Source organism: Macadamia integrifolia, chromosome 3 (genome assembly GCF_013358625.1).
Source record: "Macadamia integrifolia cultivar HAES 741 chromosome 3, SCU_Mint_v3, whole genome shotgun sequence".
NCBI lineage: Eukaryota > Viridiplantae > Streptophyta > Magnoliopsida > Proteales > Proteaceae > Macadamia > Macadamia integrifolia.
The window spans coordinates 8916521-8988029 of record NC_056559.1 but is presented as its reverse complement, the minus strand read 5'-3'; the positions used below and the strand labels follow the sequence as shown (position 1 = coordinate 8988029).

General features: G+C 38.4%; 5 protein-coding genes across 13 annotated transcripts in view; 3 read left to right on the top strand and 2 right to left on the bottom strand.

Annotated features, from left to right (window-relative positions):
- LOC122074668 (phosphatidate cytidylyltransferase 4, chloroplastic-like) overlaps nucleotides 1-26068 on the bottom strand; it is a 38360-nt gene extending 12292 nt beyond the window's left edge. Inside the window, exons 1-6 of one of the 5 annotated variants that reach the window (XR_006139011.1) lie at nucleotides 25563-26068; nucleotides 25122-25450; nucleotides 21312-21502; nucleotides 10679-10803; nucleotides 6119-6252; nucleotides 2498-2605 (exon numbers count right to left, since the gene is read on the bottom strand). Coding sequence is in view for 3 of the 5 variants with exons in the window: in XM_042639592.1 (XP_042495526.1) it covers nucleotides 2498-2613; nucleotides 6119-6252; nucleotides 10679-10803; nucleotides 21312-21502; nucleotides 25122-25450; nucleotides 25563-25877 (1210 nt within the window). In the remaining 2 variants the exon portion in view is untranslated. Of the gene's footprint in view, nucleotides 1-2497; nucleotides 2614-6118; nucleotides 6253-10678; nucleotides 10804-21311; nucleotides 21503-25121; nucleotides 25451-25562 lie in introns of all 5 variants that reach the window. The other 4 variants (XR_006139010.1, XM_042639592.1, XM_042639591.1 and 1 more) reach the window with 4 other exon arrangements.
- Nucleotides 26069-28265: 2197 nt separating this feature from the next.
- On the top strand, nucleotides 28266-28891 carry LOC122074941. Its single transcript, XM_042639931.1, has one exon. The coding sequence runs from the start codon at nucleotides 28512-28514 to the stop codon at nucleotides 28686-28688; it is 177 nt and encodes a 58-aa protein (XP_042495865.1). The 5' UTR covers nucleotides 28266-28511; the 3' UTR covers nucleotides 28689-28891.
- Nucleotides 28892-33151: 4260 nt separating this feature from the next.
- Nucleotides 33152-38953, top strand: LOC122073308 (probable small nuclear ribonucleoprotein F). Its single transcript, XM_042637872.1, has 5 exons — nucleotides 33152-33309; nucleotides 36361-36448; nucleotides 37394-37431; nucleotides 38082-38146; nucleotides 38615-38953. Exons 1-5 carry the CDS (start codon nucleotides 33304-33306, stop codon nucleotides 38682-38684), a joined length of 267 nt encoding a protein of 88 aa, XP_042493806.1. The 5' UTR covers nucleotides 33152-33303; the 3' UTR covers nucleotides 38685-38953.
- A 4008-nt stretch (nucleotides 38954-42961) lies between these two features.
- LOC122072977 lies at nucleotides 42962-63558 on the top strand. Of its 5 annotated transcripts, none has more exons than XM_042637424.1 (15): nucleotides 42962-43286; nucleotides 43374-43551; nucleotides 43702-43756; nucleotides 43868-43910; nucleotides 45614-45670; nucleotides 48423-48535; nucleotides 48635-48706; nucleotides 48816-48952; nucleotides 49432-49525; nucleotides 49635-49696; nucleotides 50733-50837; nucleotides 51805-51880; nucleotides 61475-61587; nucleotides 62939-62998; nucleotides 63112-63558. In XM_042637424.1, exons 1-15 carry the CDS (start codon nucleotides 43199-43201, stop codon nucleotides 63215-63217), a joined length of 1359 nt encoding a protein of 452 aa, XP_042493358.1. In that variant the 5' UTR covers nucleotides 42962-43198; the 3' UTR covers nucleotides 63218-63558. The 5 variants fall into 5 exon arrangements, with proteins under 5 accessions (XP_042493358.1, XP_042493361.1, XP_042493360.1 ...); XM_042637425.1 differs by having other exon boundaries at nucleotides 42963-43286; nucleotides 43702-43753; XM_042637427.1 differs by lacking the exon at nucleotides 45614-45670 and having other exon boundaries at nucleotides 43702-43753.
- Nucleotides 63559-66456: 2898 nt separating this feature from the next.
- On the bottom strand, nucleotides 66457-70611 carry LOC122072983 (putative glycerol-3-phosphate transporter 1). Its single transcript, XM_042637445.1, has 4 exons — nucleotides 70480-70611; nucleotides 69750-69871; nucleotides 68530-69604; nucleotides 66457-68134 (listed from the first exon to the last, which is right to left on the bottom strand). The coding sequence occupies exons 3-4, from the start codon at nucleotides 69539-69541 to the stop codon at nucleotides 67569-67571; spliced, it is 1578 nt and encodes a 525-aa protein (XP_042493379.1). The 5' UTR covers nucleotides 69542-69604; nucleotides 69750-69871; nucleotides 70480-70611; the 3' UTR covers nucleotides 66457-67568.
- Nucleotides 70612-71509: the final 898 nt, after the last annotated feature.

Here is a 71509-nt window from a genome sequence, read left to right as displayed (position 1 = left end):
ACATCATGTCTATTGCTGACAAACAGCATGACTGGAAATCAATTTTTTGCTAAGAGTTCCAGTCTTTTGTATAGCCACAGTTCTTGGAAGTATTGTACTCTGCCCCTTTCTGGCTTTGGATTCTTAATAAAAATCTTTTGACTTATCTAAAAAAAATATTTAAAAGAAATTATACATAAGGGCGGAGGTAACTTGTTATTGGTCAATGTTTGGCAGGACCAAACATCCCCGGCCTGTGAAAAAGACGACTTTAGGAGGAGTTAGCTTCTGAATTCTGTAAGTCTCGGAAGTCAGTTCCTGCAGTAAATCTTTTGTGCATGTGGTTAGACATTAGAGCTTTAATCATTCGGGGGTAATGTGTGAATGTACATCATTGGCATGGCATAGTATTCATGGGGCTGTCGTTTAATTTCTCAGTCCCCCTTCAATAAAATTCCTTTTAAAAAAAAAACTTAATAGAAGAACAGCCAAAATATAAAAAATATGAGAAGCTTTTATCCATCCCCAATGCCTATTTAAACATCCCAATTGTATGGGCAGCAGCAAGTTTGGAGTAACTGGAGTAACTAACAGCAGGGAAGTTTCAGAAAATGAAAATAAGACCTTCTATGCTTTATGGAACAGAATTCATGCAGTTGTGTTAGCATGGTTGGACTGGAATGACCCACTTTAGAAATTCAAGCCGAGACGCAACCAGCCCAACCGATATTATGGTCAAAGGGGGGCTGGTAGACTATATAAGAGCAATCTTTTTTGGTCAAAAAGCGGGGAAAGGCTGGGTATATATGACCCTCCCTAGACCCCGCAGTGGCAGGAGCCTTGTGCACTAGGTACACCCTTTTTTTAATCTTTTATTTAATTTTATTATGGTGGGTCGATTACATAGGAGTTATTTGGTAGCTCCCTTACTCGAGTTATTTAGGTTTCCAAATTGAGTTGGGTTATTAATATGTTAGGAGTTTTTCTTTATATTTACAAGTACTGCCAATGGAAAACAGAGAATTGAATAAAATGAAAAGAAAATTGGGAATCATTATCGTTAGATTGCTGGCCGTGTGGCCTTCCCCTCCTTCCCTGCGACTTGAAACCCCGCTTCTCGGGTACTCACTCTTAAGTCTTCCTAATTCCCTTTCCTTTTCTGTTTACTTCTCTCGTTCTTCTTTCTTTTATTCTCTTCCTTAAATTGACAATTTGTTCATGCTTCCTACTACCAGCGGTATTTCTGAGTTGATCACGGTTGTTAGAACTCCCTGGATTAAAGACCATTGGGCCTGAAATTCTGGGAAAAAGCATCTTACCCTTGGGCAACTCAAACCCTAGGAGGTTGTGAGAACCTGGTTCTCATTCTTCCACCAGGTTCCAGTTCAGTATTAAAATCTTTTCTTTAACCCATAATCGTGGATGCTCGTTGGTTGCATTTAAGAAGGCCATTAGTTAAGAAACCATACCTGAAATTTCATCTCAAAAGGAGTTGGATCACTGTAGTTCTCTCAATCGCAACCAGGGAGCTCACCACTGGTTTGATTTGATCTGGAGGTAGAAGAATAACATATCTTGTTATCTTCACATAAGGAGGACTACTCCGCATTAATCGTAACCAAACCCTTTGCATGGGCTCGCCATGCACCTGTATGGTTTGGAGAAGCTTACATGTCTTATAGTTTAGGTGCTTTAGCTGTCTTTGGTTTCATCGCTTGTTGCTTTGTCTGGTTCAATAATACCGCTTATCCTAGTGAGTTTTACGGGGCCAGGAAGCTTCTCAAGCTCAAGCATTTACTTTTCTAGTTAGAGACCAACGTCTTGGGGCTAACAAAATTACTCAAAAGCCCCCCAATTTCCCAGCTTATTTTATTTTATTTCGTTTCCTATTTCTAATTACAGAAAAGGCCCCCAGTACTAAGTTTCAATTCCAGTTTGACCCCTCACTTGTGACTTTACATGTAAGGTGTTGGACTATTACAGAAATTACAGAATTTCCAATTGTTACTTGGGCAGGCCCATAATGACCCGAAAATTGGGTTTTCGAACCTGAGGTCATATCAAGAATACTCACTATCAAGAAACAATGTTAACATGAAAGGAGGACCCAATATGAGATGCCAAGTGTAAATAAATAAAATGTCCTGCAAATCAGAAAATCCAAGGGAAGCCGGAGCACATCCACAAGGTAGTAAAGCAAAAAGAAAACTAAACTACAAACTTTGGTCATGTGCAACAACAATTTTCCGCAACCAGCAAGATGTGCATTTTGGCAGGTTTACGGCCACTAGGGCATAAGGGGGAAAGAAATATATGTATAGTGAGAAATGGGCAAACTTTTGAATGTTTATGCTTAGAATGGAATGGGAAAAAAAAATCAATTGCACCATATTCAAATAAAAGATGATCCTTTATAATCTACTTATATGGCACATTCATATAATATCATTATAAATTTATCACTCAAACTGACACCAATTATGAAAAAATGAAACCAACACAAAAACCATACGCTTACCATGTCCAGGAATGAGGGACCCAGAGTCCTTGACACCGGCATCACGTTTAATCATTGACTCAATGAGGTCACCAAAGAGAGATCCCACAAAATTCAAGAATCCAAAAGCTGCAGCACTAGTAGTAATCCAGATGGTATCCCAAAGCAATCCCCGCCCCAAGGAAATAAGAAGGATGAAAGGTAAGTCTAAGAGCAAGCCATAATGGGTTTAAAATTTAAATACAAAAGACAGGCAGCCAATTAAAAATCTGATAAATTACAAACATAATATAAGTAGATACTAGCAGAGGAATACTTCCAAGTCAGTATGACAAAAAATTAATAGTTGCGCCTCACCATGTAGTTGTTATAAACCAAAAGTTGAAGCAAGGTGAATCTATTAGCTATACTTGAATTTTTTGCTCGATCAAAAGCTATGTAACAAGCACATGAACACATGAATCAGTGCCCAAGGAAGTGCCTAACATGGCATACATAAAAACTCAACACATAGACACGACCATATATGCAGATAATAATTATGTTTTTGTTTTAGGCAAGCTCCTGGTGCAATATAGCAATGCCTTCTCATCATATGCATATATATATATAGGGAGTGTCTGAATGACACCTCTATAGGTGTATTGAGAACTTGACACCTTCTTTTAATTGCCCATTGTTTTATTCCCATAAGTTCTTTAAGAGAAGGGTATAAAAGGGTTTTAAGAATAAGTTGAAAGTGACATATCATTATGTCCTTAGCAAAAGTGTCATTGTCATGCACATTTTTCAAGTACACATGTGAAATGACATTATTACCCTCATTAAAAAAAATTGTATGTTATAATAAAAGGGTAAAATAAGAAGGTTACAAATTATTTGACAACTTCACGCGTGTCAATAAGAAAATCCCATATATATATATATATATATAAGGAAAAATCTTGTTGCAACCTCACTTTTTTTGCCCTTTTAGTATAACACGTTTCTTTTTTCAATGAGGGTAAATCCTGTCATTTCACATGGATAATGACAGCTCTTGAAAATGAAATAATGACAAGTCACTTCCAAATTATTTTGAAAACCCTTTTTTTCACCCTTACTTAAAAAACTGTTGGAAATAAGACAAGGGGCAATAAAAAAAAAGTTACAAATTTTTACTTCATCACCTGGGTAACAACAAGATACATATATAGAAAGCAGAATCAACAACGGGATCAGCCTCCACCGATTCCTATTCCGATCCTCTGGAGTCGGCCAGAATTGCCTAAACCCTAGAAAAATCCAAAGAATCAGTTGTTTCAAATCAGCCAGAATCGGGGTCAGAATTGGCCAATTCAAATTGGCATTGGCTGATTTGAATGATCTGCTCCCGCTTCCTTGAACCATGACAGATTGAAAGGGACATGCATGTCTATGTCCTCCATGTGGACCATGAAAGGTAATGACAACTAGGCATGCCCTTGCTAAATAGGTTAAAGGAAATGGCATAAGCTAAAAGAATTCAATGGATTGGATGGGTGTTGCCTGACAAGGGAAAGTTAGGTCCAGGAGATGAGACCAGTCTGCAGCAAGCATGATTCAGGCACTACAGCACAAGGATTTAAAACTCAGTATTGAAGATAGGATCGCGCTGCACCAGCTAAATGCTGCCTGATCTTTGGCAGATACTATAAGATACCGGCAAGGTGGTAAATATCGGATGGAACTGTGTTCGACAATCCTGATCCAGATTGACCCATATGCCGAATCAAATCCTGATAATTGAAACCTTGCTACACTACTCTACCATGCAAAACAGACTGATTTTCAATGAGATCAACACGAACAAGAAAAAGGAATATATTGTCGGAGACATTGACTGCTATAGGTTACAGAAGTCATAATGGTCATTTGCAATAACAGCTAATTATCATTTTGGATCATTTGTAACAGACTAGTCTTTAAAACAGACTGATTTTTTAAGATCGTAAAATCATTTATAATTCTCTATTTTCACCTTTAGAAGTGAAGAAAAAATCCTCTTTTCCTTGTTTCAAAAAAATTTAACTTTTTCATTATTCAACTTTTAAAGCTTTTAAAAGAAAGAATAAGAAGAAAAAGAACAAGCTAAAGGAATAAAAAGATTGAAAAGCAAGTGGTGGACCCAGGAGTTCTCTTCTTTTTTTTTTTGGGGGGGTGGGGGTTGGGTAGAACAAATAACATGAATGAAGGGGATAAAGAGTGGGTAGGCAGGCTAAATACATTCCACCTACACATATTGAATCTTATTATATTGCATAAATACCATTATAAAACTTCCTTTTATTTTTTTTATTTTTTGGGGGTGGTTGGAAGGGGAGGCCCCCTTCGGCCTGCCCCAGTTTAGAAGGCCACCGTTCTTCACTTTACAATACAACCCTTACGACACCTTTCTTAGCAATGACAGTCTGCCATGTCAATTCCTGACATAGTGACATCCACACAACAATTCCACAGTTCTACCTGCTTCCTTTCTTGGAAAGTCAAAGGAGAGAATTCATACAAAATTGGAAACAAGGTTGATAGATACATAATTTTATTCCAAAAGAATCCCTAATCTCTAAGATAAAGGGAACGGTTTGCTGGGTTCATGTCGCATTCTAACCAGACAGAAAAAAAGAATAGAATATTCCAGACATCTCATCTAGGGTAAGTCACGCATCCCAGTGAACAATTCACGAATAATATTACTCTGGTGGAGGGTTTCCAAGAAAACTTTCTTTCAAGGGCCTTGAGGTGTGAAAGTTGGAAGAGTCAAAGACACCATTCAACTTTCTATAATAATGCCATAAAAGCTCACCTCTGAATCTTGTCAATGTCCATGCTCAATGAGCAACTATCATCCTATTTTTTGTTCTTTCGCTCTTCTTCTACCTTTTTTTTTTCTATTTTTTTCAAGTGGCTTATACAAGCCTAGGCCTTTTCTTTCCTTTTTTTCACAATTAAAATAACTAGCAGGTTTTTTTTTCTAAGGTACCACAAACCAAACAGTTTTCAGTCAATATTAAAGTGACATAATATAAAAGCTCTCAATATTCTCGGCAATGGCAAAAGCTTCTTTCTTGTCTTGGCGACTAGGCAACAATTTTAATTTCCCACTTCTTGTTGTTTATGCATGAGACAGTGGGGTCCATCCAGAATACTTCTTATAAACATATCTTTCACCAGACAGGAATTCTGGTAAGTGGTAAGTCATTAGAGGAGATGACGGATTTAAATTTTGAACTCAGATATCTGCATGAAACCATTGGTTACAATAATTATTATTTTACCAAGGCGATGTCTGAATAATGTATTGCTCCCTAAATCAAGAGATGAAACAGTTGTTATTTTCAAAATTACATGACGACAATTCAAATCAACTTCCAGCTTTTGTGTTAACAAATCAGTTAAGCTAGTAGCAGTGGAAATATTCCTCATGATTTGTGGACTTCGAAACTACATGCACCCAGGGGGGATGCCAAGAAGCCAAATGCGAATCCAGTATAAACTTCCCCAAGTAAAGAAACCATATAGTACTTATATATTATATATATATATATATATATATAAAAAAAAACCATATATTCTGCAGCAGACAAGAATCAAAATGTGACCATGCAAGGAAACAGTCAGTATTACCTCAGTAAAGAAGTTGGCCAGCTCAGAATCTTTGATAATATGAGTGCAGTGGCTATACAACCACCTAAGCCTGCAATAGCTCCTTCCCATGTCTTCTTAGGGCTAATATTAGTAAGTGGTGTCCGACCAAATGTCTGCATAGAGAAAAGTCTCTCTCAGAATTTAGAGTCTGGCACCCACACATCACATTTTAGAATTTATTTTTATTCCTAAATCAATATTATAGAGTTTAATTAATGCAAGAGCATGATTACAGCGGCACTTGCGGTTTTGGTTTGGGTCAGTTTGGTTCAGTGTTTTGTCCAAATATAACCCATGGTTCAAATTCTGGTTCACCCAAGCTTATCCAAATCATGGCCAGTTGGGAAGTGATGCAGATCAGGGCACCCAAAACGGGGATCGGATCGCTTATGGGCCCATTCGGATATCCAATAATTCAATCACAAATAATCAATGGCAGATTTGTAACTATGTTGGGGCTTACAAAGTGGGTGTTAAAACTGTAAATAGCTGGAAGTTAAAATCAAAAGGAAAAATAACAAAAGTGCCATGCAACGTATAAGGTGGGAGGGGTATTATTGGAATAGGAAGATTAAAGGGATAAAATAGAACTAGAATAAAAGAGGGGTATAAATGGGATACTAAAATAAAGTTAAAACAAACCCCACTTTATGAGGTTGTCTTCAGCAGCTAAAGAAAGTCTTGTTCGAACACAAAGAAGAACTTGAACAGCAGCCCTTGGAATCTGCCTCAAAGAGCTGTAAATCTCCAGATTCGTGGTCGCCTAGGCCTCCTGAATTGACCGATAATAGTATAGCTCAAGAAATCAAGCAGGGTTTCAACTACAAGCTTCTGAAATTTAGGAGCAGTGGTAGTTGCAGGTGTTATTCCACATCACAGGAAGGGTTTTTGGACTAGGGGTTCTAGGGTTTACCTCGCCAGGTAGGAATGTCCTTCGCCCAAGGTCTTGGATAAAGAGGGTTAGGAATGAGGAAATCTCTCTCAGATCTGCTGGTTTGGTAATGGCAGAAATTAACATAAGAAGAAGAAGAAATAAAGAGAAAGAAAGATAGAGAGAGAAAGAGAATCAATTCAGGGAGAGAAGAAGAAAGAAGAAGAAAATCAAAGGACTGAGGGATGTGCAAGCCTCACGGCATGCATGGTTTCAACCATCAACTCAGTCATTCAATTCTTCAATTGCAAAACTGAACTCTCCCTTTGAGTTACATCAATATAAAGGCAATCAAAGTGTAACGATGGAAACTAATTATATTGGAAACTAACCTAAATTAGAAAATGAAATCTAAATAAACATTGAAACTCTCTATTAACTTGACCACACCCTACACTAACAATAAAGGAAACAAATCAAAGTACTAAATCAATCCCAAATCTTCCCACGCCCAACTGCATCAAAAAGCTTCTTCAACACTTTCTTCTCTAGAATTTCCAGATTTTCTGGAATCTTGTCTCCAGCAATTGTGGGCTAATTTTGAGGAGTTTAATAATAATAATAATAATAATAATAATAATAATAATAGGGAAAGAGAACGCTACCCGCTTGTGTTCCTCATGCCCAGACACATGAGGAAGTGGAGGCAGGGGCATTTTTCACAGCCCGCCTCCACTTCCCCATGTGTATGGGCGTGGGGAACCCAAGTGGTTATCATTCTTTCTCCCATTATTATTACAAGGGAACAGGTGCCCAGCCTATGTCACACTATCTCCTCCCCCTTTGGAAAAGACCTCCTTGCCCTCCTGTTTCCAACCCTGTGATTGGTGCATGCCACTAGCTTAGCGAAAGCTGGCAGCATGCCACTAGCTTAGGGCTATTATTTTTAAGTGGCATCGACCAAATATCTGAATAAAGTTTCTCTTAGAACTCAAAAGTCAGGCAGACTGGCATTCAAACATTATAGTTTAGAATTTCTTTTTAATTCCTCAATGGCTCAATCAGTATTATAAAGTTTAAAGTAGAACAAGTCATAATACCCAAGTTCTCCACATGCATGCTTTAAAAGAATTAACAAGGATCATCATGCAATTAGTGTGAGCAACACAATTCACGGATATGATTGGTATCAAGGCCTCAATTCAGAGTCAAAGGCTGAAAAGTCCTTACATCCTCCAACCAAGGAAATCAGATCATCTATAATAACTTTACTGCTGTAGGCAGATCAGTTTGGTTGGGATTGAATAAACCTAATTTTAAATCCTTATGGGTAATATGGACTTTAGGCTATTTGATTTTTGGTTATTTGTAGGAAAGGCTTCTTTGCTGGGCCAATATTTGGGGTAATATTCGGCTGCGGGAAATTATTATACCATGAGGAGGAGTCTTTGTGTTAAGTCGAGAGCGGGAGAAGTCTAACTTGGTCATTGTTATCAGTCAAGTGACTCAAGTCTTCAAGTCTTGTTTATTGCCTTTGGTTGTAATTAGGACTCCTAATAACAGCCATAAGTGGTGGACATAGGCCACAATAGACATAATTCTGAATCCTATCGTGGAACTAGGATTTCCCCCTTTCTTCATTTTTATCTCTCAGTTCTGGTTATTGAGGTTTTGTCACAAATAATATCTCCACAACGAACCACAAGACAAAACTGTCGCTTTGCCCTTCATCAAAGAATAAAATAGAAAGCTTTCCGTTGGGCAAGCAAACTCTAGTCTTGAACACAAAGGAATCTATGGCCAGGTTTATACCAAATTGGAGAGATACCGGTTCGGAAACAGTGCTCTGGGATTGCCATGGGCCCACCCAGACAGTCAACGACTCAAAATTTTGAAAGTAATGGCAATTATGTAATTCTTAGGACAAGTCAAGCCCTTAAGAGTAATATCATAAAGTAGGGGACAAAATCAGGAATCAATCCTAAATGGGAGAGGGAAATTCAGGAATTCAAGACAGATGGAATATTTAGAAACAAACTCAAAGAGATAGGGGCTTTTCTTGGAGATTAAACAATTTTTGCCTTTATGAGGAATTAGAAGAACATATCTTCTTCAATCTCAAGAAGGAACAGCCAACCCAGCAGTAAACCAGTTCATGCTTTGGCCTTTGGGTGAGGGAACTCATGCGTACAGGCTTCAATCAAGTTGAAACTTCAGGGTAAGTTGGTAACCCATTGACCTATGATCATCAACCAACAATCAAACAGAACAGAAGGCTGAAATCAAGAAAAGGCTTCCTGAAATTGCATCTGTTGGTATAAGGGAATCGTCTGCAACTCAAGTCGATTCTCACAAGGTACATAAGGTTCTGCCACCAAACCTCACAGGTGGGTATCAAGGCCCCAACTTTCAAGGTGAAAAGTTTAAGGTATGGGAGATCAACCCAATACTGTTGGGTTACATCTGCCACCCTAAAACAGAGTTCAATATTAGTTTGCCAAATGCAACAGAACTGAAATAGGGGAAGACAGATCTGAGTTGAGCAGGGAAATTGAGATTAGGAGAGAGAATCTCGCAGGGGAAGGGGAGAAAGGGAGGGGAGGAGTCGCACCAGCAACGCAGGCTTCTTCTAACCAAACTCTCTATTTCATTCTCAATCAACTGTCCTACGTATTGGATTACATGCCTATTTATTTAAAAATATATATATATATATATATATATAAACCCTTCTATTTTTTTGCTAAAGACGGGGTATCCAGGTTTTTGGCCTGACTAGTCCGACGGGCCCATACTGACCCCACAACCGCATGGATCGGGTCATACCAGGGGGTTGATGAGAACCATTCAACTTTCACCAAAAGCCATGAAGAGCACTAAACACCCCGGCCCCAAGGAGGTGAGAGTAGCCAAACTCAGAATCACTTCTAATTATTTTCTAAAACATAAAATAACAGAATAGAAACTCAACAAAACCCAAACAGGAAATTTCCCTACACGTCTAATAGCCCAAAATAAAAGATCACATAATATCTTTCCCAATAAAATAAATTTTAAAAATACTACTGAACCAGAACAAGGTTGGGACCTGGTTCATATTTGTCTGGGTTTCTGGGTTTCTGGGTTCAAGTTGGTTCAACCACGAATCTGCATCCTAGGACCCCTTTAATCAACGGTGGATCCTAGTACTCTGAAGAGTCCAAAACAATAAACTACTGACCAGACAGTTAACAACCCTATGACCAAGGAATCGTGAAGGAACAATGGTGGGTCCTGAAACTCTGAACATAAGCACATGACTGTTTAGAAGTGCCCCTTTAAAAAGCCATGCCAATAGAACATTCGTTTTTTCATAGCTAGTAGACTGAAGAGAAATATCACAAAAGAACTTGATGGAAACAACAGTTGGGAGGCACGGCTCAAAGCAAAAGCATTATTAAACTTCATCCACTACACGGCAATTTTTCACCAGAGAGGGGTAAGAATATTCATATGGTGATAAAGGGAAGACGCTGTAGATTGTTAAAATTTTATTTATTAATATGCATCATCCAAGTGGAACAAGTATGGAATGATGCAAATAGATCTGCCACTGATTAAGTCTATGCCCTTGTAATTGATACAAGACTCATGTAAAGCCATACTGATCAATGTCAAAGATGATATACCTTTCCACCTAAAAACGCATAAGTATCAGCCACAATTATGCAGCTGAATGAAATCAAGGTTGCCACAAGACCAACAGTCCAATGTTCTCGGCCACCAAGAAAAATAGGCCATGAAGTTCCTAATTCTGCCAGACATAAACTGGTTAAGAACCATATTTTGGTAAATGTGCAAGCAAATCCCCACTAAAACATAAAATACATGAACTGAGACAAGATAATCTACACATAAACCTAAATATGGATAAAGAAGATTGTCAACATGGATATTAATATGAATATGAACAATAGAGAAATATCTACTTAGATTTGGTAAAGAAAAGCCTTGTTCTCACCCCTATTTTATTAATTCAGACATATTTGATGTGTTATTGGACTGAAACTGCAGATCCTTAACTAAAAATTCATTTTCTTTCCTGACTCTTGAACATTTTATTAGAGATTCGTTACTTTTTGAACCTGTGATTTGGTTCTAGTTATTCTCCCGACTCTGTTATTTAAGAAAGCAGCAGCTAAAGCAAATCTAAGCTTAGTTGCTTTTTGCTTCTTACTCGTAGCCCATGGCAAACCCTTAACTTCCTCCACAATACTGGCTCCATCCAATTTTTTTCCCACAAAACCTTATTATTTTCACACCTGACAATTAATTCTTTCCCAAATACCTTTTGTTGACTCCCCTAAAAATCCTTGTCCTTACAGAGTTACACCTGTGGCGATAATTTCAGTTATCATAAAAATCCTGAAACACCTGCGGTTTGGTTTTTAAGGTTTTATTGTCCAACACAAATAAGTTATCTGAACCCAGACTTTGTGGTTATTGAATTATTGACTAAAATTAATCTATGACTTTGACAAATTTATTTCCAAGAGGTCTTTACTCCAGTCGCCGCCACAAGTTTTTTTTTTTCCTGGTATATTGACTTAACCCAGCACAAGTCCTGCTTTCCCAGGTCAATTGGAGATGGTCCTAACCTTTGGGATTTCTGTATGAAGTGGGTGCTCTCAGACTTGAACCCATGTCTTCACGCTGGCAGCTCAAGATTTTCACTCGAGTACCAGCTCTTGCACCTATTCTTAGTAAATTAATCCTCCCTTTTCCGAATGGGGTGAGGAGGGGCAGATGAATTATTTTTAGGATGAGAAGCCAAAAAAAAAAAACACTTAAAAAAAAAAAGCATAGACTAAAAGACTGAAAAAATCATTGTAAATAATAAATTTTTTGCCAAAAATGCTATCCTACAGAGACTGCTCCCAGGAATCAAAACCCCAGTCACTCTTTAGAAAATGTATTAAACTCACCCTATCAAGTGCTGACTGCTGAATGATGCAGTCAGTCACACTTGACTGGTTGGACCAGCATGCCGGTTTGGAAGCCAAGAAGAATTGGTCCAACCCAAGGTTTTGGTCCAACAAGGGCTGGGATTAGTTTATTTCTTTTTACGTCTTCTACTTTCTTTATTTTTTTTGAGTTGGATACATAGGACTTAGAGATGGTTTAGAACTTCTTTCCCTTTTGAACTTGTTTTCTTTTAGGATTTGCTTCCTTGTTTAGACTAGCTTCTATTTCAATTGGGTTTCCAAGTTTATGTCTTTGTCTTTTCTATAAATTGGCTATAACTGATGAAGAACTCAGATTTGAAAGTTGAATGAAGAATTGGTTGAGCTCTATGTGAGTGTGCCTGTGTGCTTCTCTCCCTTTCCCCCCTGCTACTTTGATTTTCTTCTCAGGTTTCTCTCTCTCTCCTAACCGACCCTCCATCACTGAAACTCCTGATGTTAGCAAATTAAACTACAAAGCAACTCATGAAAGCATTACCCCAACTACTTGGGGTTAGTTGACTACCGGTAGAATTAAAAAAAAATTTAATTTCTAATTAACAATCACTAATAAATCATTAATACAGATTGTAGAGAGAAGAGAGAAAAAGAGAGAGAGAGAGTCCTGCGATTTGAGCAAGGGAGTCCCAATCGATTAGACCGGGGCTGCCCACCTCCATCCATTAAATAGATCAGCCATTATAAGTCCTACTAGAAATAGGACAGATCAAACAGAATAGGAAACTAATACTAGCAGCAAACTACTAATAGAACTCAGTCCTAATAGGACTAGGAAAACCCCAAGGGAGGAGTATACGACTTGTGCAGGACTCCTCCCCTCTCACGAGATACTTTTCACACTCCTACTCCCCAAAGACTTAGTGAAAACATCTGTAAGTTGCTCTTATGTGAACATGAATTGTAAATCCTTGCTGTAGATTTTCTTGAACAAAGTGATAGTCAACCTCAACATGTTTTGTCCTCTCATGGAACACTAGATTTTATGCAATATGGATCGTGGCTTGGTTATCATACCATAACTGCATGGACGAAGTACACTCAAACCCAAGTCCTGTCAACAACTACTTCACCCACATCAACTCAAAAGTGACATAAGCCATGGCTCGATACTCAGACTCTGCATTAGACCTAGCCACAACAGCCTACTTCTTGCTCTTCCAAGACACAAGATTACCAACAACAAAAGTATAGTACCCAGTAGTTGATCACCTATCAACAAGAGATCCAGCCCAATCAGCATCAGAGAAACCCTCAATACGACCATGTCCATGATCAGAGTATTGTAGACCACGACCTGGAGCTTTCTTGAGGTATCTCAGAATACGAATAACAACATCCCAGTGAGATGTCCGTGGAGACGAAAGAAACTGACTTACTACATTGACAGCGAAGGCAATGTCAAGCCTAGTCACCGTCAAATAATTAAACTTTCCAACTAATCTTCGATACTTCTCAAGATCATCTAACAAATCACCACTCTCAACTGTGAGCTTCACATTTGGATCCATAGGAGTATCCACAGGCTTGGACCCTAACATTCCAATCCCTGTCAGCAAATCCATAACATATTTCCTCTGAGAGAGAGAAATACCTTTTCTTGACTGAGCAACTTCAATACCTAAGAAATACTTCAACCATCCTAGATCCTTGGTCTGAAATTTTTGTTGTAGATGTGTTTTCAGACTTTGGATCCCTTCAATATCATCTCCAGTGATGACAGTATCATCAACATAAACAACCAAAAATATCTTTCATGTGCCAGGCTTCCGATAGAACACTGAATGATCATTGTCACACTTGGTCAGCCCGAACTCACGAATCACATCAGTGAACCTACCAAACCATCGAGGAGACTGCTTTGAACCATATAAGGACTTCTTCAGTTTGCACACCATTCCAAACTCCCATTTGAGCAACAAAACCTAGTGGTTGCTCCATATAGACCTCTTCATGTAAATCACCATGAAGAAAAACATTCTTCACATCGAGCTACTACAACGGCCAATGATAAGAAGCAACATGAGATATCAGAACACAAACAGAAGTCATCTTGGCCATGGGAGAAAAAGTGTCCAAATAATCAACCCCATACACCTATGTATAGCCCTTGGCCACTAACCGAGCCTTCAACTGAGCAAGAGAACCGTCTGGGTTTACCTTAACAACATAAACCCTTCGACAACCAATAGCGGACTTACCTTGAGGTAACGGTACAAGATCCCAAGTATGATTTGCATCCAATGGCAATAACTCCTCTTCCATAGCCGTCCTCCAACCAGGACTAGACAATGTCTCTGCAACAGACTTAGGAAAAGGATGACAAGACAAAGTAGAGAGACAACTATGAAAGAGGAAGATAGACTAAAATAAGAAACAAAGTAGACTAGAATAAGAAACAAAGTTTGAAATGGGATGTTTGATGTACAACTCTGAACACTCTTACATTGTGCAATGGGAACATCAACATCAGAAAGAGAAATACTTGGATCAAGGACTGTAGGCGAAGATGACGAGGTCGGGACCGCAAAGACAGGGGGTACTAATTCTTTACGAAGACGATGAGTATAGACAATTGGATCAACGAGGGAGGTGGAGGCACTACTAGGAAAGGAGGGGGAACCACTAGTGGAGGTGGTGGTGGGTGGAGGTGGTGGTGGCACCATTGCATCTGTGGGAACCTGTGGAGAATAATGTTGAACAACATAAAGGGGAAAATCATCATCCATTTTTGACACAACAACGGATTCATCCAATTAAGACAGACTCAAAGAAGGAAACATCAGTAGTAACAAAATATTTTTGATTTTGAAGTGTTGGGCAATAAAAACGATAACCTTTTTGAGTACGTGAATAACCCAAAAAGATACACTTAATAGCACGTAGATCCAACTTCGATAAACCTGAACGATGATCATGAATAAAACAAACACACCAAAAATACGAGGAAGGATAAACAAAGGTTCAGAAGGAAACAACAGAGAATAGGGAATAACACTCTGTAACAATGATGAAGGCATTCGATTACTAAGATAACAAGCAATCAAAACAGCATCGACCAAAATAGTTTGGACACCTTCATCTCAAATAAAAGAGACCTAGCAACCTCCATTTAGTGCCTATTTTCCGTCTTAGCAACACCATTTTTTTGGGGTGTGTCTGAGCAGGAAGATTGATGTAACATACCACAATCGGCCATAAACTGAGAGAAAGAACTAGAAAAAGTACCCTTAGCATTATCACTTCATAAAACCTTAACAAAAAAGAAAAAGAAGAAGAGCAACCCAGTGCACGAGACTCCCGCTACTGCTAGGTCTGGGAGGGGCAAGTTGTACGCAGCCTTACCCCCTGCTTCGCATAAGAGGTTGTTTCCAGGTTTTGAACCTGTGACCAACATGTTGCAATGGTGCAACTTAACCGTTGTGCCACAGGCTCACCCACTACTTCATAAAACCTAGATACTGAAATTAAACTGATTCTGAACTTCAACAACAAATGCACAAAAAATAGAGAACTTAGAGCAACTTAATCTTCAGATAAAATTCCACCAATTCATGAAGAATGAACCCTAATCGCAAAAGCCTATCTAGGGCAATTCTAGGGTTACCTGCGGTTTGAGCTATAGGGCTCCAATGGAGCTGAACCCTGGATCAAATGTTGCTGGAATGGTGAGGAAGAAAACTTCAAGGATTTTCCAAACTGAGCTCTGAATAAGAAGATATGACCAAAATCGATTTTGGCAGAGTGCCAAAACCTTGACAACTTTGATCGATTTTTCCACTCCTTAAATACTTCAACTTCAAACCAAAAAACTAAACCACCAACCACTAGCAAGTACTTTGAGTTAACTCACACCATATGATTGATTACAATTAATCAATCCTTCATTCAAGAAACCAACAAACCAGGGGATCAAACCACCCCCTCTAAAAATTGTAGAACTTAGGAAGAACCAGTAACAACTTGCGATGGAGAGAGGAGTTGTTATTGATAGAAGAGGAAGGAGCTTTGATCAATTTCTTCTTTGGAGATCAAGGCTCTGATCCCATGTAAAGAGAAGAGAGAGAGAGTCCTGCGATTTGAAAAAAGGAACGCCAATCAATTGGATTAGGGCTACCCACCTCCATTCATTAAATAGATCAGCCATTACAAGTCCTACTAGAAATAGGACAGACCAAACAGAATAGAAAACTAATACTAGCTGCAAAGAATGGGACTAGTGATGCAATTGGGCGAAAGAATATTTAGTTACTTTTTTTGTAATTTATTTCCTTTTTTAAATTAGCTTGGGAGTCAAGTTTAATTGAGTTAGTTTCTAATTTAAAGTAGTTTCCCTTTTAAATTAGTTTCCATTATTTGATGTTATTTTCCTTTAAGTATTGATGCAAAACAATGGAGATATCAGTTTTAAGTTTTGAAATTGAATATTTGTTTGGCTAAAACCTTGGCTGTCGTGACCACATACCTCTCTTTTGTCTGATTTTCTTTTCTCTTCTCTTCTCTTCTTCCTCCTTCCTTCAACTACTTTATTTACTTTCTTTCCTCTCCTATTACCCTTTTCTCTTCTATTTGTTGTCAATACTCTGTTCTGGGCTATAGTCACAAGTTCAAAGAAAGCTTGTTGTGTATACTCTGTTCTGGCGATGATATCAGGGTAATGAGAAGTGTTGTAGAACCATTAAAACCCATCGATTAGATCTATGATTTGAGTTGAAGGCACCCTGTACCTAGGCTTTGCTCTCCCGGTCTTAAAAGAACTCGACTCCGTCAAGTTAGGTCGTACTCTCAAGATACCCTTATAATGTAGAAACGCAACCCTAAAACGATGCAGAAGATAATGGAAAAACAAAACAAACAATGCACACGGATTTTACGAGGTTCGGGAAGGTTTCCTACGTCCCCGGTGAGATGAGATCCTGCTTCACTATCAATGGAGAATAGGGTTACAGCGCTCGTCCTCACACCTCTCAGTATTGCTTCCATTACAGAGAAAGAAACCCTCGCTACAAATATACAGCGAAAAAACCCTAATCCGGATTAAACTACAATTGCCACCCTAATCCGGATTAAACTACAACTGCCACCCTAATCCTGCCTGTCTAGGTGCTGCACCAGTACTCCCTGGATTAAACTGCGACGGAATACAAGACATCATACACCAACATATAAATCCTCTGACGATGTGGTGGCATGTATCTCTAAGCAAATGACAGGAATGTAACTCTGTGAAGAAGGACAGTAGACTAATTTGTCACTGGAGCAGAAGACTGTCAACAATGTGGCATATCTGATAACACGTGTGTCGTCTTTAAATACGTATGGCCTCCTTGCTTCACCTTGATGGTGTTCCGTGCACCATCGTAGAGAATACCAATATGTCGTTGCCAAGGTCGCTCTAGGAGAATGTCGCAATGTGCCAATGGGGAGACCAAGCAAGATACATGGTATTGTAACGGCCCAAACTATAGATGTACTCGAACAATTGCAGTGGCCTCTTCTCGAGCTGTGGGTCCAAAACCTTGCACGTGAATCTTCTTGAAAGTTGCTTCTGTGGAAGGTTGTGTGTTCGAACAAATTCAGCAGAGATAAAGTTTGCTTCTACCCCAGTATCAACAATTGTATGAATATCAATAGGATTGGAACCGTGCAAAAGAATACCCTTTTGTCTGAAGACAGGAGCCTTGTCAACTAGTCTGTTTGAGAAGGATGTAAGACTAGCGAAATGAGCTTCGACATCATCATCATAATCAATACCATCTGCATCGAAGGGATAAGGATGTAAATCAGGATCGACATCATCATTCTTCTCTATCAGTTGCTTCTTTACTACATTCACAAAACGAGTCCTATTGGGGCACTTGTTGGAGTAGTGATTGTAAACGCCCTAGCCCAATTAACCTTGCACAATATTATCTTCTTTGGCGCATAGGCCTCAAGGCTTTAAAACGCGTTGTACCATGTTAAGGAGGCTAGAGGTTATTAACTAGTATAGGAATCTCTCCCTAGGTAATGTGGGACTAAAGTTTGCAGACCCTCACCAATCTCCCAAAATCCCCTGGTACTAGCCGTATTCTTGGTGGAGACACCTCACCGATCTCCCAAGCGGGTCTGGTACTTGCCGTATTCTTGGATCGTTACAGTGACTATACTCGCCACAATTATGGCATTTGAAGTTCTTCAACCAATCACTATATTTGTTGAATTCTGACCTTTTTTCTTCAACTCTGCTTGTATCATGCTTCTTTTCCTCCATACGTGGTGGTCTATAAACTGAAGGATTCTTGAGCATACTCTTCCAATAAATAGACTTCTCTTCAGCAGTCATGGCATGAATTGCTACCACATCAACAGACCTGAAATCAGTATTAGCCAATTCGAGTCGGATCTCAATACTTAGTCCACTGATATATCGCATTAGTCGTTGATGGTCTGTCTCCTGAAATCGACACTTTGAAGATAGTTTGTAGAATTCGAAGGTGTAGGTATCCACATCCTTATTGCCTTGTTAAAAATTAAGCAATTTATGAAACATCACCTTTTCATAATTAAGTCGAATAAATTTCTCAGTCAGAATCTGCTTTATGACCTCCCAATTGGTAACGGGTCCAAGTCGTCTAACAAACCTGGAGTGCAGTACATCATTCCATCATGAACATGCATACCCAATAAATTTAGTAAGGATGAGTTCACACTTCTAGTCCAGAAGAAATTTATAAGCAAAAATTCTCCACTTTGGTAAGTCAGTCAAGGAATTCTTCAGGTCCCTTTTCACCACTAAACTCTGGAACCTCAACTTTGATGCCATAATCTCTATAAAAAAATTGCCGAGTAACATCTTGGGGTACAAGTAGTGTACAACAGGATCATGTTGCTGTCTGTGAGGTGTATCTTCCATCCGTAGGGCATGAAATTGAGGAGGTGGTGCAGACGGTACTTCTTCAACTCGCGTTTCAACCTCTACATAAAGGCAAGAATCTTAGTGAGAACACATTGAGTCTCGTCCATGAAATTGTTATATTTTGTCTCATTCTTCTTAACCCTGGCATCACTATTCTATTGATTTTCAAGTAGCCCACGATACAATTTGTGCAACTCAACATTGGTGATGTGACCTATCATTGTTAGGAAATTGCACAAAATTCGCTTTGATACCACTTGAAGCAGAATAGGGTTCCAAAAGCTGGAATCAGATCGCTTAGGGATCCACCCAATCACCAAATAACTCAACCCAAAAATAGAATAGCGGAATTGTAAATATTTGGAATCTTGTAATGGGGTGGCAGGCTTGTAAATAAAAGGGATCTTAAAAGGGTAAGTGGAAGTTAAAGTAAATGATGGGATATGAAGGGAATTGGTAATTATTGGGTTGGGGTAAATTAGGAACCAAAATAGAGAGAAAGGATAAGGGGGTCAAATTCAAATGGTGAAAATATCAACTCAAGAAAGAAGTAGTCTTCTTCCTTGGGATCAAAACAGGGCAGGTGATTGGGAGAAGCTTCAGTTTGAGAGAGCATCTCAACTAGACCTCGGCTTAGCTTGAAACTTCAAATGAAAGGTTATTGCAGCAAGACTTCTATGAATCCAGCACCACAAGACCTCAACAGCCCAGATCTGAAGTGTATTGAGCCTGCAACTGAGTTTGGCGGTCGCAAAACTCAGATCTGAGTCTGGTTGTGATTTCTCACCAGCAAAGCCATGTTTTGAAGGATCTGTTCTATGGTTAGTGTCGCCTGAAAGGTAGCAACCTTCGCCCACAATCTCTGGTTCAACCAGTTGGAAGTAAACCTTCAGCCAAGCTTTCTTAAACCTGATGTTTCAGCCCAGATCAGGGTATCGAAAGAAAACCAGAAAATAATAATAAAGATGAAGAAGAAGACATGAAGAGGAAGTAGGAGTATGGAAGAGAAGAGATGAGAAAATTTCAGAATGGGAGAAAGAGGGGTTTGGCCATAGCTTCAACCAAAGAAAACTATTCATTAAATTTCAATTCAGTTCTTCAAAAATCCGTCATTCTCTACGGGTGTTACATGGCTATAAAAAAGAAAATCAAAACCTAACAATGGAAACTAACCTAAATTAGCAACTGAAATAAATCTCCCAACTTGAAATAAAATCTATAACAATACTACCAAACTAAGTTCTAACTCTAAAAGGAAAGAAAGAAAGGAATCAAATCAAAAGATATTCTTAAACCCAACGCCCAAGTGCATTAGGTGACTTACCCTTTGAGCTTCTGGTCTTCACGTCTCTTCTGTGGTGAGAAACCAGATCAACACACAAAACTGAAACCCTAACTTCCGCCAGGTCCAGCTTTAGAGAATTATCTCAGGCTTAATATCTCATAATCTGGATGAGTATTGGTTGGTGTTCATAGTCCATGGGATTAGCAACTTCAATCTGAGTTTTCCATCTTGGCTGGGGTTCTTACGAGGAGGGCATCCCAACTGAAATCGAACCAGTTTGCCTTAAGGTCTTGTTATATTGTGAGGTTGAGGGTGACCAGGCTTGGGAAACTTCACATGAGGTCAGCTCTTCTGTTACATTCACAAAGCCCCCTTCTTTCTGAAGTTTTGTTTCTAAATTATCTTTAATCTGAATTTAATTTCCAGAACCACCCTTTTCTCTTAATTTTAATTCCTGTTACGTCCCTAGTCACTTATTTCACTCCAAAGAGGTTCTAATTTTCCATGGAAATTACCAGATTGCCACTGCTTTGTTTAAGATTAATTTAATTGCTCTTTTGTGATACGATTCTGTTTTTGGAACCCAGATTCGGATCAACTAGGAAAACCCAAAGGGAGTATGCGACTTACACAGGACTCCTCTCCTCTCATTAAATACTTCTACACAGATAATATGGCTCTATTTAAACGAATCATGTTCCACCATTCAACTCTATTTACCGTGATATTTGTATAAGACAGATAATACTGCTTAATTGTATCCATTACACATCACTAATGTTTCATTAAAATTAAATAAAGGTCATTTTTCAGCTAAGTGGTAAATAAGCTGTCGTCTCCTTTATTTTGAAGAAATTTTCTACTGACTTTCTTCACTTCATTATTCTTTTTCTCCAATTAAATTTCAGTGATTTATCAAAGAAAAACAAGAAAAAGGGCTGGAATAATGATCAGAAATGGATGTAAGAGGAAACAGTTCACTTTCTACCGGCGTTAGACTTTATAGTTTAAATATTAAACTCTGTGAACCTGTAGCAGTCAATACTTCACCAAGACTGCACGAAATAACAGAGTGCATTTGAATTTACATAATACGACAGATGAAGCACAGAACTTACCGCTATTTAATGGTGGAATTGCTAAACCACACCGAAGCTTAACCCAGAAACATGGAAGATAACCACAATAAAATAACCCAAACATGGCACTACTCAACTGTGCAAATCGAGGATTTCCACGTTGTAAAAGCAATGCCATCGCAACAACAAAAGCAGCTGAAGTCACAGAAACATCTATTTGACCAAAATACCTGACCATTGATTGGGAAAGCTAATCAGTACAAAAACAAACAATGAAAATCTGTTTCACTTCTAAAGAAAATAATGAAAGAAATGGATGTCCATGAAACTCAAAAATCATGCAAGTGAATCCACCTCGTTAAATGTGACTATCAAATTGAGTAGTTCAAGATTGAGAATCATTTTATGTCCAACAAAAACAAGCAGTGAAAAGAGTTTCAGGAAAACTACAGCCAGAATAATTGGTAACAGTTCATAGACGTAGATAGAAAACAAAGAAATCCTTTCCCATTCATTTAGTAAACTTTAGTTAGAATAACAACAGAATTAGTAGTCAATCAAAAATTCTGACCCCTTCGCCTGACCCCCTCGCCTCCCCATGTACGGCCTCCCCTGCCACCACCTCAGGTCCCTTCTCCTCAGACCGCCCTCTCTCCTCCCCTCTCCCCCACACTCTCTTCTGGCTCCCCGCCTCCCCTAGGCATGGCCTTGTCCTCTCTCTTTGGTCAGACCTCTGCCCTAATAGAAAGAATCACTCCCCTACTGCCCTTACGAAGATTAACATTCATAAAGCCTTTGATTCCTTGAAGTGGAACTTCATTGTCAATAAGATGAACATCAAGTCCTTTCCTCCTGCCTTCACCAATTGGGTCTACAATTGCATTGCTCCCCCACCCCCCAACAATTTCTCTGTCCTTGTTAATGGGAACCCTGTTGGCTTATTTGCTTCCACCCCAGGCATCCGCCAAGCCTGCCCACTTTTCCCCTACCTCTTCACCCTTGCCCTTGAAGTCCTTTCCAGAAGCATCCTATCTTCCACCAACCAGCAGCTCATTCCCCCCTCCCTACAGACAAAGCTCTTAAGCTCTCCCACCTCGCTTTTGTTGAAGACCTCGTGCTGTTCTCTAAGGCTGACCCCCTTTCTCTTGAATCTTCATTATCTTGCTTGTGTCAGTTAGAGTGTATGTCTGGGAACTGATTGAAAATTGAAAGAATGTGTTTTGGGTTGGAAACCATTGCTACCGTGCATGGTTCTCTTCTTTGCCCTCTTTAATATTCTCTCTCCTTCTCTGATCTTTCTCTTCCCTCTTCTCTTCCTCTTCCCCTTCCTTATTATACTCTGTTCTTTCTTTTCCCTGTTGCTGTTACTTCGCTGGGTTGCAGAAGGCTTGATCAATCTCTCTCGCAGGCACCCCTTTTGGCCTGAGATCTGGAGCGAAGTCCTTCCCAAATCGACCTGAACCTTAGAACCTTAAGCCCTAATACTACTCCTTCTGCAAGTTCGAACTCTGCAACAGTGCTGATTGTCTCTCCTACCGCCAGATTCAGATGCAGGTATCACGACAAGTCTGATTAGGAACTGTTGAGGCTTGTCGAAGCTGGATCTACAACAGTGCTGTTGACCTTATGAAATTTTTGGGTTGAGATTTGAAAGATTTGGTCAATCTTGTAGAAGATTAGTTGGTGATTTGGACTCTCCAAAGAAGAAGAATCCAGTATTTCCCAAGCAAGGAAAAATCTTCAAGTTCTTATTTCATTGGAGATTAGCTACCAAAGTTAGAGATTTGGATTTTCCAAATAAGGCAAGAGAGCTCCAATAATTTTGGGTCTTTCCCTCCTCTATAGAAGGACCAGCCCCCTTGGGATTATTCATTCGTTTTTTTTTCCTCTCTTTCTGTCTCCCAACGAATTGGCTCTTTGGCCAATTCTTTTTCTTCCTCTTTCGTTCAATTTCCTATCTTATGTAATTTTCAATTCTTGTTTTTATTTCATTGTTAGTAGAATTCAAAAATAGCTCTCTATAATTTTATTTCCCTTCCCTTAGTTCATATGTGTAATTTTCTTTAAGGAATTTTTGTAAGTTGTTTTTTGGCTGGAGTGAAGGAAGTTGTCTTCTTTTTAAGCTGGATTTTTTCTCCTTCATTGGATCTATGCAATTTCATTCTCAGCTAAGTACTTCTATTCTCTTTAACTTTCTTAGTTTAATTATGATGTTTCTTGCATTCCTCCTTCCTTTAATTTTTCCATGGCCAACTAATTTCCACACTTAGGGATAGGATGAAGCCATGAGATAAGGAAGAACTACTGGTGTTCATAGCTTTATGTGATTCTTGTGTGAGCATTAGTTAATGAATATGTGTCAAGTCCACATTGTTCATGACATTTTATTGTATGCGTAATTGTCTACTTCTCCATATAAGACTGCTCATGTTTAATTTTCCATGTTCATTTGGGTGGTGTTTATCATTCATAGGAAATGAATGATTTAGTATCATTTATCTTCTATGTCTTGGACCCACTAATCATACCATCTAAGGGCTGTGCTTTTAATTGATATGTCATATCATTAGTTTGACCGATTTCTCTTAGTGGATTCCTTACCCCTAAGTGTTTGTCTCAATCCGTTTTCTATAATTAGTTTATTTTAGTTAATTTTCTGTTTTTAATCTTTTTATTAGTTTAGCATACTCATCCATTAAATTGGTGTGCTCTGCCTAAGTGGAAATTGAATTAATCTCCTCCCTGTGTTTGACTTGTAGCTATGATTAACTCGTGCGCTTACGGTATTAATTTTGTTCTAAACATGCACTCCTCGCCCTGAAGCTATTGTCACATCCCCTTGTCTTAGAGCTTTTGTCATCTCCTACAATCGACCTGCTGCCACCAAGGATCCCGCCTTTCAGCCAGCAAACACAACCACACCTCCTCTCATTCGGCAACCTTTATCGAACCTCCCTCCCATCCAGTTACCATTGTCGGCCCTCCCGCCTCTCCAGGTAACCCTACCTTTGACCTTGAAAAATCCATTTCTAACCTCCACCCCCGCCTTCTCCCTCCGCCACCTCTGAAGCTCTGATAACTGCTCCCCTAGTCAGGGTAGACACCGACACTGCTTTGGAACCACCAACTGTTTGTGTGATCCTCCCTCTAGCTCCCCTTGTCGTCATGAACCTACCACTGGTCTTTACCTCAGCAGAGACCAATGGTCACAATTGGATTCTGGTTCTGCAATTTGACAAAAACAGGCATAAATTGTTAAATAATAAAGTACAGATTTGTGCCTGCGGAGTCCAAAATATATTTAAGGTCGAGTCCACTCAACCCAATGCAACTAAGCCTCATATCCCAGCTACATGAATCCTCTTTCCCCATTCAACTCTATTGAAAGTCATATCGGTTGTAAACCCGAGCCATCCATGCCTTTTCTCACCACTTCAACCCCCAGGTAAATTGCAGTCTACCTTATCTTCTTTGGCCCTCTAAACTTATAACACCTCACCCATCCTTGCTGGGCATTATTGAAGACCAAGTCTTCAAACCATGTGTGACTATTTTCCAGCATACAATTGCTAATGTTAGAAAGGAGATGTGGCTCAACAAGCAAGCAAAAGCCAGCAGAGAGAGAGAGAGAGAGAGAGAGAGAGAGAGTTACTTTGACAAGTTCTTCTTTAAGTCATTATAGTCACAAGAAAGAAAATATAACTACTTGGAGCAACCCTGATAACATAGGTTACAGTGTCAACATAGACAAGATATAAACGGTCATAAGAGATACTTCGTTGTGACATTGTGGTAATAAGCAGCAATGAAAGTATAAATGGAGGAAACAAGCCTCAGAAGAGAACTTACAGTGTCAATACAGGCATGAGAGCACAGATAACAGAGCAAACCCGTGATACATAACGGGGAGGAGGCGTCATTCCCTTGGCAAATCCACGACTTCTGACCAGTTCAAAATACTCACGTGCACCCACAAAAACAGCAGCAGCCAGAGCAACCGTGAAAACCCATCCCCCTGCTAACACAACCCCAGCGACGCAAACTCCAATCCCAATCCCAAAAACAATCCTTTCCTTCAACTGACTCACTCCCTGATGACGCTCAGAAGCTAAATTATTATCACGTGCCATCCCAACGTCGACTTCTTTTTCTTCCGAATTAGGGCTTTCGTCGACTTCCTACATCATAACCCATATCAGTGTTTCCATTCATTACGAACTGAATCCAACAATGAATAACATTGAAACAAACGGAAAATGAAAAGTTAATAAAACAACAGAAGACACTCACAAGAGATAATCCTTTGGCTTCTCCTTCGTCGATCTGATTAGGTTTAGCTCGGGCGACAGCCGCAAGTGTCCGAAAATTTCCGTACACACTCAACCTCCGGTCCCGAGGAACCCCAACGAGGCCTCTGGATCCATCAGAAGACAATATTAGTTTCAGTTTCGAGTCGGATTGACTGAATGCTTGGGTCTTCGATGAGAGATCATGCTGGCAAGGGCAAATCGATGGGAGGGAGAGGGGACTGAGTTTGAGTCGATCGATTTCGACATAAGAGGCCGTCATACTATCTCTGCCAGTTTTATGTTTCGAGATGAACATGTACAAGTGGCATCTTCTGGTCTATGAAGTCTTAAGAAGACCGATTCTGATTCTTGTCGATGTCGTCGACTTCGAGTGAAAACGATGCGGACAACGGAGTCACCAACCACCTGAGCGACAGGACCATGGACAGTGGGCAGGGTATTTATTCTCTTCTGCTGCGAATAAGTGTGGTCCCTTACGGTTGGCTCCTGCCCCCTATGTGAGTTGTTGTCTTAGCCCTTTGCTGGGTCCCTCTCCCCCCATTTATAGTTTTTCAGTGAGCCAGCCACCTTCCTTTGCACCAAAAATAAACAAATAAATAAATAAAAATAAAAACAAAAAATAGCATGTCCACATGGTATCGATATGGATGACCCGCTTATTTGTCCCACATAGCAATAAACTACGAGGTTGACCCAAAGGTCCCTACTCCATATCAAGTTTCATCTCAATTGGAAGTGACCAAAGTTACAAAATAAAATTCTCATAAATTCAATATCAACACAATAGTATATGACTTTGCTTAGGTTTTCAATAAGGTGCATAACAATATATGGGAGCGTATACTTTTATTTATTTTATAATGAAAAATAAAATATTATATTAAAAACCAAAGCTAGGGCTAGGTAAAAAGTTAACATCATCCTTACATACCACTATCCTTACCTTGGTAATTTTTTGCTTTTTCATCCAAATTTCTAGTGAATAATACTAACGCTTAGTAAAATGTATCATAAATAAATGAGAGCAACTATTACAAATCATATATGTCAATATGTAAATAAAATAAAGGACATGGCCGGTTCATCCTATCCTTCCTTAACACCACATGAGTTAGTACATCGTGTTTAAACCAACCATCTATTGAGTGAAATCCCGTTTTCATGCATTCTTTAATCTCGGGAAGGAGAGCCTTTGCCTTGGCCTCAATTTTCCACCTAAGTAAACCCCCCCCCAAAAAAAAAACCATGTACCACAACAATAGTAGCCTACTACTATCAAAACAACTTACAAACAATGATAATAAGAGGAGAGCTTGAGAATGGCAAGTTAGATAAGACACAGGTAAGAGAAGGAAAAACAGGACACCGATAAGAACGTGAGGGAAGAGGACATAAATGTAAATTATTTATCCGTCGATTAACATCATGCAAAATCTAACTTGGATTAGGTTTTGAGTCATATGGAGTAAGTGGTGGTAGGACTGATAGCCACCATTTCAAAGAAAAACCCAACAAAGCTCAAATAGTGAGAGCCTTTGAATGCTTATAAAGGGAAAAGCATAGAGATAAAAGGGATCCCCCGGTTAAGGATTCATTCCTTAAACCCACGACCCCTGCAATATACTCTCCTAGATAATTTGACAATAGAGAAAAAAGGTGTGAGTCTGTCTCACAAAATGTGCATATGCTTTTTACATTGAGACCATTCACCAATTTTCACAAAAAAAAAAAAGAGACCGTCTGCCAATTCTTGCCATGGGAGGGTATACAACTTAATTTAAGTATGGATTTTGGCAAGTGATCAATCCAGACCATACTTTAGATATCTAGTAGGAAAAATTGTCATATTACATGGCATAACTACATGCCCCATCCACAGATACTCAACGCATGGAGTGGGGGTAATAGGGTCTTTTTTGCATCCACTTGTGTTTGGGCATAGGCAACACTAGACCGACATGGTACTTTCTCCCAATCCCCAGTATGAAAAAAGGAGAGGCACGCCACTGTCGCACACTAGCAGACCATGTGCCCATGTTTCTTAATCTCGTCAAGGACATCCAACACCTCTCATCGTATTTTTGGAGTGTTCCTTTGTCAATATTCCAAGATGTGTTAACCTTGTTCTTGACACCTTGGCCCAGAAGGCTGTGTCGTTAGAATGTGCGACAACTTGGGCTCTCTCCACTCCGTGGTTAGTTCACTTATGTAATAGTAACTCCACGAGTCCTTCACATTCTACTGAATAAAATTATTTCAACCAAAAAAAAAAAATTCACTTGCCTCTTATGTATTTCATTGTTGCCTCTGGTATGCCTATCATTTTCTACCATCAATATAGGAAAAATGTTGGGTATGCCGCTGGTATACCCAGATATGAATTTATCTTTCTCCTCCTCCTATTGGAAAAGGGATCAAGATCCTCTTATGACTGTTGATCGCCCAAGTCCAACTAAGGCGATTGACAAGTGTCTGAAGTGCCGATTCAACGGCTGTGCTTCGACCGATCAAAAAAGAGGCGCGACACTCAGAGCCGTTGGATCAATGCTTGGACACATGTCAATCGCCCAGGTCTGCTACCTAGGCGATCGACGCCCCGGAAGAGGAGCCAGATCATACCTAACCTCCTTCCCATCAATATTCATGATTTTTAACTTCCAATTGTCAAACCAAAGAGGCTTGGAGAAGGGGTTAGACGGCCAGTGTTAACTTCCCTCCAAGTAAGCGTGGGGAACACGAGATTGACCCTCGTAGAGTTTTTTAATTTTTCCTTTCAAGTCCCGCTCTTCTGATTCAGTTCGAAACTTCGAATCATCTTCGGTCTCCTATCGATATAAAGCGAAATTGAAGATGCGTTCCTCCCCAGTTCTTAGTCCTAACATATTTGATCGCATAAACTTTCTTTCCGATCATCAGTAACAGAAGCAGAATGGGGATAATAAGGAGCACATTCTCTTTGATGACGGGTACTGTGCTAGGAGTCTACCTTGCCCAGAACTACAACCTTCCCAACATTAAGAAGCTTGCCAACACCGGGCTCTTGTTTGCAAAGCACATGGAAGAAAACTATCGGAAGCCCAAGAAGAGAGACAACGATGATGAATAGCTGCCAAGGATTTCTCAGGTTTCTTCTTCTTCTACATTCACCTATGATGGTGGGGATTTAATCTCGATTTCTTCTTTGTGGGTATTCCAGAAAGAAGAAAATTGGTTAATACATGTTAATATTGCAATGCAAGCGAAGATCAGAGCTGCTGAGTGGGAGTTGTAGTTAGTTTCTTAATGGAAATAAAATTATATTATTTTTTCTTTTTTCGTCTTCAGTGCTTTCTGAATTTGTGTATAATGGATGCATTCTAACCATCCAGACTAAGAAATAAAGACAAGAAAGGAAAATTGTTGTTAATACCATCATTGCGTCTCCTAAGCAGAATTATTGGTTCAGTCCTACTTATTTATATTCACAAGCTGAGGATACATACAACCCTATTTAGATAGTTTATATCTGATTACAGAATGCAAGTGAGAACCTTATACTGGATCTCGAAATTGGGGGTTCCAATGATATCGGTTTGACTAGCTTGGGCCACAACAATTATAGTAAGCACCATATAACTTCAAGAATATACAATTAGTTGTTGCTTTTATGGATGCTCACTAAATGCATGGTATATGCATTGATCATAATTTCGTTATATTTAAATCATAATTTCACTATCTTTAAATCAATCTCTACAATGTTGTCTATGCGGAGGGCTATGTATGAATTACTCATGGTGGGAGACTTCCATAACCATGTCCTAGCTCATGGTATTCTGGTAGTCCTTAACTGTGGAAGTTTGCATATCTGTTAACACATCATAGACAAAGCAAATATACATGTTTGTTTGTACTCTGATCTGTGGCTCAGAATTGCATTATTGAACTATAAACTCTTTCTATGTTTGGATTGAGATGTTGCATTTCTGAACAATTGATGGTCTAGAAAAGTTGAAGTGCAAAAGACATGTTCATGTGAGATGAGGCAGAATTAATGGATGAAGGATTTCACTGCTTTTTAATTACATTAGATTTGCCAATATATGGCTTGCTGAAAATCATTGGATGAAGAGTTACATTGCTTTCTTTATCGTTGTCGAATGTAAGAGATATTTGGAGATTAGTTGAGGAATCCGGTATGTGTTGGTTTTTGCATACATCTCATAGTTCATTCCAACTACTATCATTATTGTATGATTTGGATTTCACTTTGGTGTTGTGATTCTTGTGGCACGTCAATCCAGAAAAAACAAAAAGGACTGCTAGTTATAATTTACTTTTCTAGGATGATTATTATGATCAACCAAAACAGATTAATAGTTAATCTTAGATGCAAAGCCCTATCAAAAAACTGGATGATGGTCAACTTTGCTGGTATCATTCTGCAAGAAAGTGATAGGAGGTCCATTGGAATAATTATAAAAGGTCAATATGGATAACTTATTTGTGAACATGGCGCAGATTATTGATTCGAACAACAGAATGACGAGCTGCTCTAATAGGAGCATGATAACTACTTGCTTTACGGTTAAGCTATTGAAAAATTAGATGCCTTTAAGATTAGAAGTATTCATCATTCAGAGTCAATCAGTTAATGTAAGGGTTTTTAAACTTCAAAGATCCCTGATTATCAAGGTAGGAAACCTGACAAGAGACTGTGTTAACATAGCTAAAATTGGAGAGGCATTTTAAGAAAAAATTGGGAAGGGTGGGGGACCTTTTGTATGTCACTGTAGCAGCTTGGTAATGAAATGCTCTGAAAATCCATGTTTATTATTATTATTGGTTTTTTGGGGGGGGGTGGGGAGGTTCATAAATACATATCTGAATGGATGAACTTCACATCTCTGAATGTATTTCAGGCTGATTCATAGAAAATAAAAGAGGTTTTGTGATGCAGTTCAGTCCAAAAAGAAGAACTAGGCCCAAAAATTCATATGTGGGTCCTGGCGTGAAGACAAGTTGCTGTTTTGCTTAGTTTCTATTCTTGCAATTGCTACCTAGTTGTTAGTCAATAGCTGCTAGTAGTTGCTATTTTTTAGTTCCTTCTTTTTTATGTAGTAGGCATTAGTTCTCCCTTGTTGCTATTTTTTAATTACCTGGAAGCCAAGTACTCTTCTATACATAAAGAGGTCATGAGTTCAACTTGGGACCTACCTAAAAAAAAAAATTTCCTAAACATGGAGACAGACTTATTTTTGTAGCAAGCATTGGTATGTTATAAATACAAGCAAAAGGCTACAAGCTCCATGTTTTGGCTATTCCTCTATTGAGTTCCCTTTGGGAGATGCATGCCATTGTGTTGATTCACAGCAGCAAACCCAAGGTTGTGAAGCCAGGTCATATCCCTTCTTCCCTCTTTCTTCTCTTCATATTTACCTCAGTTTCAGCAGCTTACAAAGTGTTTGCGTGGGTGATAACCAAGGTAATCTGAAACTCAAACTTCTACCCTTATTATCTCCATTCTCATTAGTTTAGTTCAGTTATTACTCAGTCCATATTCTGTTACTTTTATTTCTCAGTTGCAGTCCTTGCAATAGCAGTTTCTTCACTATTTGATCTCAGACTTTCATCAAATATTCGATCCAATCCAACCATTGTATCAAGCCCAATTTTTTATAAGTTGCACCCTCTGTGGGTCTACACTTGTCCCGAATTGCGGATTCATCAGATCTGGAACTTGGAAGTTATTCTTCTTCTGAGAAGATATTATTTTCTGGTTTTTATAAGTATTTATTTTCTGTCCACCTGTGCTCTCAATCTGTTGGTTTCCTATGATATTTTAGCCGCAAGTACAGCAGGTATAGGCCAGCCTTCTTCCAGTTCTTCAGCCTCATTGGTTTGCTGGTTCTTTAGTGATTGATCTTCTCTATTTCTGCCCTATTGTTCTCTGAATCTGGGTCATTGCATATTTTCCTATGGATTAGTTTCCTAAAACTGTCCTAACAGGTTAGTGGAACGCATCATTTTGAATTGCACACAGCTTGTGGGTTGACACTTGAGTGCAGCTCTATATGCTGCGGTTGGGTCTCCCAATTATGTTGTCATTACTCAGAAGAATGCCCTCAGTCATTGGTGTTTCGTGCCTGGTATTGGAACCTTGACATTTATTGAGTATTTTGATAGAACTGCTAGTCAAAAGTATATGAAAAATATGAAATTCCAAATGCTCTACATAAGATTAATACTACTACAAATATCTGCATGCCTGCCTGCTCCCCTGTATTCTAACCTTCGACGCAGATCACCTGAACCGTAATTAAACAAGTTATTATTGGATGAGAGGGGAAGGAGGATTGGAGCACTCTTCTTCTTTAGAGAACACCATTCATCAATTTTGCCATTTTTGATCAGGAACTAGACCTGGAAGGGTTTTTGCTGATCTATCATTTTGATAATATTTTCAGGTTCACCAATAAGACTGGCTGCCTTCCTAATACTTCTTCCCCTTTCTTTGACAATACTGCAAAAGCACTCCATGGACACAACACATGGTAGGTTGGTAACACAAGCTCTTGGGATATCAAAGGTCATTATAGACAACCTGTCAAACAATCTGTCAGCTATCTGGGTGCTCTTGCCATCATATTCCCGGAAACTAGTATTTCTGATCCTGTATATGGTATTCGCTGCTAATAGCTTGATGGGTTGAGAGAGAAAACACTCCTTCCACAAACTACTGCTACTCTCGAATTCCATAACACAATCTTTTCCAACATCAGCTATTCAAAATAAAACTACATTCATAGATGGCTGAGGTAGTAATCCTACCTATTAAATAGAGAATCATGTGGATCATTAATATATATATATATATATATATATATATTTTTTTTTTTGGTAAAAGAGAATCCATTCAGAATTCCATGTGGATTATTAATTTGTAAACAAAATCAATCATATGACCCACCACGATGTATTGGATTTATATATTTTTTTTATACCAGTTCAAATTTTGATCAAGATTGACATATTATTTGTGTCACGGGGTGTAATCCTTATACACTAAATTTACCACGAGTCAAGTGTAATATGGAAAATATTAGATGTAGTGTGGCCTATGCCATCGATCTTTGTGTCTCTCTCTCTCCGTTGCGCTAGTGCATGCCATGTTCTACGACAAGCAATGCTTTCGCAGGACCAATGAGTAATAGTGGGTATGCTAAGACTCGAACCCACAACCAGCCGACTCGAGCGGTGATGGGTTGATGGTAGTTTCACCACTAAGCTACCAACCCCATTGGTGGATATGCTACACTAACACCCTTGCATTATCTCCTCCCATGAAATGTCATACTAGTATGAGGCATTGCCCTATGTCTGACGCAGCCTTTACACTTCCGAGCAAAGTCTTTTTCCTTTTTTTAATTTTGGGAGAGGATTCTCTAAATGGCAGCGTGGCCCTGCACCAGCATGGGGGCCATGGGAGCGCTTAATGCTCATTAACATTATAAGAGGCTAATTTGGTCATTCAAGCCCAAAGATTCCAGGGTGTTTCCGTCATTGTGTAATATTCCGTGTGTTTTCGCGCTTAACTAATGGGAATATTAAACCTTGCGCCTCCACCACAGGCCATAAGTCGGAGCTCGCTTTCTTCCTCTGCGTTTTTGCCGGGGGATTTTGCTTACTGTCTCGATCCATTATCCGGGTTTGCACCTTCGCGATCATCTGCTTCAAATTAAATGGCGGTGAGTACTTCATCAGTTTCTTCTATCTAAACAATTGGTTTGTAGGAGCTCTTAATCTGTGCGTTTGAGCTCTAGAAATTAGGTTGTGGATTGACCTATCTGTTAAGAGTTAATGATGTTTGGTTTAGTGGGTCTGAAAATTTTTCGGTAGTGAAATAGACTATCTGTTTGATTTTGTCTACTCTCTTAAATGTAGTTGGTTATCCAATATCCCAACTTGTTTGAACTTCGAAGATCTAAGCAGACTAAGAAGCAAAGAAAGGCGGACCTTAGTGTTTAGTTTACGATTCAACATAATTCCAGTTGGAACTATAGATTGGATATGATTTCTGGAATGTTCTATCTTATAAGCTCCACAGTTTTGGCCTTTTGAACAACACATAACTACTATAGTTTCGTATCAAAATTTTAGTGCATTCAGTTATTATGTTAATTAATGGAATAGATGTAAGGTGGTGTTATATATATATATATATATATATATTATTTTAAATTATTCAAGAGCTGTCCAGTACATGTTAGAGAATGTATATTGTCATGCTCGCCTAAGAAAGTGGAAGAAAATATGAAGTAAAATATCAACAACAACAACAAACTAAGCCTTATCCCAACTTAATGGGGTCGGCTACAGCTTACAAGTTATGTAAGCTTGTAATTTGTGCAAAACAAAGTGGGGAAAAATGGAGAAAATAGGAAATGATAAAGAAGAATGACAAGGAGATGAAAGTAGAGGGAAGTGGCATAACCCAGCAAGATAAGAGAAATTCATCTAAATAGGGTCGGGTACATGGATCTTTGCCCTCCAATATGTAATACCCTAAAATCCGACTCGCGGGTGTATTTGTCTTATGACCATTGTAGGGTAGGGTGACTTAAAATAGGGATACCAGACCATTGAGGGTGCATCAGTACTTGGTAAGTGTTAAAAATCATTCATTAGATGTAACTACATTGTAGAATAACGCGTTTTTGCCACGGAACCCTTATTTGCCATTTTGCCATTGGACTATAATTTGACTTTTCATTTTAATTTTTCTGATTTTAATATCAACCCTAGTATTGATTTAATTAATTAAAAATAAGGTATACACATACATAATATCCACATGTACAATTTACTAACAAAGTGGATAATACATAACCCTCACCCTAGCCAATTCGTGGGGGAGGCCTTTGTCACTTTAATTTGTGATATTTTATGATGATAAGGAGGAGAGAGAAAAACACAAACCTAACAAGATCCCTATTGTTGGAGGTTTCCTATATTAACTTAGCCAAACAAGCCCTTACTATCAAACAACCTTAACTAACTAATTGTTATTAATTAATATTTAATAAAAGGAGGCTTCCCTAATAAAATTGTGGACTTTCCCTTTTGAAACTTGGACGGCCTTGAGTATAAAATAAGGGATTTGAGAGAGAGAGAGAGAGAGAGAGAGAGAGGAGCTTGGCATTGTGAATAGGAGAGAGAGAGTTGGAGATAAAGTAGGGAGGGGAGAGAGAAGCTAAAACGTGGCTCTCTTGACTTTCACCCTCTATTTAAATCAAAGAAAAAGAAAAGAAGAAAAAGAAGAAAGAGAAGAAGATGGGGGGATCGAAGGAGGCTACATACCTGAGCTTTCTCCTCCATTTATGATCAAATTGAAGCATTAGAAGAGAGATTGGGCTGCTCCAACAACGTTCCAAAAACCCAGAATTTCTAATTCCCCTATTTTAGCATTCGATTGAGGCTAAAGTGAGTGGAACCTCTACCCTTACTTGCTTATGTTTATAAGTATTATCTAAAACAAAATTTTACGAATACTAATTTTATTATAAACCTTAGATTTCATGGTGTCTTGTCAATAAAAAATCTGATTTTGCAAACCTAATGTTAAGTACATGGAAGATTGATGAATGAATTGGATTTTGTTTCATGATTTGCATTATGTGTACAGAGCAAAATTTTTTAAATTGAGCATTGATTACATAATGTTAGTTACTGATATTATGTGTTAAGTTGTGATTATGATTGCATGGAGTAGTGTACTATGTACATTACATAATTCTTATCCCATATGAGTTTTTGTCTGTGTAATTTTTTTTTTAAAATTTGGTTTACATAAATTTACTGTTTTTATATATGAGATCCGTTGTTTGTTGTGGTAATAGTGTTTTACATTATCGGCCTTAATTGAAGAAGGATGTGAGATTTTCTTGGTCATTGCTTTATTATTTATAGTTGTTGTTTTGATGATTTTTGAACAAAAACCGAAGCTGATTTTCACATAAAGACCGACTATGGTGGAAGGGTATTGATCACACTTGAATTCGACTTGTTTGTATTTATATGTATTTTCGTTCTTGGATGATTTTATTGTTATTGTCTCGCCTTATCAACATTGGCTTTATAATGTTGACGTGAGGATTGGTTCATTGGACTTTTCCTTAGCATAGTTTTGAAGAATTAAAAAGCAAATACCCCCAGTTTGAATCCAATAAAAATAATTTAAAAATCAAATTACGAAAGAGTAAAATGTCAACCCCTCAGTCCGAGAACAAAAACTGGATTTTGGTTATAGGGGCGATTTTCAACTTTTAAATGCTGGGGTTTTTCTCAATTATGAAAAACACCAGCATTGCTTATGGATCCGAGTAAGACAATGATTTCTAATTTTAGATGATGTAGGCTTTGAATATATAATTTAATTCAACATTACTTTAAGTTTAAAGTTGAAATGGATAGTTGAATGCTGAATTTTTAATATTATATTAGTCTAGTTACTTAGCAGAATCTAAACTAGTTACTTAGCGGAATCTCTCTCTCCTCAATTTTTACCGTGTCATGCATGTTGAGAGGGAATCATACAGTAAGATGCCTTTGCACCATGCGTATATACATATATATATATATATATATATGTCTGCGGTTAAAGTATCGTTTTGATAAAAACTATGTATCTTCAAACAAAGTATGTCTTGATAATTTATTTATTTCGGGCAATGAGTTGCTATGGTATTGTTTCAAATTATTAATTCATTTTTGCATTTTCTATCTTATCTGGTTTGCAGACCGTACCAGTTAACCCGAAACCTTTCTTGAACAATTTGACTGGAAAGCCTGTCATTGTGAAGCTTAAATGGGGAATGGAATATAAAGGTACACTGTTCTTAGTTGTGATAAATTGCTTATGTTTTTTCCCCTGCATCTTTGTTTTGATAGAAGGATTTCTCTTTCCTAGTTTCCATGATTTGTACTCGTAAATTATTCCTAGAAAGCAAGTCATCCATTGGTTGTATTATTTTTTGTGAAGAGGTTTATAGTGCTAGACATAGATTGAAACCAAAGGGTGGTGGTGGGTACTACGTTCCCTCGAATCATCTGGTGTAAAGGGGAATATTTTTGCCTAAGAAATGGTACTGTCAAACTTGGAGCAAAATGTACTGAATCATATTCTGCTGTGTAGACTTTGCTGTAAGCACGAATTATCTGGGTAAAAACTGAAGCCTTAGGTGTGAGCTTGTCATGTTGCTGGCTGGTCTTGCTGGAAATGATGAAAAGATCAGCCTGTTGCAATTGCCCAATAACCAAAGAGGATATCAGATTAGCCACTGCTGACCTGATATGGGTTGGTCAATCCGACGTATCCATTACTGATTCTTAAACCATGGCTTGTGGTTCCTTCTGCAACTGGATAATCAAATTTATCTTCAAGTATGCTTTACAAGCGGCTTTTGTATTGAAGTGTTGAATGAAGTGGCGAACAATGTCTACTTTTTCATCCCCATTTCTATTATATATGATACCTGACCACTTGAATATGCTAGCATAAAAATGCCTACACTAAATTACTCTTTCAGACTATTTGCATAATCTGCAAGATGTAAGTACTGAAATAGCATGCTTAGCTTAAAATATTGGAGTAGAAGCTTGTCTTTGGCATATTGAATGATATGCCTGTACACATGTAGATTTTTAGAAGTATGAGTGTAGAACCTTCTCCCACATAATTGTCCCTATTTTTACCTGTATCTGGCATGTTGGATTGTTTCACTGTTTCTTTGTTCTTATTTTTGTTTATTATTTATTGTACAACAATTTCAGGTTATCTCGTCTCAGTGGATTCATATATGAACTTACAGGTACTGCCTTGAGTTCCAAGATTTAATTCAACACATTTGTGCATGAACTTTATGCAATTCCTTTCCTTGTGTTTTATCATGAAACATATTTGTTAGCTCGCAACCTACCATACTGATGGCTTTCAGATTCATAGTGCATTCAAATTCAGTCAATTTTGTTTGACCATGATTAGTTAATCCCTTGAAACTCCATGGGACTGGTTTAGTGAACTTTGAAAGCCTGATGGCAATCTTTCCTATAGATTTAGGAAAGATTATCTGAGATACAAACCATGCAAATGAAATAAAGGGAGGAGGTCAGGTATGCTGCCGGCTGGAGCTAGCGGCTCAACCAATTGGAGGGCTGGGATGGGAGGGGCATAGGGGACTTTTCTGAGGGGAGGAGAGAGAGTGACACAGATTTGGGTATACCGCTAGCATACCCAGCCTTTTTCATTAAATAAAGAAGCTGACATAAGCAATACCTTCTTGGTTGCTTTGAGAGGATAAGCTAAGACTGTTGATGCATCATCTAGAGAGTGTTCCACTGTCTTCTTGCCCTTAGATTTTTTGTTTTGTTTTGTTTTGTTTTGTTTTGTATTTTAATAATTTCAGTGTAGTCATTTGAGTGTAGCGACTGTCATTATCATTAAAGGGATCCTTTTCTGCAGCTGGCAAACACTGAAGAATATATTGATGGGCAGTTCACAGGAAATTTGGGAGAGATTCTGATCAGGTAAGTGCTCCAAAAATCAAGTGTGTTTTTCTCTCTTACTTTCATTTCTTGTGCTTCAACTAGAAAAAGGGAAAAAGGAGGAGGGAAATTCCCAAACTATATTTCTGATATGACTGAAAGATGAGTTACATGGTCGCATTTGAGCATGTTAAAAGATGCGGGTGTCTTTTAGATAGAGACTCTGTGACTGATATTATTTTCAAAGGAAAATCTTAGTAATTAGCCCTTGATTGGTAGTTTTGTTCGTCACAACTCCAAATGGTGGTCCCTCATTTGAACAGTCACAGTTGATACCTATGTAGGCTCCATTCCATGGATGATTTGGGATGTGGTACCACCTAATTTTATGATAGTCCCTGCAGTACCATGCCTTTATCCTGAATGAAATTGTTAAACTAGATGTCTAAATCTAGCTTCAGGCATCTGGTTGAGTAATGGTCTTTTTCTTTCTCTGTGTTGTGCTTGCAGATGCAATAATGTTCTATATCTTCGTGGTGTACCAGAGGATGAAGAGATTGAAGATGCTGACCAAGATTAAGAGTATAAATGCTGCTGTTTTAGATGTCATTTTGACCAAAAAGATTAGAAATATGTTTTCTAATTAATTGCAGGTGCTAGGTTTGTAATGCGAACTAATTGGGCAACTGAATTTTAGGTGTTAAGAGGTAGGATGGACGGTTTTAAGATTGTGCTTCTCAGCTTCTCCTTTCTCTATTAAACAAGCTCTTCTGGCCCCATTTCTCTGCGCAAAATTGTATTACAAAACGATCAGAAGTTATTGAATGCAAAACTCTTCTATGTGAGGAAGGAATGTTCGTCTCCTTGCCTTGATTGTTCTTTTTCAGCATGTACATCTTTTATCATATCACTTGTTCAGGTTTTTTCATGATTTGCAATCATACTCGTGGCCTTAAACATGCAAGAGTCCATTGCCTTCGATTTGCATCAAGCATGATTAGGGCAATACCATCTGGGGTAAAGTGAATTCGGGGAATATAGCAATGTTCATATTATGTGCCACTGAGCTAAATATAGAAAAGTGAACAGTCTCGCATGTTTAAGGCCCGAGTAGAGCAATGGTTTTCTACCAATAAAAAGAGTAGAGCAGTGGTAAAAGGTTTGCCCTGCTAGGGTAACTGCCCATGTTCGAGTTTTAAGGGCAGTCACTTTGCACAAAAATGTCAGATGTTAGGATCAGCTCCAAACTCACCTTACAGGTTAGGACCAGCTCCCAACTCACCTCTCTAAGGACCCCAGAATAGGCGGGACCATGGCTGGGTAATGGCCCTTTGAGATAAAGATAGAAAAGAGAGGTCTAGATAGTCATCGTCGAAGTTTTGGAGGACCATTATATCCTTGTCTATGCCTTACCTACCATTTGATTTTAGTGTCATACTATATCTAGTTATCTATATTGTTTCTAAACCAAGAACATAGGAGTGAATCAAGATTCATATGCATAGGCTTACATACTCTGGGAATCTGAGATCTGGCTCCTCTTTTGACTGTTGATCTCCCAGGTCAGCCCATAGCTACCTAGGCGATCGACACATGTCCAAGTGCGGATTCAATGGCTCTCAGCATAGTGTCTATGTTCTGATTGATAGAAGCACAACCATTAGATCAGCGTTTAGACACGTGTTGATCGTTTAGGTAGCTATGGGCAAGACATGAATGATCAACGCTGCGGAGAGGATCCCGATCCCATACTTTGATACTCAGGATCCAAACTGAACAGTGACAATGGCAATTTGTATGCATTACAATAACAGCCTGTGCCTATATGTGGATTGGAATTGTGATACCCTACTTTTAAAAAACCTAGTTTATTTACATGGTTGACATGGTTTAACTATGCAGGACCCGAACCAAATAGGGTTAAGGCGGGTTCCCTATGGACCATGATGGCAAGGGTGACTTTGAACACAGGTTGGCCAGACAAGTCCGAGTCAGTGCCAAAGGAGACGGGCGTACCCAAGCCATGTACATGCACGTATCATAAGGCCATGTACGGGTAATGCTGGTATGTAGTCGTATCCTAAAGTGTATACGTATTATATATCTTGTGCCGAGAGTGAGATACATGCCAGAATCAAATTCCATCGAAATCTCAATTATTTGGCTAAGTTTTGACCAACAGGTGGACGGTCACAGGCAGGCGAACCCGCCCACCTGTGTGACCCACCCATGTGGCTACTAGATATTCTCTAGTATAACCAGTACTTATTGTGTTTTTCCTTTTTCTCATTTAATGTATTAAAGAGTTGGTGAGAAGAGTAAAGAAGAGAGAGAAAAGAAAGGAAAAAAAGAGAACGAAGAAGAAGAAAGGAAAAGAAAAAGAGGAAGAAACGATTTTAAGCGACGCCGAGGTTTGATCTTCTCATTCCGGCACCGGAAAAGTGATCCCCAACACGAGACCTACGATTTGAGGTGAGCGAAGGCTATACTTCTTAAACTTTCACAAAACCCCAAGTGAAACCCTTGATTTGGGTAGAGTTCCTTGAGATCTTGTTAATTCCACTTGAGATGATGAATCTAATGTTTAATAGATGGTCTATGTGTTGATTTTGAAGGTTTAAATATTTACAAGATTTGAGAAGCATTGGTGATTTCTTGAGTTAATAGGTGATTTTGGGGTTTTGGAAGAGTTCTTGAGCAAAGAAGATAAGATTGCTTTTCAATCCTTAAATTTAACTTAGATCTATGTTAGAATCATCTTATAAGACCTTAGATGTGTGAAAAATGTGATTGGAACAGCCCCATTTGGTTTTTCCAAGGTTGAGGAACGTTTCAAAAAAGAAAACCAATTTTTACCCCCATAGGTGGGCGAAGACCAACTGGTGAAGCCGCTCGCCTATAGGGGCCCGCCTGTTGGGGTAGCACCTTAGTTCCAACAGGCGGGCGAAGACCGGCGGGTGAATCCATCCGCCCACCTGAGGGGACCCACTGGTTGAACCAGCGGGCTATCTAACCGCCTATTGGACTGGCGGGCAATGACAGGTGGGCTGTCTGGCCCACCTGTTGGCCTACCAATTAGATTTTTGAGCCCGAATGGGCCCAAAACGGGCAGACAACCTTCTTTTATGATTTTAAACATGATTTAAACATCAAACACTATTAGTTTTGACCCTAAGGTGGTGAAATGCTAATATCATTTGCTTATGATAGGTTCTACTAGAATTTCTATTTCTCACGCCGGATCTCACCCGTACCGAACGTGAGCTTTTGTACCCGACAAGTAAGTGGGGAGAGGACATTTGACTTTATTTTAAGCTTGTTTTTGCATCATTAAATTGTATCTAGACTAGCCATGTCATCATACAAATTATATGTTGATTAGTCATCCTCGTATGCCATTCGCACGCATTGCTTTTGCATTCTAAATAAATGATTTATGATATGTGTATTGTGCTTTACATTCTATATGCTAAATGATTGATGTGCTTATGTGATAAATGGTTGGATTACTGTGCATGATGCATTATTAGACTGGACGCCGTAGTCTGTTTGGAAACAAGTGCATTGGTGGCCCGTGGTATGAGACACGGTGGCACTATGCAATCGTACTTTGTCATATAAGAGCATGCGGTTTAGGATTATCATTCCTTGTGCTATGCTCCTTCCCAACAAGGGTTGAGGTGTTGGGTTATCACTTTGGGGGAAGCAGTGGTCGTGGTTATCGGGTCACTGTGGCGGTTAGACATATGCCCGGCGGGTCATTAGGACAGTCGGTAACCTCAGTGGTATATTCAATATGGTCAATCATACTGCTTTAAATTACTGGGGTCGACACTTTTACATTTATGACATTTACTTTTATGTTGAGAGCCGGTAGTCGGCATGCTTTACTTTTCTGAGTACTCACGGTGGGCCTTCTCCGACAACTCTATGGGCGTATCGCTGGATGGAGTTCACGACTCGTACCGGGACATACGCGCACTGTGGTTGTGAGTAGTATATAACCTAAGACTTAGTAATGTTGTTTAGGTGGATAAGATTTAAAATGAATTGCATAGCATATAGTGCATATGGATGTGATTGTTTGTGTGATATTTCTTTTCACTTACTGAGCTAGTGAGCTCATCCCACGTGTACACCTCTTTTAGATGATTTTGCAGGTCACCCGCCTGAAGATTAGGAGTTGGGCCCCACAGTTGAGTTTCCTGTTAAGGATTGGTGGGTCCCTGAGGAGTATGAGCACGGTGCTGATTGCATATGCAAGGGCTGTACTACGGGACCATAGTAATGACACCGTACAGGATTTTACTTTTTTAATTTTGATGACCTCCCCTTTTGTGTACTTGATATGTGAATTGTTATTCTTTTTGTATAAATATCATGCCTACGGGCCCACATGTACGTAACTATATACTACATTTTGGGTATCAAGTATATTGAAGATATTTACAGATAATTTAAGTCTTCCGTTGAATTTTTGAACACTTATCTTAGATGTGGGTATGCTGTGGTGAGGTACTGTGTCAGATGATCCTGATAGATTTAGATTAATCGGAATTAACTCGGTCACCAGTCCGATTATATGTGAACCGCGTGTGATAGGAATCCTCTCCAATGATTCGGACAATTAACCATCTACTTCCCACTCACCAGGCTGGACCGCCTTGGACACATTCCAACACCTGGTGCAAGTCTCAAGGTATGCATGAGGAAAAACTGACCACCCCTATTGATGTCGTATGATGTCATTGATCCTCACGCTGGTGCAGGGGTCACGCAGCCTGACAACGATCCACCTTGCATGGGTTGTAGTTGAACAACGCCGCTTGCGAATTGCGATAGGGTTTTCGGGGCGCCTGGAATAGAACCGCAACACGGGGATGCGACTTGGAAAATCTACACAGATCTGATGCAACTTCGGTCATTTGGTGTGATATTTCCATTTTGGTCAAAAATTTCAAAACCCGGATTTTAAACCGTTTGGAATCGTAAATCATTTTTAACATCAAAGTGGTGTTGGAACTCCAACTGAATCGCCTTCTTCCCGCCACCGGACGTTAAACAGAGCAAGACTAGGGGGAGTGAGGGGGAAGAATGACAACGAGGACGAATTTCTATAAGAATCCTTCCTATACTTATAACAAAGATTTCAAACTCTCCTCAGTTCTTCAAAATCTCAGAGGTATCATTGTTATCGTCCCCTTTGATTTCTCATTTTTGTTCTCGCCTTTTATTTTTCGCTTGAAATCTGTGATTCAATTCTTTTCAGCATACAACGCCGCGACTGGGAATGCTCCTCCGATCGAGGAACAGATACCCCACGCTGAGAAAATTTCGAGTCGTAAACGGGGTCCGGATCGAAGACGAAAGCCGAATCGCAGCGAGGAAAAGGAAGCAGCAGAGAACGAAGGAAGTCTTTCTCACCAGGCATATATAGAGCAAAGAAGGCAAGTTATTCTTTGGCTGTTTCATTTTTACGCTTCAAATTTAATCACCAATTCACCCAAAAAAAAAAAAAAAAAAGAAGAAGAAAAAAAAAAAAAAACTGAGAAAAGGTTGCTTCTTAGGGTTAACATTTTTGTTTCTTGCGCTTGTAGGAAAGAAGCCGGGTCGTCTCAAGGTTACCAGGAATTGACTGCAGATGTTTTTGTAGTTACCATAAACATCCTTTATTTTTCCATGTTTCGTTTTTCATGTGTTAATTTCTTTTTTTGGTTTCTGTAAGCTTTAATTTTACGACTTTTAGTTTCCATCTTTTGGCAGGCAAGTTCGAGTTCCAGTTTTGCGCCGTTGGTGCATTATGAAAGTGGGTAATTCAAAATCTATGCATTTATTAATTTCTTCACCGTAATTCTTATTGAGTGTATCTATTTACTGGCTCCTGCTCAATTATTTCTGCCTCTTCCTCCCACTTCCTACTGTCATTGCAGTTATAGTAAATTCTTGGAAACACAATGTTTGCGATTTTTTCTTTTAGATCAAACTAAAGTTTCGAAATGATCAAGATTTTAAGAAAGTTATTGTTGATATGACCAGATTGCATGATTTAAAACCGAGGAAAGAAATATGATATCATGAAGATCTTGCTTCATTGGTATAGTCGGTGGGAATTGGGTGTTGATTTGAATGCCTTGTGTTTTTTTAACCCATCTTCTCTCACAAAACTGAAAAAAGTTTTAATGGCAAAGGTACATCTCTTGGAATGAACATGCTTTGATTGGATTTGCATTGCTTGGTTGATTAAACATGTCTAATTCCTATTAGTATGTAGGGGACAGTGACATGTCTCACTGACAATGGGCAACTTGGTTTGATATTTCTTTACATCAAAGCTTGCCTTTTCTTTTCTCATCTTATGAGGGAAAACAGTATCATACACTTAGTTCTGATATTATATCTTTGTTAGATAACCATTGTGACAAATCATCATAGTTGTCACGGCGCCAAGGCGAACCAAGGCAGTGGAGGGTTGTCTAAGCGCTTAGGCGAGAAGATGCCCGCTTAAGGCGATTAAGTGTTATTTTTTTTATTTTTCCTATTTTTTAACATTATTTAGTAAGCTATATATACCTTATATCATAAAAAATCAAGATTAAGCAACATCAAGTCATTAAAAATCAACATTTAACCATATTAAATAAATAAAAAAAATTAACATTAAGTCATATTAAGTTATAAAAAAATCAACATTTAGAGAAATGCTCTTGTTCTATAATAACTTTGATTGGTCAATTGATATTATTTTTACATGAGATTTTTTGTATTAGTTATAACATAAAACTAGCTTTCCAACAAGTCTAAGATTACTTAAATCTGAGTTGTAATGACAAATTTATACTCCAGTCAAGCTTATTTTTAGTGCATGAATACTATTAAAATCACCTGAATGAAAATAATTTTATGGATATCAAAACAAAAGATTATTTTACCGGACTTTTGGTTTTTAGCAATGTTTTAACATGATAGAATTTATAAAATTTTTATAATTGAGAAAAACCCAAGTATTTAAAAGTTGAAAATCGCCCCTATAACCAAAATCCAGTTTTTGTTCTTGGACTGGGGGGTTGACTTTTTATCATTTTGGAATTTGATTTTTAAACTATTTTTATTGGATTTAAATATGGGGTATTTGCTTATTTATGAATAATATCTTAAGTAAATAACATTTACTTAAATGGTATTTGGCATAAATAAGTGTCAAAACACAAGGCGACATGCAGTGCAACATGGCGACTGTTGCCTAGGCCTTAGGCAAACCGCCTGGATGCCTAGTCGTCGCCTAGGCGACGCCTTGACAATTATGCAAATCATTATATGTTACTATCCGAGAACTAGCTTCTCAGCCTGCCTAGATGCTTTCACAGTCTCCAGTCAAGGTGATGTCCTATTATGTCCTTTGTGGTACAACCTTAAAATAATGCAGAACTGTTTCAACTTTGACATTGGCACTGTGTTCTTTAAGTTCACTTTGAGCAGTATACTGATAGTTTTTCCTCCATGAAAATTCAGGTGATGAAAGTTCTTCCTCGGTAGAACATGAAGAGAAACAGGACACATTTAGTTCGGGTATGTTTCCTGGGTCCACTTATTGTCTCTTGGTTGTTCTTCTTTCAAGTGGATCTGGACTGGTCTGTTTCCTGGATCCACTTATTGTCTCTTGGTTGTTCTTCTTCCAAGTGGATCTGGACTGGTATGTTTCCTGGATCCACTTATTGTCTCTTGGTTATTCTTCTTTCAAGTGGATCTGGGCTGGTTTGTTTCCTGGATCCACTTAGTGTCTCTTGGTTATTCTTCTTACAAGTGGACCTGGACTTCTTCGCCTTTTGCTACCTTTGCAAGTTTGAAATTTATCCATGCTTTCTATCCTTGCATCTCATGGTCTAAGCACTGTCTCTTTTATCTGTTACCATCTTTAGTTGAACGGACTGATGTTTCTGTGGGTAATCGTACTTTCACTTGAAAGAGAAGTGATGCTGAAGAACAGGGGTTCTGATAGGCTGATACCAACTGGTGCAGAAGCTACCAGAATATAGCTCCATTGCAATAATTTCAAGATTTAGGGCTTTAAAATTTATTAAATTGGTGTTTTTTTTTCTCAATTTGAGAATTTAGGGCTGGTTTTAGGTGATTTAGGAACAGTAATTATGATATGAGATGGGAACTCTGGTGTTTATTGTAATAGGGAATTGTGAGTGCTTTTTGTGCAACCAAATGCAGTTATAGTAATAGGGAATTATCAATGGATATACAGGTTTCAATGGTGGATAAATGAGTGCTAGTTGAGCCATGGATATGGTGAAGGTTTTTTGTGTCAGTAATTTTACTAATGGAGTTCTGGGTCTGGGGTTAGATATGGATGTTCAAGTAAGCAGAATTGGCAACAGGAACGGGATCAGCCTCAGCCGATTCCTGAGGCCACTGGGAATCAACCGGAATCACCTAAACCCTAGAAAAAAGCCAAATGATTGGCCATTTCAAATATCTCCGAATCAGTATTGGTCTTGGCCTATTCTGATTCGAATTCGCTGAATTGACCAATCTGCTCCAATTCCTTGAACCATTGATATTGGTAAGCTTCTGAATGTTATTAAGTTCTATTTGTTTTGATGTAAAATGCCAGCAGCACTCGATGAATAACTATATTAAGAGACATAATGTTCTTGAAAGCATCAAAGATTTACACGTGGGACCATCACTAACCCAGAAAGCCAATCAATAGATTTCACATAAATTATTATTATTGAAAATTATTTACTGTTTGTTTATATTGAGCTCCATGCAACCATACTCTATCCATACTCCTTCGACATAAGCTCTGAAAGTAAATGAATCTTGTCATGTACTGGTACCTAGATAGTGTACCTGGAATCTTATTGGATGTGTGGGATCTTACTCTTGTTAGATGAGTACCGAAAAATATATCTATTGGAACCAAAATCAAGTAAAATGATAACGTATTGATTCCTTAAATAATCAGACAAGGCCTGAAAAAGTAAAGAAATTCAGAACCCATTTTGGACATGAACTGAACATGTAAACTACTCTAGAATTTTTTTTTTTTTGGGGAGGGGGTGGGAGGAATAGAATTAAATCCTAACCAAAGAAAAACATCAAGCCCAAAATTCCAACATTCACGTGACCTCAAAAAAAGAGAGGTTGAGCATCTCTGGATGAACCCAGTCAGTACTAGCAATCCGTTCTTTTCCATAACCTACAACATGTTGTGGTCTATAGGATTCAATGGTGTGAGGCAGGTTCCACTTGAGTCCCCTTCCCTGAGGGCCTGGACCTGTCTTCACTTTATGCATGTACAAGATGATGAAATTAGGGGGCATCATTCTCAATGTGCAAAGAAGGCCCTCAAGATGCGCTTTCTCGTTAGCACATGTAAGCCATGGATGCAATCAATCCACAATATCCTGATATTGTGCATAATTTTTATCCATTTTCAGAGAAATAAAACATCTGAATTATGTGGAATATACACTGAAATTTCTGGATCTTAGTAGGTGGCTAGAAATTGATGGGAATCTATGTGTTCCATAAAACTACCAGAATTATTTGTAATATAAATATGTTCTTATATTACTTCTGATGAATACTGGGTGATTGCTTTTAGGAAGATATGTTATGTTATCTTTTTTTGGTAGCAAGGAAGATAGGTTATCATGGGCCACTGATTTTAATGTCATGGAGGCTGCAATTGTTATAGGTCATGGAATTAAAGTTTGGCAGAAGTTTCAGTCATAATCTCTTGAGATTCCCTTTAAAGGACCAGATAGAAGATTTAGTTTCCATGGCACCCCACCCCACCCCACCACCCCCCCCAAAAAAAAAAAAAAAAAGGAGAAGAAGAAGTAGATTTAATTTCCAAACCATACCATACAAACTTCAAGACATCGAGTGCTGAATACTCGGTCTAAATGTTTGGACTGGGGATGCTTTTCTGACAATTCAAGTTTTAACTTTTAACCTATCTGAAGTGTCCAACATGATGGGGGTGAAAGTTGCCCTTGCCCGTTAGTGCCCTTGACAACTAGTTCTCTGAAGACCCGAAACTACAAAATAGAAATAGAAAGAATTGGTAAATCGGTACCATCTAGATTGAGCCAGCAATGAACTAGGAAACAATTTATTAGCAAACTGTGGCCACAGGAAATATGAAATATAAAAATGTTAAGAAAAAGAAAGATTTATTTTGATATCTTTGCATATGTAATTTCATTGTTTTTATTCTTAGGCTGGGATGGTGTCACTAGTTATTGATTCATTTTGCTCCTGAAACATTGCACCTTTTTTAATGTGGCTACTTTTTCAGATAATATGAATGAAGTTGATCGAGTTAAGGGAAGAAACGAGCAACGCTTTCCATATCCAGGTGAACCTGTTTGTGTTTTATGTGGCAAATATGGGGAGTATATATGTGATGAGGTATGATATGTGCAATTTTGTGTTTCCTTTGTTTTCTTCTTTTCCCCTTTATGTTGAAATCTTGCTTCATTGCAACTGGTTCTTCTTTCTCTGATACAGACTGGTGATGATATCTGTAGTATTGATTGCAAAACTGAACTGCTGAAACCTCAAAATCTTGACATGCCTCAGGTTCTTTTCTAATTATGTCTTCAACTCAATGTTTTTATCACTTTCTCACGAACCCGAATCTCCTCACCATTGCATCCAATGTTTAAGCTACTTTTGCATTATTTTGCAGGGAGTCAATAACAATCAGGGTCTTGTCTGCGCATCTGGACCAAAAGGTGCATTTCAGATGCCTGAGTTTGAGGATGCTTGGGATTATGAACAGCATCGATGGACCAAAAAGAGATCCATTCTTTGTGCATATGAATGGTATTATATTCCATTGTCAAACCATTTTTAATTATTTTCCATGCGTCATAGGAGAAGTTTCTCAATCATGATTTGATCTCGTAATGTGTCTGACTTGTCATTTAAATGCACAATAATATTCTTTACAAAATCACATTCGTGGATCATTTTTCCTAGTGCACTTCGCATTCCCAAATCCATAATGTGGGATGACTGGCAAGATAGTGTTGTTATGTCAGGATCTTATCCTTTGTTTTCTGATTTTTGTGTTTTGCTCTGATACTCGGGGGGAATTTTGGTCATCGGTTTTATCAATAACAACAGAAGCACATGGTTTTTGATGTTCAATCATGGGCTTGATGTGTATAGTTGCTCAATGGGCTTAGGTACAAAGTATAAACATGTAGGCATAGATACATATATGTCAGAAGATAGAGGCATAATTTGCATATTCTTATGTATGAGTCAACAATTCCTTATTGGTTTTTACTTGCCATTAGTTGGAAATGTCAGAAGCCTGGCCACCTTCCGGAAGATTGTTTGGTGAAAACATGTTCTCCTCAATCGCTTTCTTCTACTCAAACAAGCAGCCAGGTTATTACTTCTTGTTTCACATTATGTAGATAGTTCTTTCCTGTTGGCACCATTGTTTTTTCTTCATCATATCTTTGTATTAATTGTTTGTTTTTCTCATTTGATACAGGCGGTGGAGGGGAGCCACGATTCAACTTTCATACCCAGAGATCTTCTTGCTCTATACCGAAGGTATATAGAATCTTCATACATGTGCATTTTTCAATGGAAGTTCTCCTTATCTTATATTGTTTGTCTCCGCAGAAATTATCTAGTTCCATATCTCAGAGAAAATTATCTTTTACATATTCTGCATTCTTATCATGTGTTGGCCCATTAATGTGTTAGACTCTACAGCAGTGACGATACTGTAGGGGAGGTCCTCCGGAAAAATAGCTTGGTGCCAGGATGATAAAAATCTTAGCACCTCTCATTCTTATTACTTATTCAATATGAAAATGAAAATGAAAAAAAATGAAAAATGAAAAGTGAAAAGGTTGTCTTATTCAAAGCCCCTTGGAAAATATCCATTACATTAGCTTCTTGGTAAGTTGTTAATTCTGTTAGAAAATTTGGCTTGGGATTTTACCTGCCTACTACTTTGGCAGTGGGAGATCTATTCGCATGAATCACTTTTTGGGTCATTACCAGGCCATGGCATCAAAACATAATGAGATATGCTCCCATTCACTCCTAGATATATGCTCTAGATGACAAAGAGGATTCCTGTTTGAGTTTCGGAGTTAAAGGGTTTGGTTCAATGGGTGGATAATCAATAACTAACAAAGCGGGAATCAAGATGGGGTGACATTTCCCCTCCTGCCTGCAATGCAGAAAATGTTTAGGGAAGTTCGGACACATGACAGATATCTGCATAAAATAATGATCCAATAAGAAATGCATGTCTGATCCAAAAATTTCCTCTTTCGACGGTGTGCCATTACTTTCCAAAAAATGCAACGAGGTGTTGCTACCCTTTCCATGTGCACACTACATCAAGTGATGCCTACTTTTTCCAATCCTCCCTTCTTGAAATGGAAATTCCTCTTCATTGCTCCTCCCCATCCTCAGGTCCAAAATTTGCAATGTATTCTTAAACAGGAGTCTTGAAATAATAACCAATGAAATTAGAATTATTTTTATCTCATTCTCAATTAGAATTATCTTACATCCCATTTTTCCTGTATATAAGGGTGTTATGCAGCGTAGTTTCTCTCTTTATATGCAGATGCCAACAAATAGGCAGGAAATCGTTGAATGTAAGATGCAATGTCTGCCGTCGCACATCAAGTCTCGCATTGTGCCTTGATTGTAGTACAGTCCTTTGTGACAGGTAAAAGCACCAGTACAATTTAGGAAGCATCTTTTTTCTTTTTGACAATTTCCTTCTTTTATGCATTTGTCTTGAATGTTTTCTGTTTTATTCTCCAGTTGTAATGTTCTACATTTTTTCTCACAATGTGGTGTACTTGTTAAAAATTCAGTTTTAATTCTTCTAGTAGAGATTTAAAATTTTGATGAATTCAAGAATTTTGGCAGATTTTGAAATTTTGAGTTATTTTGATTTTGGTGAAGTTTTGCAAGGTCTTTCAAAAAGTTTTCACCATTTAGTCGAATTTTGGGATGTCATTTCAATTTCTACCTGGAATAAAATGTATACAAATAATTTTGAACTGCTTCAAATGTTTTGCCTAGTTCACAAGAGATGATTGGATAAAGGTGGGTCGTGGGAGGGGGTTGTCAAACTAGAAAGGCAAAGTATATTTAGAAAGGGCACATGGGTGCATATGGGTGCATTGAGTTCTTGTGCTTTGCTTCGGATGTTTTATAACTATTTGTTCAATTTACATGCATTTGCATTTGTTGCTTACTGCACATTCTCATCAAGACAAAGGAGGATTCAAGGGAAATCACGTAATACGACTTTAGATGTCAAGGTTGAGATTTGCCATGTAATTTCTTAGAAAGCATTTAGAGAGTTTGCTGAACAGATTTTTTTGGTGGGTGGGGAAGAAATTGTAAAATGCCTTTGCTGAACATGTTAGTTAAGGCAACAAAAGTTTCAGACGGTAATCAATGGACAAAAGTTTATTTATATATATATATATATATATTTGCGTGGATGCTAAAGAATGAAGGATTTCTGATAGTATATTGGAGTGCATTTTGGAAGGGATTGGAATGAACAGCAAGAAAATCTGTTTCAGACTTTCTACTATTGAATTCTATTATCTATCATCTAATTTAGTAAATAATGGAACTTTGATGGGACTATGAGTTGAAAATATTATACTTTCCAGTGTAGGTCATCTGAATGGGCATATTGCAGCACACCCTTCTCATCAACGATATTACTCTTACAAGCTTAACCGTTTGGTGAGAATTTAATTTACTTTTATCTGCTCTGTAAATGCACTGCAGCACGCCAGCACCTGCTGTCGAACAATTCTGTGAAACTTTACACACACACACACACACACACATTTCCAATCTTGAGGAGGGCCATTGGTTTGTAACCTTCCACTTGGGGTGGGGGTGAGGTGGAGCTCATCCGCCACATCAATACTTTCCATTGCAGGAAATTGGATGCTGCAGTTGCATTAGTCAATAATCTCCTATGGAGGCTTATGCGCAAGCTGGGAGGTCCATAAGGTGCTTGTGGCTGTCCAATGAGCTGAAATTGACTTTTGGGTATTTACTTGTGTTTCATTGTTATGGGCTATTTTTATAAGCCCATAAATCGGGGATAAAGTTAATACACAGGATTAGTTTTTATGTGTTTGAGTTAGTTTAGAATAATAGAGTTTTATTTTGAGTTTTTTTACTTTATAAAGTGTGAGTGTGAGAGAAGTCCTTTTATGAGTCATTTTAGGAATTTTAAAAGGTCTTTATATGTGTAATACACCCCCCGGTCAATTAGAGATGATTTGAGTAAATAATATTAGTGTTTTTTTTTTTTTTTTTTTTTTAAGAGTTTTTGATGCAGTACTGAAGGTCTACACCAGGAGGAACAAGAGGGTCTATCCAAGTGGTTGACTGGGTCGACCAGATCTGGCCTAAGATAGCCCACGGTTGGGCTACTGATGGGGTTATATTAGTTAATTATTCATAATTTAGTTTCTATTTTCAAGTCCTAAATTAGTTTCTAATTTCAGTTGTTTACAATTTACAGTTTTAGTAACTACATGTTAGTAGTTTAGTAAGTCAATATTTAGAAGCTTTTAAGTTTCTATTTTGTAAACACTACCCCATCATTATTATAAATAAAAAAGAGGGCACACTACAACCCATGATTTCTGTTTGACAAAAAAATTACTTGTGCTGCTGCTGCTGGCTTCTATGGCTGCTCCTTGTGTCTGATCAAGGTCTAGGGACTGGTGTTTGATCCAGTTGACACTCTGCGGCGAGAAGTCCGAGTGGATCTTCATATTTTCTGGTTTTCTTGTTGTTCTTAATCTCATTCAGCCAGTCAGGTAAGTGCTCTAATCTTTCTACTGAATTTCTGGGTTGAGGTTCTCTATTTTCTCTGCTGTCGGCCTATCTGTTTTGGGAGTTCTGGCCATCCGATGGCTCTATAATTCTGGTTGAAGGTTAGTCTTACTCAGAAGGGGATTCGATTCAATTTTTAGGCTAATCAGGCCACTGGTTCAGTTGATGTGGACTGTTCCTCAGTTTTGGCCGATTATGAATTCTGCCCAGATTTGAATTCTGGTTTCTATTTTGTTTTGCTGAAATCTGTTGACTATATAACCTAGTGTTTGGCCTCTTAAGTTGGTGGATTGCGACAGTTTTCCTTGGTTGTTAGTTCATTATAGTGTTCCTGCAACTGTTGATTTCAACTGTCAGAATTCTACTCTGTTATATCAGTTTAATATTAGTCTGCTGTGAATTATTGTGGAGGTTATGTGGTTGTTCTTTGGTTTAAACTTTCTTGCAGTTTGGGTCTAGTTTGGTTTGTCAAATCTAGTCCTACATTAGTTTTGGTGTTATTGAACTTGCCATACAGGATTGGTATCCCATACATGGTTTCTTCTCTTATCTTATTCTCTCTTCTTCCTCTCAAGAAGATCGATCTTATCTCTTTTCCCTCCCCTTCCATCAATTTGGTTTCTTCCCTCAACAACGCAATTGCTTCCTTTATGTTAGATCTAATCACAGGTTTGATCATTGGGTCTGCTTGCATCTAAGATCCATAATTTGGATTTTCAGATTGCATTATTTGGTACCGGAGCCGAACCTGTCCATGGATTCCTACGTTTTCAAGACATAGTTCATTTTCTCAACAAAGTAACCACTATTTATTCATAGATGAAGGTTAAAGTGAAATTTTCATTTCACAATTTGTGATGGAGATGTTGTCAAAGACTAACGAAATCTTCATTGAAACTGAAGATGATGTCTTTGTCGAATTCTCAATTTCCCAATATTGTGATGATGCTAATTGTTAGATATTTAACTCTTTCAAACATGTTACAATCCCAGATTCCTGTAACCAAACCAGTAAAACCAGAAAAAGGGAGAAAGAAAAGAGAAAAAGGAAGAGGAAGGGAAGGGAGACAGGAGAAACCATAGAGAGCCTTAATGAGAGAGCAGCATGCGATCAGTCTAGAATGAGGTTGATCGCAGGAATCCTTAGCTTATAAAAGAATAATAAAAAAGTGTACAAGGACTAGAATGCCCCCATTACAAGAGAACAAACCCTAAAGCACATATAGGGACCCGATAGGACAGAATTGCCCGTATCGGGTCCAGCAACTGACGCTAATCCCGATATCGGGATTAGCTCTCTCAACCATAGTTTTTAAGGCGCTGGTAAGGCGACGCCTTAGTAACGCCTTGGCGTTGATGCGGTCTAGAGATAGTAAGGCAGTGCTCCGCCTTATGTGAAGTGGCACCTTATGGGTTTTTTTTTTTTTTAACATATTTTAAAATTACTTAATGAAGATTCCAAATATAGATTTTTTGTTGGTAGGTGTATGGTTTTGTTAACACTTGAGATGCATGGGATCAACTTTACTCCACTAAAAATAACCAAAACAAACAAAACAAAAACACGATTCACAAACAGGGTTTGGATTTTGTCAAGGATTTTAAAAAAGGGCTTTGAGAAGGAATCAAGGAACAAGGAAGAACCACTGATCCAGGTGACCATTTTGCTCCGGCAGTGGTGAGCTTGCGCCGGCAACGGTGAGCTTCATTCTTCTTTGACAAGAGTAGAAATATAGTGGATGACCTTAGGGCTTAGGCACTCATTTTGGCATCATAGAGGTAAGTATAATAAATACTTATATTTTTTATGTCTTCTTTTCTTTATATTTATAATTTTGTTTCATAATTATGTATTTATATTATATGTTAATATGATTGATGATTGATGATTGATGATTGATGAACTTAGTTTATTCACTTTATTGATTTGTTTTCTTGATGAATATCTTACATTGGTATGAATATGAGCCTTTAATATTTAATTAACATATGAGTAATAGGATTCAACTAGGATTTGAGTCAAATACATTGGTTTTATAAAAAAATTACACAAGAACACTTTAGTCGATAAGGTGACGCTTTATGCCCGCCTTATCGCTAAGGCGCTCCGAAAGACCCTTAAACGCCTCCGTCACCTTACCGCCTTAAAAACTATGCTCTCAACACTCCCCCTCAAGCTGGAGCATACACATCACCTATGCTCAGCTTGGTACAACCACTGCGAAAGCTAGGAGTAAACAAAGACTTAGTAGACATGTCAGCTAACTGATCCGTTGAAGGAACAAACGGAGTCTCAATTAGCTTCTTCAGAACAGCATCACGAACAAAATGACAGTTCACCTCTATGTGTTTGGTCCTCTCATGGAAGACAGGGTTACTAGCAATATAAACTGCAACTTGGTTGTCACAATACATCTTCATTGGCTTGGTCATTGGAAATCCCAACTTTAAGAGTAACGACTGCAGCCACTTCAACTCAGCCGTGGTATGAGCCATAGCTTTGTACTCTGTCTCTGCATTGGACCGGGCAATAGTAGTCTGCTTCTTGCTACGCCATGTAATAAGATTCCCTCCAACAAAGGTATAGTATCCAGTGGTAGATCTCTGATCACTAGCAGAGCCAGCCCAATCAGCATTAGAGTAGCCAACTAGATCCATATGCCGATTAGGACGGTAAATCAACATTTTTCCAGGAGCACCTTTCAGATAGCGAAGAACACGGACAACAGAATCCCAATGTGCTTTCTGAGGAGATTGCATGAACTGACTAAGAACTCCAATAGCATAAGAAATGTTAGGGCAAGTCAGTTTGGCAATCAAACTCTTGTACTGATGCACATCCTGAAACGGTTCACCATCATCAACACCGAACTTTTGGTGAGGATCCATAGGAATATCAACAGGTCTGGATGCAAGCATCCCAATGTCAGATAGAAGATCTACAACATACTTCCTTTGAGACAGATTGATCCCTTTCTTGCAGCGGATCACCTCAATTCCGAGAAAATAATGGAGATTACCAAGATCCTTGGTCTGAAAATGGCGTTGGAGATGAGCCTTTACTTCAGAAATACCTGCCTCATCATTGCCAGTAAGAATAATGTCATCAACATATACCACCAAGACCATCGGCTTGTCACCTCTGCGACAAACAAATACTGAATGATCAGAATAGCACTGAGAAAATCCACACGTGACAATAGTGGAATTGAACTTGTCAAACCATGCTCGAGGGGACTGTTTAAACCCATAAATAGCCTTGCGCAAGCGACACACATGACCTGTATTCTCCCCCTGAGCAACATAACCAGGAGGTTGCTCCATGTATACCTATTCCTGTAGATCACCATATAGAAAAGCATTCTTGATATCCAACTTAAATAGCGGCCAATCAAAGTTGACAACAAGAGAAATAAGAAGGCGAACAGAGTTCAGTATGGCAACCGGAGAGAGTGTCTCAAAGTAATCCACACCATAAGTCTGAGTATATCCTTTAGCAACCAGACGGGCCTTTAACCGCTCAACAGAGCCATCAAAATGATACTTAACAGTGTACACCCAGCGACACTTAACCAGATCCTTACCAGGAGGTAAATCTACCAGGCTCCAAGTACCACGACTCACGAGAGCATCTGTTTCTACATCCATGGCAGCGTTCCATAATTTCCATCCAGGGATACGGAGGGCATTATTATGGGAACGGGGAACGGGGTTAATGGAAAGCGATAGTGGAAGGCCATGGTTGGGAGAAGGAAGATGAGATAATGACAAAGTTATAAATAGGATACATAACCATGGATTTCTTAGTGTAGGAACGCGTACCTTTACGATGTGCAATCGGTAAGTCATCAGGCGGAGGAGGAAGAGGAACTTCATCAGTGGAAGACGACAATGGAAGGAGTGAATCGGCAGGAGTAATAACCTCGCAACCAGGCTGTCCAGTCTTCTGCCTGCTTTATAAACCTATAGGGGAGGTGAGGCACTGGTACTAGGAGCATCAGGAAGGGGGATAAGGGAGGGTATGGGTGAGGGAGAGGGGGAAGACCACTTCGGCTTAGACTGGGACACCTGAGGAGAGTAAACCCTAAAGTGTACAAGGACTTGAATGCCCCCATTACAAGAGAACAAACCCTAAAGCACATATAGGGCCCCGATAGGACAGAATTGCCCCTATCGGGTCCAGCAGCTGACGCTAATCCTGATATCGGGATTAGCTCTCTCCACAGAACACATCTTAAAGTTGGTCGGAAATGGTTGGAAGAAAGAAAAAGTGTAGTTGATTGCAATAGAAATTTGTACATCCTAAAGCCTTCTCATCTACGACAACCGTTTCTTTTGTAAGAATTGGTTGACAAAGTATGCTTAGAGTCAAAGGAGGTGACACAGCAGTGAAACCACATGAAGAGTTGAAAGGGTCAGCACAAGAGCAATGACCGTTTTGATGTGAGACGACAAGAAATGGCAAATGAATAACAAACTGCAGCGAAGGATGTTCTACACATTGAGTTTGTTATTCCCCAATCCCCACATATTTTAACACAAGGATGTGCCATCCATGTTTCATTTTCTGAACCTAGTTCTTGAAATGCGTGGAGTATGAATGACTTTTCCAAGCCCTTCTCCAAAACTTGAGGGTGAGTTTTTCTCAACATTGGGGGAATGGATGCGGTTATATTAGATTTTGATCTTGTATAGAGACCTATGTAAAAACTTGGGAAGGCCATAAAGAGCTTGCGGCAGTCCAATGGGCTAAAATTGACCTTTGGGTAGATGTATTATAGGTTGTGCCTTTTGTTTTCATAGGTTTAATTGTAATAAGCCTACTTTATAAGCCCATAAAGTGAGGATAAGTTAGTACACAGGATTAGTAGTTAAGTGTTTTAATATACTTAATAGCTAACTAGAGTTTTGTTTTGAGTTTATTTACTTTATTGAGTGTATGAGTGATTGGTTTTCCATTTATGAGTCAATTTAGGAATTTTGAAAATATTTATATATATATATATATATATATGTAATGCAGTCCCATCAATTAGAGATGTTTTGAGTATAGAACGTGTTTTTAAGAGTTTTGGAGCCGTTGAGCTTGGCATACGGAATTATTATCCCAAACATGATTTCTTCGCTTCTCCTCATCTTCTCTCATTTTCCTCCCAAGCAGATTGATCTCATCTCTTTTCCCTCCCTTACATCGATTTGATTTCTTACCTTAATGACACAATTGCTTCTTTTATCTCAGATCTGATCACGAATTTGATCATTCGGCCTGCTTGCATCATCTGGATTTTCAGATTGCATTATTGGTTCTGTTTTGCTACCACCGAGTACCGGTCTTCCAAATGCAAAAGTATAAACACTTGTGAATTATCATATTAGTCATGGAAGGAGAAGATCGAGACAGTGATTTTGATGCAGGTAAATCACACATGTGGGATTATTTTGGTTGAAATAAGCATAGACCACTCTAATGGGCCTAAACGATGGTTATGAGCTAGGACTACAAGATTAGATAAGTAGTATTAGTTTAGTCTAAATTTGTGGGGTTATTTGAGTCTTTTTTTTTTTTTTTTTTAATTTAGCAATGTTAAGTCCTAGAATGATTAGGAATTTTAGTCCATACTTCATTCTCTGTGTTGTTTTGTATCTGAGCAAGAGTGTTAACTGCTAGTCGGTTTTGGCTATTCCAAGTGGGAGTTTGAATTTCAAGTCATAATAAGAGTATTGGAGTCAATTTGACACACACACTCTTGTATATATAAAGCCTTGCATGTCAAATAGGCTTGGAGATTTGTGACGTGACTGCAGCTGGTGTGGGCTAGGATAGTTGAGCTAAGTCTCTTTCTTAGGGGCAGTTCTTCATGTTGCAGAAGGGTCTAAGGAAGCTGCAAGCCTTACTTGATGCAAGAAAGGCGACCACCTTGGATGCCTAAGTAGATAAGGACCTAGTAAATGTTGTTGGGTGTATAGTACTAAGTATAACCCCTGATGGCTCAATTGAATGGCTCAAAGCCCATTTGCTTTCCAAGGGATACCCTCAGACCTATGGTGTGGACTATTTTTGAGATTTTTTCGCATGTTGCTTGTCTCAATTCAGTTCCTATGCTTTTCTTTGGTTGTTAATTTGAATGGCTGTTCTATCAGTTGGATATAAAAAATGTTTTTTTCTATGGTAGTTTGCATGAGGAGTTGTACATAGAGCAACCTCCTGGATATGTTGTTCAGGGGAAGAATGTTGGTAAATTGTGCCAACTTCATAAGGCGATTTATGGGTTGAAATCACCAACTAGAGCTTGGTTTGACAAATTCAGGTCGATTGTCACTCGGTGTGGATATGTTCTTCTGATCACTCGGTCTTTGTATGTTACCGAAACTCCAAAGTGATTGTGTTGATTGTTTATGTTGATGATGTTATATCTGGAAATAATACACTTGGTATTGCAAAGGTGAAATTCTATTTACAAGTTGCAACAACATTTTCCAGATGAATGACTTGGGTCTTAATTTTTGTTTAAGGTAGTTCATAGTAAGAAGGGGGCTAGTCTCTCTCAGAGAAAGTATGTGCTTGATATCTTATCTGAGACTAGTATATTTTGCATTTAAGTCCGTTGATAGACTATGGATCCACATTAGAAGTTTGGGGCTAATGATGGTGAAGGGTTTTCTGATAATCGGTTTTAATTTTATTTACCTAACTATTACCAAGCCAGATATATCTTTTGTTGTTGTTTTTATAAGCCAATTTTTGAAACGCCTAAAAAGGCTCAGTGGGAAATTATTTGTCCGTTCTAAGGTATCTTAAGGGTTCCAGAAAATGGTCTCGTCTATAGACCTAATAAACATATTGAGTTGGTTGGCTATTCAAATGTAGATTAGGTTGGCGCTGAAGTTGATACAAGGTCTACCACTGGGTATTGCATGTTTGTTGGTGGTAACCTTGACATGTGGAGGAGAAAAAATCAGACTACTATACAAGGTCTATTGCAAAGGCCCGAGTGTAGGGCTATGACTCATACGGCAGCTGAGTTGATGTGGGTGAAATCACTTCTTCAGGAGCTTGGTTTTCCCATTACTAAACCTATAAATATGTCTTGATAATCCGATTGCCATCTACATTGCCAGTAACGCAGTTTTTCACGGCAGACAAAACACATTGAGGTGGACTGCAATTTTGTAAGGGATGTTGTGAGGAGGAATCTGATCTCAACTCCATTTGTTTCTTCTGAAAATCAGCTTGATGATATGTTCTTTAAAGCGTTGTTTTGTCCTGCATTTCTTGATGGCTGTTTCAAGCTGGGTATGGGTGATGTATATGCTCTAGCTTGAGGGGGGGATGTTGAGATTATTGTGTATTTACTCCTACCAGTAGGGTATTGTATCTACTCCTATCAGTAGGGGTAGTTTGGGGGTTATTATCTTATATGAGGGTATGCTTGTCATGTTTTATACTAATAAGAGTACTTGTGTATTAATCTCAGTAATATATGTAAACTTGCTCATGGTAAGGAGAATTCTATCCTAACCATTAGTCTTCTTCTTCCTCCAAATCACCGTCTCTTATCTATTGTTTGTTTATCTGATCTGATCTTATTACACTTTCTATTTCACTTCTTTTTCCTTCCATTTTTAGTTTAGTTTTCTCTACTACGGCACCCCTGTTCTACCAATTTCAGTTTCTTTTCTAGGTAATTAATACTCAGTTATGCTTAGTTTCATCACTAATTCCACATACTAGTTTCTGGTTATATTCTCTTGAATTCTAGTCTCCAATCCTGAATATTATTGTTTGAAATCTCTGTTACAACCTGTGCTGTTTTCCTAGTGCTACTAGGAGTACCCTGTGCACCACTGTCTAGGTCTCAGATTCCTGAGATCTTTTGTAGGCAGGTTTACTAACTGAGATCTACACTTAACCAGAAAATCAGTTCAATCTGACCATCCTGTCTCAAGTTATTAATTTTTCCCTAGACTACTCTATTTCTCTGTTTTTGTTTTTGTTTTTTTTTTTTTTTTTTGGTTGTTAGTCGGTTCTAGTTCTTCCACATTGGAACTGCATTGCATTAAGTTTGATATGCTTAAAATAAAATCACTTTGATCAGACTCTCATACTTCATATATAGAAATTTCAATTGATGGATGAAGGTTGAATATCGAAGTGTTTTCTTCTTCTCATCATGCTTTTTTGTTTTCCCAATATTGTCTCAATCTTTTTCTCTTCGTTCATGACTTGCTGATGATAAATCAACATGCATTTTTGGACTTCATGGGTCCTCCATGTACAGGCTAGATGTCATATGTCTTAATGTCTTAAGAGGACATAGCCCATGTTCCTATTCTCGTGTCATGTTGCCTTCCTGATAATCATCAGAACTACAGAGGAATCTCAATATTGTTTGTGATTTTTAGATTATCTTTTACTTCTAAGGTAATATCGTGTTTACACGTTGCTCCTTACATGCTTAATAACTTCAATTTCTATGCCAGGTAAAATGCTGTAATTCAACATGCAATGTAATTGATATCAAGGATCTTTTAGTTTGTCAGTACTGCTTTGATAAAGCATTTGACAAATTCTACGACATGTATACTGCCACATGGTATGTAATCTATATTGCTTTTTGATTATTTAGGCATGTATTGTTAATTTCCTTTTATCACAAATGCTTCTCAATTGAAGAATTATTAGAGATTGCAATATATAATTTTCCTTCCTTTCTGTTTCTGTCTTGTTTTTTTTTTTCATCTTCTTTAATAAAATTCCCAAACTGCATTGAAGAAAAGAAGGAATTACACACTTGATAATGGAAAGAGGCAAATATTTTTGAAAGATTATAAATAACTGTTTCTTTGAAAGAAAAGAAAGTGTTGGAATTTATTATTTTTCTTTTATTTTTCGTCTTTTATTTTTTGGGTGGGGGAGAGGGGGTTGGTTTTTTTTTTGGGGGGGGGGGTGACATCCTCCCGTGCTCCCATTGGCTCGGCGTGTAGATGCCATTACACACCAGCAACACTTGGATCCCCTGCCCTCTTTTTTTTGTTTTTTTGTTTTTTGCTTTTTCTGCTTCTATTTACGCTTTCTCTGTTTAACTCAGTTTACTAGGGTTTTAAGTATTGGTATCGATGGGTACCGATACAATACTTATTGTTTTTTTAAATAAATTTCGTATCGATCGATCTGGTCAGATATAGGTAAGATACACTTGATATGCCTTCTTTAAACTTGCAAAACAAGACTTGTGAGTGATATGAAGGCCTTGGAAACATTTTTTATTTTTCTTTCGACATGAGTTGGAGCTAATCATCTAAGATTTTAAAAAACGACCATTATCTTCACCATTTCAACAAGGTTTGGGTCTTATAGTGCTCGAATCAAGGATCGAAACAGATTTGGGTGAAAAAAATGGTAAAGTTGCTGATATCTTTTCTTTCTTGGTGCTCAAAATTTTATTTTTTATTTTTTATATGCATCACTAGATTAGGTAAAAATGACTCAAATCCTTGTATCAAGCTGATATATATATATATATATATACACACACATATTGCATAATATGGTGTTTTATGCTTAAAAATTATATTTTATATGTATCGCAAGCACATCCATGTCTCTTCAGATCACCCTTTTGATACAATACCTGATACCGATACTGAAATCCTTGGTTACTGCATCAAATTCATTTCTGAAACCTATGCTTGATCAACTTCCAGAATTCCTACAACTATCATGGTAGAGGGTTATTGTATAATAAGAGAAATTAAGTTAGACTAAAGTTGGACAAAATATAGGAGAAGTCACATCCTTTTATCCTGCATGCTATATCCTTAATTCTGTTCTATCATTGAGCGCTGTAAACATATATACTTAATTCTATTATGAGTGTGGGCTTTCTTTGGGCCTGGGCCATATCCTTTTGCCATCTTATGTGCAAAGTTTTGTTTTGAATGCAGGAAGGTAAGTGGGCTTTCAATCATTTGGGGTTCGATTTGCTGCGAGGATCACTTTACTTGGTAAGCTAAACATTTTTCTTTTTCTCTTTTAAATTGCCTGCTACCTGTGTTTTTCCTTTCAGAAAGATCAACAAAGTAACTGCTTCGGCTGCTGCTGATGTCAATGCATACAGGCACAGGATGAATTGTGTCAGTGCAAATGTAGAGGATAGTGCATATATTATTAGGAAGCAAGCATTGGGGGACAAGTGTGTTCAGCTCAGTGACTTTATTTTCTAATGAAGTTTTTGAGTCAGATTTGGGGTTCCATTTACTGCAATGGACTTGTGTTATAAGTTCCTATCTGCTTTGTTTTCTCCTGCGGGAATTTTTGAAAGGATCACAAATTTTGCCACTGATGAGATGGTAAAAGACCAGTATGTATTGTTTAAATGCAGACATAAACGAGGCAAAAATTACCAGGAGGCACATACCGGAACAAGTTGCTGAGCTTGGTAACTAAATCTACTAATGGGTTGTGGTAGTAATCAACTTCATAAAATATATTGTTGTCACCTCATTTTGTTAACTCTCATACATTCCTTGCAATGCTGTAGAAAATTTGAATCTTTTCATGCTTATGGCTTGGTGATTCCATTGCATATTTGTTCTCTGTAATTTACTTCTTAGGAAATAGGACTACTAGAGACGATCTCCAGTTGCACCTCTTAAACTGTCTGCACACGCAATATGCACTGTCCAGGTTCTAGGTTGCAACCTCATTGCGGCAGACAGGAAACCTCATCCGATGCATTATTTACTTGGATCACGAAAGATTCATATTCAACTTTCTGCAAGATTTGGCAGCTCGGAATGTAAGTAGTTCAAATTTAAAGAATCCAATTGATATCCCTGGAAAGTATCTGAACAAGTCTGGATATCTGAATGTGAATCTGTTGATATGCAATACTTATGTATAAATAAAACAAATTAATAAAAAAATTATATCCACATGTCTTAGATGAAGTGTTTGATTGCTGAATTACATATTCTTTCAAGTTATAACTGGAACATGCATTTAAAGGAAGGGATATATCTATGTCAGAATTGTGTGGATTTCTAGTTATCTTTCACATCCCTCTTCGAAACCGTCATATGCCACTCTTTGGATTTGGACTAGAGAGTAATGAGCCTAGAGGTGTTTTCCAAAAGATTCTTGGAATGTAGCATTTCTAGGCCCAATGGGCATATGAAGAAGCCCCATCAAATAGAGATTTTTTTTTTTACAACTATATTTCGATTGTTAATTTTTTCAACAATTAGGCTCAAAAGAAAGGATTTGGCTCGTCTAAAGCACAGGGGTGTGCTACATCTCGTGTAGCACAACACCAGATGGCGACACGTGTAATAATCATAAAGTGTGGTCCAGATAATCGAAAGTGCAAAGAAGCCATTATACATGCGAAGCAAGGGAATACTGTGTTTATCTCCATCCTTTTGCCCCTACTTCGATGGATCAGAAGAATTAAATCCTTCTTCAACGGGATAATCTGCTCCTGCCCCCAAAATCTAGGGTTTTGAACAAGTAAACAACATGATCATACAGTCTCTTTCATCACTTGCTCAGGAAAAAAAAAAAATTGGGGGAAAAAATCAACTGAAAAATATTTTAATTAAATGAATTAGAGAGATGCAAAATTTTTAGTAATCTCATTCTTCTCCAGCGGCCCAAAAAGCCATCAAATACCTACAAATTTTAACAGAAAAACACATCTTGGAGAGCATTTGAGGGAATGGATAGGAGATAACGAACAGAACCTGTAGAGATTCATGAGTAGACATCACACCTCTCCATTACTAAAATTCCAAGAGAAACAAAAATGTTAACGCAAAGACCAAAAGGATTTCTCAACAAATAAACCCTAATAAAAGAGGAAAACAGTAGCCAATTTGACTCCGAAAAGCCTCGTCTTCGGTACACAAAAGTGTTCATCACAACGTAAACATAATGAAAAAAAAAAACACTCAAAGAAATCAAAATCGGAAAAGCAAAAGAGACTTCGAAACTCTCAGAAGCTTTGTGTTTGTTTCTTGTTGGAGAATGGTGTTTTGTTGTTCAAAACCTAGATTTTTGTGGGTAGGAGCAGATTTTCCATCGAAGAAGGATTCGGTTCTAATGATCCATCGAAGAAAGGGGCAAGAGGATGGAGGTAAACACGATATTCCCCTGCTTCGCATGTATAATGGCTTCTTTGCACATTCGATTATTTGGACCACACTTTATGATTATTACACGGGTTGTTATCTGGTGTTGCACTACACAAGATGTAGCACACCCCGGCGCTACAAATGAGCTGGATCCCAAAAGAATATGTTTGTGTCCCAACTAGAGAGAGACCTTCGGTTCAACTCCCACCCCTTATCTAGGCCGTTATACTGCCTGTTATTTAAGGGTTCTCAAATTGTACTAAACGGCTTTGCACTTTTACTTTCATTCTCTAGTTAGTTTTTTCTCATTACTAGGGAAATTAAATGGAAGGGAAGGGAAAATTTTCAGACCTCGAAATGAATTTTTTATAATTATCAACTCGATATAATTATATTACTAATTCCAAATCATTCTATATTTGTTTATAAAATTTCACTTTTCTTTGCATCTATATCCCTTAGGTTTGAGGATGATAAAAATTACATCTAAAAAAACATTGTTACTAAATAGGTTAAGAAATTTAAGTAGTTTGGATAATGATTATTAAAGTTTTACTTTAATGTTTGAAATTTTACTTTCATTTCCTCTAATTTCTCTTGCAACCAAATAGATCCTAGAGAGTATTTAGTCAACATGCATGCTTCTTGTAGTTCTTTTCATACTACATTAATGAATCCAAAGAAGGGGTTGTTTCTTCAACTGTCAAATTGATGGTATTAGTTTTTGCCCTTTGGACCTTCCACATGCAAAAGTCTCGTGCATTGGATATGTCCTTTTTTTTTTCCCTAAGGCCGGATTATGAATCCATTCTTTTGTTTTTCAAAGATGCTGCATGATAGTGATGATTATCATATTAAAGATTCCTATCTGTTTTTAGGGGGATTGTCCACTCCTTTGGTTTGATTAATATTAACATTAGAGATTCCATTTTACCTTGTCTTGCAAACACCTCCTAAAAAATTAATTCGAGAATGTTTGGATAGGCATATGGCTAGCCCTTGGGTTTCTCAATGGACATATGCTTCCCTCTCTTCTTTAGTTTCCAATGCGTTAGACCTACCAAAAAAAATTGCATTAGACCATTGTTCTATTTTATTAAATACTTACAACTAACTTAAAAGAAAAAAATCGTTTTCAAATGCGTGATGACTCAGACTTCTTTCTTTTTATTAAAAAAAATAATTGTTTCTGGTTTATCTTTTTAGTGAATCATTCTATAAAGATATTGGATTCCCTAAATTCAGCCTAGTGGATCAAACACAAGAAACTTTTCACGTATGTCTATTAAGTTGTGCACTCTATTTCCATTCACCCATTTAGGTTACGAGAGTATCATCAATCATTGTACTTTTTATTAATTTTTTCTTTTCATTTAGTCATGATTAGACCTCCACATATAACCTTTATTACCTCACGTGTTTGAAGTCTTAAAATCCTCGGAGTCCTATTGATTAATAATCATAATTGATACCGATGTACAATGGACAATATCGACCTGAATGGACTTAAGAAAAAGCCACTTTTTGGGTAATACATTCTGTATCGGTATTGGTACCTAGAACTTTCTGTTTTGGGTACTTTTCTTTCTTTGTTTTCTGGAAAAGCAAAAAGAAGGTTGGGTGTTTGTGGAGGGATCAAAATCCTTTGTTTTTCTTATCCATGTTTTTCTTTATTTTGCTACCTGTAGAACGCAATACGTGGATAACAAAGAGATCAACGGTCAAAATTGGATGAAGATTATTACATCCGGTGCGTTGATCTTAAAATTGTTCACGTGTCACGTTCTACAGATAGCGAAACAAGGAAAAACAGGGATGAGAAAAACAGATGATTATTTTTCTTTGTGGAGTTAGGCAACCTGACCTTGAACAGGAGGGGGCAACACTTTGGACCCCCCTGCTTGCAGAAATGTTTGAAACAAAGGGGGTTGGGCTCTATTTCCGGCCGGGTGAGAGGTGAAAGTTCGTAGACCTCCCAGTAAAGAAGAGGGGAAAAACCATCCCTAATATAGATCACAGCATTGCTCTAGTCTACCTGTGCCACAGATTCAGATTTTCCTTGCCCAACTAGGAGGATGAAAATAAGAAAAAAAAAGGTGAGGGGAGGGGAGGGGGGGTGGGGGGGGGGTTTGGAGTTTTCTTTCCATACCAAACTTGGTTGATAAAGTTAACAGAGGTAACGTGTGTGCTTATATAACTGTATATGTATACAAGGCCCCGGCCCGGCCCGGCCCGGCCCGGCCCTGCTCCGCTCCTCCAATGGCAATTTTGATCATGGAGGACAGACCTCTACTGTCTTTCAAACACAAGGAGAGGTTCTGCAACATGCCATTCCACCCCTTCATCCAGCTAATCATCAGGGGCAATCAATCAGATCTATACATTCTGGATGATCACACATCAAGAACAACACACAACACCCTCTTCATCCCTTACTAAGAAATCACACTTCAGCCACGCTAGCTTCAGGCCTTGACTGAGTGCAACCTTGTGACCTTAAAAACTGAATCTTTGCAGCCACCTCGGCCACCACTAGTCTTGTTAGAAGAAGCCCTGCCACCAGAGCGGCCATCATCAACATATTGAATACTGCATTCCAGCTCTTTGCAGCAATGTAGCCAGTAAGCAATGGTCCAATTGCAGCTCCCACAGACCCTGTTCCATCTATGATTGCTGTAACTGTTGCCAATGCTCGCGAGTTCCCATTCAATGAGCTGTGCGTACCCAAGTCTGCGGACACTGCTGTTGTAATAAGGGCATACGGGCCATTAACAAGCATGCCAGTGACGAACATGAGGGCAATGTTCACAGACAAGGAGACATATCCATAGCTCCGATAAAAAAATAGTGCTGGGATTGCACAGTATGTGAAACTTGCTGCTGTAATAGCTCTAGCATCCAGGCGATCTGAAATGTAGCCAGCAAGAATCCCACCAACTATCCCTCCAACATCAAACATTGTAGACAGGCTACCTGCCGTCTCATCGGACAAATACTTACCGTCGATTGCTGCAGGATGGGAACCAAAAAAAATCAATAAGGGAACCCAGTTTTCTTGTTTTAGTGATAATAAGTTTAGATCAAAATCAATATAATCTTTCAACAATCATGGAACATTATTCATTAACCTAAAGGGATAGGTAACACCTAGCTTTACAACAGGGAATAGCTGTATTGTTTTTTTTCTTTTTATAGCTATTCTGTGTCATGTTACTGTCCAAATGGCATGGGATCAATGTAAAGACTTCCTTTATGAACTCAATATCTATGTAGACCCATAACAGAAGCAGTTTTGAGTTGGTTGACACATAATATAGTCACATACCTCAAGACAGAAACAATAAATAACCTTAATTTCAATTCATTTCATGTGAAGTAAGGAGTAAACAGAAAGAGATTGGTACCTGTATGGGTAATGTAGAATGGAAGCCAATAGAGAAATGTATAAGCCACCAGCTTGGAGAAGAAGAGGCAAAGAGCAAAAGGAGCAACCCCAGGAATTTTCCATGCTTCTATGAACCCAACAGGTTTGTCCTTAACCACCTTTGACTCTGATCCTAACAAAGGTTCTGTTACTCCCCCAACATTTTTCTTAGGCCATTGCACTTCATCTTCTTCTTTTTCAGAAGCTCCCACGGAAGCTGGAGTAACTGGCAACAACAGAAACACCACCAACCCAACAAAAGAAATAAGGAGACCAGGAACGGCGAAGGACCAACCCCAACCATACTTCAATAAAGCTGAAGCAACCAGAGATCCTGTTATGTTTCCAAGAGAAGTATGGGCATTCCAAATACCCATAATCAATCCACGCTTCTTCTTCCCAAACCAATTTCCAACTACTGCAACCACTGAAGGCCATCCAGTTGCCTGGAAAAGACCTGCACTCGTCTGAATTATCAAGAAGTAGTAGAAATTATGGATATTAAACCAATACCCAAACCCAAATAGTGAAGTAAATAGACCAGTCCCAACCATTCCCACTGTCAAAAAGATCCTCAAATCAAGCCGATCCCCCAAGTGTCCAGTAAAATACATTCCCAAGGAATAAACTGCGAGGAAAGCCACATCCAATTCCCCTAGCATTGCAGGGCCATCTGATCCATTAAAAGGCGCCCAACCACCGGTGAGGACATTCGAGACCGTTTTGTTTTCATTCGATCTCAGGAAGTTGTTCCTTGGCCATTGAAAGAAGCTCAAGCCCACTTGGGATGCTTTAGGGTCAAGCGCACTCTTGACTATACTTGTGGTCTTCCTAGTGGCATGATAGCTAGCGTAAGCAAAAAATGTCACAATTAGGACAATGGTCTGGTAGGTTCTGAATGATACAGCAGAGTTCCTAATGTACTCTAAGAACCGAATTCCAGGAGGTTTGGTACTAGTTGCTTCAGTTTTTTGTTCCTCTAATGAACCCATTGTCGAAATCTATGAAAACTGTGGAGAGTAATCCTCTTCCTCCGACAGAATCAAGTGCGCAATCTGAAAGCCAGAAACAGCAAAGAATGAAAATTTGATCGTAAGTAACAATTCATTACTGTAATATATATAACGAATTAAAGGAAAATCCAAAGGGTATCAGATTGTATTCATTAAAGGAAATACAGATTGATCGATGAGTCAGTACCTTAATTTCCTCTGTTTCGATTATCGGTATGAAGAACTTTGAAGCTTGCTAATTGAAAGAACAACCTCACAATCTTCACCAAAGCTCAGACCTTGAATGCTCGAAAGTAAAATTATAGGTATCTGCAGACGCAACCAATTGATATCATTAGCTATTTCGTCATCACTTCAGAATCAGAAGAGATGAATGCCACCAATTCTGGGTGCTTTGACAGCAATTACTGTAAAAACTGGAGGAGAAAAAAGGGAACTTCAACCCACATACGCGATTTTTCCATCATCGAACACAGCTGACATAGCTGCAAAATCCCGATGATTGACTAGACCCTACCCAGATGAACAAAAAGCAGAGAACGATTTATGGACTAAACCCAAAAAAGCCATGGACCGATTCAAGAGATTCAGGAACTTGTAGAAAAAGAACGATTATTCAAACTCAAAGTTTCCTCCTCTATATTCATCATTTAAACACTCCAAGCAACAACAGGTGGGGATCCACCGACAATAATCTGAAGCAGAGTTCACTCAACAATGACCTCCACAATAAGTTTTGACTAAAAACTATTGAAAAAGCAAATTCATCAAAATTTGTGTGTAGGATACTCGCACAGAAATTGAAAAAGAAAGAACATGAAAGTCCCGGATTGAAGAAAACCCATTTGAGAGAAGAAAGAAAAACAACAAATTTGAAGCAGAAACGAAAATCATCAAATTCAGAGAAAGCTACCCACCTTGCTCAGCTCTCAGCTCGCAAATTTGCTAGATTCTCTCTCTCTCTCTCTCTCTCTCTCTCTATGTTGAGTTACTCGTAGGCGAGTTGGTTAACGAGCGATTCCTTTGAGCTTCCGCGTCCGCGATGCATGGACGAAAGGCAACGCGAAGGGTTCTTTAAATCTTGGAAGGCGGAAAAGATATCCACATTTCGAATAGCTAAATGACTAAACCACCCTTCCCACTTTTCTTAGCCGACAACATACCTATATTTACGTTATTGCCATAGAAGTGCACTAATTGACGAAAGTAACCTCCATTGCTGAGATACAAATGTGAATACTGGATTCAGCTCTTTTCTATATGTAACGTGGAACGTAGACGTCACGAGCAGGAGAACGTGTTGAGGAATTTAGAAGGATTTGACTTTTCTCTTGAACACCTATCACCTAGGTCGATACCATGTATTTAGGCGATGATTCAACGTTTTGAGAGAAGGCATAGAAAACGAGACGTTGACAAAGGCATGTGGAAAACAAGATTCTAATAATTGTTGGATTATCCCCTAGACACGTGATGCTCGCCCAAATAACTATGGTAAGATTTGGACGATGAACGCTCATGAGAAAAGCTGAATCCAAATAAAAAAGGGCGGAAAACTTTTTCAACTGGCCCACATACCCCGGAATCACCTCTTTTATATTTAACAGAGGGCCCATTTGGGCAAATCGTGGGGTACAAATAGAAACTGACAAGGCTGTGGGTCCAATTAAACCTATGATGTTGATTGATATCCCCAATATTCATCATATTTAGTTATAGCATTCACACGTTACCTACTTCGCCACAAAGAATTAGTGGGGGTCCAAGTCTCTACTTTTGTTTGGATCACAAGTCACGACATGGTTTCAAAATATCAGAATTATATTGATCAATTCATATCAATATATTGATGTTTTCATGATGGTCAAGTTGATGGAACTTCTATCGTAAAAAACGTATGGTTTTGAGTTTAATTCTTCTTATCTTCTTAGAATTATTCATACGGGC

What these genes read in the sequence shown, in the direction of transcription:
- LOC122074941 (XM_042639931.1), top strand. Translation starts at nt 28,512, where the DNA reads ATGGGGATAATAAGGAGCACATTCTCTTTGATGACGGGTACTGTGCTA.
- LOC122073308 (XM_042637872.1), top strand. An exon ending in ATGGGGAATGGAATATAAAG is followed by an intron (nt 36,449 to 37,393) that starts GTACACTGTTCT and finishes CAACAATTTCAG; the next exon opens with GTTATCTCGTCTCAGTGGAT. An exon ending in ATTCATATATGAACTTACAG is followed by an intron (nt 37,432 to 38,081) that starts GTACTGCCTTGA and finishes CCTTTTCTGCAG; the next exon opens with CTGGCAAACACTGAAGAATA.
- LOC122072977 (XM_042637424.1), top strand. Translation starts at nt 43,199, where the DNA reads ATGACAACGAGGACGAATTTCTATAAGAATCCTTCCTATACTTATAAC. An exon ending in GCATATATAGAGCAAAGAAG is followed by an intron (nt 43,552 to 43,701) that starts GCAAGTTATTCT and finishes TTGCGCTTGTAG; the next exon opens with GAAAGAAGCCGGGTCGTCTC. An exon ending in AGTACAGTCCTTTGTGACAG is followed by an intron (nt 50,838 to 51,804) that starts GTAAAAGCACCA and finishes TATACTTTCCAG; the next exon opens with TGTAGGTCATCTGAATGGGC.
- LOC122072983 (XM_042637445.1), bottom strand. Translation starts at nt 69,541, where the DNA reads ATGGGTTCATTAGAGGAACAAAAAACTGAAGCAACTAGTACCAAACCT. An exon ending in ATTCTACATTACCCATACAG is followed by an intron (nt 68,135 to 68,529) that starts GTACCAATCTCT and finishes CCCATCCTGCAG; the next exon opens with CAATCGACGGTAAGTATTTG.